Raw genomic sequence first — 72089 nt, 5'->3', positions numbered from 1 at the left:
TGTGCTTTTGGACATTGTGTGTCTCAGTGTCTGTCTGTGTCGAGGCTAATTCTCCACAATATGTGTATTCACAATGTTATTTTTAACTTTAAAGCTGGCAGTCTATTTTATCTCTCTTTCAATAAGGGCAAGTGGAGCGATGCAGTTTTCTCACATGCTATAACATCAGAAGCTCGGGTGCCGTATCACACATACTGATTCATTTGTACTGACAGCCATTCAGAGACAGTCACACACAATGCAATTGTATGGGCTCATCTAAAGTTGGAGGCCTTTTGAACAATTTCACAGACGATTTCTTGGTGAGACAATTGGGCAGCACTCAAGGTACCCACTCAATTTAATACTGTAAAGAATATTATGACATTTTGCTTTATCCCTGTTTTCATAATGGCCTAAATATACCTAAGCTTGCCGGAAGTATTTCCTTGATCAGCCTGTATTTTATCTTGGCAATGTTTCAAAGTATTTCATCCTTGAAGTCCCAATCATGATATTTCTCATAACATTTCTCATATAGTAGGTGGTTCTCTTGCCACAACTTGAAAAACTAGTCCTTCTTCTCATGTGCCCACAGGTGAAGGCATAAACCAGGAGATGCTTCCTGATTGGTAAATGGGAATTGAAATAAAGAATTGGCTCATACAACCCTCTCTCAACTGATGAACTTAAGCCAACTGTGCCCGAAACGTTTAGTCATGTCATGCTGTAAACCACTGAGAGCCAGTAAGTCACTATTGTTGGGTTGACATATCCCATACCTTGCAAGTAACAACATTATGGTTTTAGATAGATAGATAGATAGATAGATAGATAGATAGATAGATAGATAGATAGATAGATAGATAGATAGATAAAGTGAAAGGCACTATATAATAAATAGATAGATAGATAGATAGATAGATAGATAGATAGATAGATAGATAGATAGAGTGAAAGACACTATATAATAAATAGATAGATAGATAGATTGAAAGGCACTATATAATAGATAGATAGATAGATAGATAGATAGATAGATAGATAGATAGATAGATAGATAGATAGATAGATAGAGTGAAAGGCACTATATAATAGATAGATAGATAGATAGATAGATAGATAGATAGATAGATAGATAGATAGATAGATAGATAGATAGAGTGAAAGGCACTATATAATAGATAGATAGATAGATAGAGTGAAAGGCACTATATAATAGATAGATAGATAGATAGATAGATAGATAGATAGATAGATAGATAGATAGATAGATACTTTATTAATCCCAAGGGGAAATTCACATAATACTGTCCTTCTCTAAATTTTGGGCAGAGTAAAAAATAAAATAAAATTAAGGAGCTTGGAACTTGGGCTCAAATCATATAATGCATGTCTGCCCTAAGATTGAATGGGAATTGAAATAAAGAATTGGCTCATACAACCCTCTCTCAACTGATGAACTTAAGCCAACTGTGCCCGAAACGTTTAGTCATGTCATGCTGTAAACCACTGAGAGCCAGTAAGTCACTATTGTTGGGTTGACATATCCCATACCTTGCAAGTAACAACATTATGGTTTTAGATAGATAGATAGATAGATAGATAGATAGATAGATAGATAGATAGATAGATAGATATGAAAGGCACTATATTATAGATAGATAGATAGATAGATAGATAGATAGATAGATAGATAGATAGATAGATAGATTGAAAGGCACTATATAATAAATAGGTAGATAGATAGATAGATAGATAGATAGATAGATAGATAGATAGATAGATAGATAGATAGAGTGAAAGGCACTATATAATAGATAGATAGATAGATAGATAGATAGATAGATAGATAGATAGATAGATAGATAGATAGATACTTTATTAATCCCAAGGGGAAATTCACATAATACTGTCCTTCTCTAAATTTTGGGCAGAGTAAAAAATAAAATAAAATTAAGGAGCTTGGAACTTGGGCTCAAATCATATAATGCATGTCTGCCCTAAGATTGAACAGAGAGATTAGAGGAATACTGGACTAATTAGAATCAGTTTATGAAAGCAGATACATTTAATTGGATTGTACTTCTTTGGGGGCAAATCAGGGAAACCACATATGGACAGAACAGCATCTTTCAAATGTCACACACACACACAAAGGCTGTGTACTCATCTGAACCCAGAGCCTTGTAATGTCAATGTAGTAGTACTGTCCACTATGCTATCTTGTCAGCTATGGATCAGATTTAACATAACATTCTCAAAACCTGGCTAATTCAATTCAGGGTTGTAAGAGCTGAATCTTAAGCCCGTTTCTAGTGCAGGGCAGGAAATAAGCCATGGACAGGGTACCAGTCCATCACAGGGTCAGCTGCTGCTGTTGATATAAATGCATATCCACACTCGCACAGAAGTTATTTGGGATCACCAATTAATCTAACAGGCATGACGGGAAATTCATGCTGCTATGGAAAGTACATGCAAGATGCATATAGATTACATCCGGGCGCAGGACTCAGACTCAAAAAACTTGGTTCATGGGACAGCAGCAGTAACTTTTATACCACTGTGTTTTCCTAGGTTAGACGTGGTAGATAGAAATATGAGAGATTTGACCCCAGTTCACTAAGTGGTGAAGCAGCAGCCCTCAACCCTGTGTCATAATGAATCGAGGCAACAGGTAAGCTGATTTGTTTTCTACTTAAGTGAAATGGTGTTACGTATTTTAATTCATTCTTGTTTATCATGATGCTGAAGAGTGGCAACGTGTTGCATATTGGGAGGAAATACAAGTAAGAGCTGCATTGTATTCTGTACACTCAAGAATACCACTACTACTCATTTTTTAAGGCAATGGGTGTATAAGGAATACAATTTGGCGTGCAAATTTTGTTAAATTTCCTTTTTGGATGGAAAGAATTATAGTGTTTACCGTTGTGGAGCCGACCCGGACACAGACAGGCGGACATGTTGTTGAATCACCAGCACACGTATTTATTTAAAATATTTACAAATAATTTGGTCACTCAGACCCAGAATACAGTCCAAATAGTGCACAAACCCCAAACACACACACAGTCCTGGCCACAATATGCCTTTCTTCGGGCCGCCTCCACTCTCCTTTTTTTTGCCTTGTCCTTCTTCCACCCGACTCTAGCCCTGAATGAAGGGAGACGGCCCCTTTTATCCAGTTCCCGGATGAGCCCCAGGTGTTCCCGGCATTCCTCCTTTGGCCACACCCCAGCGTGGCGGAAGTGCCGGCTGTCCTCCCGGCAGCTCTCCGGGTGCCTTCCTAAATCTTCCCCCCAGCACTTCCTGGTGTGGCGGAAATGCTGGGGTAACAGGTCCCCAAGGCATTGGGGCGCCTCCTGGCCCCCAGAGCAAACAGGAAGGCGGCCCCCACGTGATCCAGGGTGGGCTTTGACCCTCTTCTGGTCCCTCACGGCGTCCCGGCCGGGTCGTTGCCCCTGGTATCCCTGACACCGTATATACTCGTGGATAAGTTCTCCTGCGGATAAGTTGAGGCTTAATTTTATCGTATAATTTCTGGTATTTTATAATGTCAGTCGGTAGAATACTGAAAACTCATGCTATTGGTCCAAGAGATTATGATATGCTAATGCCCACCTGAGAGAGTAACCACGGAGCACACAGACTTTTTTTTCTATGTGGGTGTGCCAATGTGCTGTATCAGCATGTCCTGCTAACCGCTCTCTCTCTATTGTGCCTACATGACCACACGGTAAAACCCGAACCATTCCGAAGCAACATTTGCACTGATTTGTGGTTTTTGTATCTCACACCCTAATACACCTTTATCGTAAGATCACCCTTATCTACAATGGAGCGTTCGATCAGAAGAAAATATGAAGCTGGTTTTAAATTAAACGTCATTGAAAAAGCGAAAGAAATTGGTAACTGCATTGCTGCAGCAAAATTTGATGTGTCTGAGAAACTGGTACGAGATTGGAGGAAGCAAGAAGATATAAAAAAAGAAATAAATTAAGTGTCGCATTTTTGAACGGGCATATAAGTCGGGGTCTGATTTTATGATCGATTTTTCGGGTTTCAAGACCCGACTTATACATCAGTATATACGGTATATATTAAGAAATATGCTGCGTTATAAGGGTTAGTGATTTTTTTTTTGTGTTAATTGCAAAAAACTTCAAAGTGGTAAGACTTAATAATAATAATAATAATAATAATAATACATTTTATTTATATAGCGCCTTTCTCATGCTCAAGGCACTTACAGATTATAAGAAAGAATGGCAAAGTGTTGTTAACTTTTGCTTGTACCACTTCAGCAAAAATAGTAATTAAGGCTTTCAAGTGTCCATTGCAAAAATGCATTGGTTGTATGGTTTTTACATATTTTTTCTGACATATTAAATACTAGCCGTCCCCCGTGGCTCCTCCCACATAGTAGTGAAACAGGAGAGTGAGGAGGGCCCTGCCCGGTTTCCTACTCCTGATGTCATGCTTCCCCCTTCCCTCAGCCCTCAGCCTCTGTCTCGGATTTGTGCGAAGTCACCAAATCAACCGGAATGTTCAAGCCAGTTATAGAAAAAAACCTGATCTAAATCCGTTAAGTGGTTCTCTCGCTTGCTAGCTAAGCGGGGCAAGGAACGCCACAAGAGAACCCGCGCAATGAGAGAATGTCACGCGTGTCTCTCAGATTCGCGCAAATTAATCGGTACCACAAGAGAACTATGATACACAGCGCAATGAGAGAATGTCACGCTTCTCCCTCCCCTCGGCCCACACCCTCTGTCTCGGATTAGCGCAATAATATGCTACTCGATTGTCGAGAATAAATCGCTCCTGTAAGTGAACTATGAAACTTAGTGTGACGGCAGAAGTCGTAAAATCAACCGGGATGTTCAAGCAAATTATAGAAAAAAACCCGATCGAAATTCGTGAAGTTTTCTCTTTCGCTAGGTAAGCATAAGCCAGGTATGCTCCGAGGCTGGCGCGTGAGTGAGGAGGGCCTCGGCTGGCTCTCCACTTTTGACGTCACGCTTCCCCCTACCCTCGGCCCGTATACTCTGTCTCGGATTAGTGCAATAATATGCTACTCGAATATTGAGAATACATCGCTCATGCAACCGAAATATGAAACTTAGTGTGACGACAGAAGTCATAAAATCAACTGGAAATGTTCAAACAAATTATAGAAAAAAACCCAATCGAAATTCGTGAAGTAGTTCTCTCGTGAAAAGCAGACAGACATACAGACAGACGTTGGATTTTATATGTATAGAGATTTTGGCATGCAGCATTAATTTGCAACCGAAATATGAAACTTAATGTGGCGACAGAAGTCGCAAAATTAACCGGAATGTTCAAGCAAATTATAGAAAAAAACTCTAAATCCGTTAAGTAGTTCTCTCGTGTAAAACAGACAGGCATACAAACAGATATACAAAAAGACAGACATTCGGTTTTATATATAGAGAGATTTTTGACTTCAGACTTTAGCAGTGCCTAGGCTGAAATACTGAAATGATAAAAGAGGTTAAAAATTGTATCCATAGGTTTTGCACTATTCTTGATATTTTGGAACATCCTTATCACAGATTTAAAAAAGAAATCATATTTGTCTCTGTAGATGCCTGAATCCTCAATAACTCTCACATCAGACAGGTTAGTGGAAATCTGCTTTTTTAGCTGTTTTTTTTTTTTGCAGTCATGAGCAGAGCTAATTTGATTTTGCCTTCTGGTAATTGCCATATAAACTGATTGGAAATATGAAAATCAATTACTGTTTTTGTAACTTTCTGTTTCAAATAAAACCAATGAAACATACATAATTGCTATATACAGTATAGAACATCAATCTTGTACATAAAAGGCAAAGGCAGTATCACTATCATCCAAAAAAAGTAGATTTTTTTTACCTCTGTCTACCATTATAAAACATTTAAGGACCATTCATTTTTCAAATGCAGCTGTGGTCACTGATAAAATGCTTTATGCATCTCAGCTGCTCTGTGTGTAATTAGGTTACAATAGGACAGTTTCATTCCAGATTATTAATTAATGTGAATTAAAATACATAATACACTTTTTGGATGGCACAGTAGGAGAATGATGAATGCTACTGTCTCACGGTAACAGAATCTTGGGTTTAAATCCTGGCCAAATCATTTTATGTGTTGGAGTTTATTTTTTTTTTTGCGTAACAAACATAAGAAGTCTGATGAATGGAAGCAGGCCATTCGGTCCATCAGAATTGTTTGGTGAATAAGTAGTTAAGTTGTCTCTAGACAAAAGCACACATTTTTAAAAAGTCGTCAAGGTTTCCATTTCAATCTCATGACTCAGCAGCTTCTTCTACTGTAGATTCTCATGACTTTGTCTGACTTGCTTTATAGCTTTTTATCTTGAAGGCACTTTGTCTTCATTTAACTGAAAGAATCCTGTCGGATTATCCATCCATTTGACAATTTTGAAGACCTTACAATTCTTTCTCTTATTAAGAGTAAAGAGTTTTAACTCTCTTCACTTTCCCTTCAGCTCACAGATGCCTTTGGTTTCTGTTCCCTGCCCAGCATTTACTGTAGAGCTGATGTGTGTTTTTGGTACTGAGCAGAAATGCACACCGGACTCTGGATGAGGTCTCAGTAACATATTACAGATCATGAGCATACAGTATCCCCTCATACATTAACATTTTATATGCCTTTTGAAATGCTTCTACAATTCGGCTAGACACTAGGAATGTTGTGTCAACATAATCCCATAAATCCCTTTTTAAGCAGTAAACCATCTTGTAATTACATTTGAAGTTTTCCCCAGTTACTCTGATTTCTTCCCACATCCCAATTATGTGCAGTTGAGGTATGGCCCGGAGTAAAGAAGTAAGTGTGCTTTGAGATATACTGGCCGCTCAACCTGCCTTGTTAGTTCCTGTCTTGTGCCCAGTGCGTCTAAGGTGATGATCAGTTCAGCAAATTAGTAAATATGAATTTTATATTGCACCATTGAAAACAGGGAAGTGGCCTTGCAGATCATTTCAGAGAACACATCTGAGCTTTTGAGACCAAAGACCCCACCAGTCCTATCATACATCATTTCTCATACCTTAATCACAGTCATATTGATTATTCTATTTTTGTTCTTTTATGGAGTTTCTTGACGACACCTTTCAAAAAATCCAGGAAAGTTAATTTTTTTACAGACTAGGGGGCTCTGCCCCCTGCTCGCTTCGCTCGGCAACCCCTGTGCAGGCCCTACATGCTCATCATTTCCCAGATTTGCTGCTTGCGACGAATCGTACTGTGCTTTTGAATAAACACGAATATCAACTCTGTCTTTGATATCTCCGTCTATCTAAACTGTTATCGCTGACAATTCGTCACGTGTTGGTTTATTATATATGCGAGTGCGATCTTTCAGATTCATATAGAAATCCAAGAAAACATCTTTGTCCGTGTTTTTCAGATAAATTTTGTATAAAGTGTGATACTTTTGGACGTATGGATTTGTATCTATTATTGTAGAATTTCTATTATGTCCGGTCGTTTAACTTTTCCAATTCGATATTGCATCGCTTCTCCGTGGTCATAAATATAAACCTGACCGAATTGTGGTTTCTTTGAAATTAAACTTGTAATAGCTCTGTCATATCACCTATGTCCATCTATTCAATCTCTTTTTGCTGTTCTGTTATTTCACCAAGTAATAATTTCCATTTGTTAGCGCTAAGGTGATCTTTACTATCAGTTTTTTGAGACATTCGAATTCTAGTACTTTCATTATCTCTAACCTGCTCTGCATGTGTACCGTGCCAACATTTTTGAACCTCTTTACAACGTTCTACTTTGTCTTCTACTCTTTGTCTTTTCTTCTTCTTCTACTGTTTGTCTTTGATTTCCGCCCCCGCTTGGACATGTTAGGTTTTCAATTAATCTCTTGGCACAAAGTATCATCTCACGGGACATGAAATTATCTCTCTGAAAATGTCTCGTCTCATCCCAAGATTTTTTTTTATATAATAGAGAGATTTATTTTGAGAAGCAAGGTTGATATATTGTGTGTTCGAGAAACTAAATGGAAGGGGAGTAAGGCCAGGTGGATCGGAGGGGGATTCAAATTGTTCTCTTACGGTGTGGATGGGATGAGAAATGGAGTAGGAGTTATTCTGAAGGAACAGCACGTCAAGAGTGTTTGAAGGTGAAGAGAGTGTCGGACAGAGTAATGATTATGAAGCTGGAAATGGGAGGTGTGATGATGAATATTGTTAGTGCATATGCACTGCAATTTGAGTGTGCAATGGGTGAGAAAGAAGATTTTTGGAGTGAGTTGGATGAAGTGATGAACAGTATACCTAAGGGACAGAAAGTGGTGATTGGAGCGGATTTCAGTGGACATGTTGGTGAAGGGAACAGAGGAGACGAGGAGGTGATGGGTAGGTATGGTGTCAAGGAGAGGAATGAAGAAGGTCAGAGGATAGTGGATTTGGCAAAAAGGATGGACATGGCTGTGGTGAATACGTATTTTAAGAAGAGGGAGGAACACAGGGTGACATACAAGAGTGGAGGAAGATGCACACAGGAAGATGACATCCTATGCAGAAGAGTTGATCTGAAGAAGACTGAAGACTGGAAAGTGGTGGCAGGGGAAAGTGTAGTTAAGCAGCATAGGATGGTGGTCTGTAGGATGACGTTGGAGATCAAGAAGAGAAAGAGAGTCAGGGCAGAGCCAAGGATCAAATGGTGGAAGTTGAAAAATGAAGACTGCAAGGTTGAGTTTAGGGAGGAGGTGAGACAGGCATTGGGTGACAGTGAAGAGTCACCAGACAGCTGGGCAACTACAGCAGACGTAGTAAGGGTGACAGCAAGAAGGGTGCTTGGTGTGACATCTGGGAAGAGGAAGGAAGAAAAGGAAACCTGGTGGTGAAATGAGGAAGTACAGGAGAGTATACAGAAGAAGAGGATGGCAAAGAAGAAGTGGGATAGTCAGAGAAATGCAGAAAGTAAGTTTTTTACACTCATTTCATATGTGAAATCGGAAATAATCTAGCACGTCAGGTTCTTGAGATATGCTTAAGTTACTGTATATAACACACTAGTGAGGCCTCACTCGGAGTATTGTGTACAGTTTCGGTCTCCAGGCTATAAAACGACATAGCATCACTGGAGAAAGTCCAGAGGATAGCAAATAACCCTGATTCTAGGACTGAGAGGTGAGGGCTATGAGGAGAGACTGAAGGAGCTGAGTTTAAGCAAATAGAGATGAAGAGGTGACGTACAGTACATCACAAACTCATCAGACCACATCTTTGTGCACAGTCATGCTAAAACAGGAAAGGGCCAAAATGCTGCAAGTGCATATTTGTCTAAAATGTATTGTAGGCTGTAGCATTAACAGTACCCTTTATTTGAACCAAGAGGCCTATCCATTATCCTTTCTACACCGAACTTTATAGTGGGTACAGTGCAGTCCAGAAGGTAGAGTTCTCCTGGCATCTGACAAGCCCAGATTTGTCCATCAGACTCCCTGATCAATGAAGCGTGATTCGTCACTCCAGAAGACATGTTTCCACTGCTCTAAAGTCTATTGGCGGGCAGCATGCTTTACACCACTCCAGCCAAAGCATGAAAACTAGAAACATCAGACCAAAAATTTTAAACCAAAGGTTATGTCCAAAATGTGTAAAACAGCACCTGGAATGCTCAAGAAGCAGAAATGGCAATACAGATAAGAAACTAAGCCCATGACATAAATCATATATGGGATAATACAGTTTGTATTTAACGATCAAACTTAAATTGGGTCTGTTGATAATTACAGTTTTTGAAAACCAAAAATGATTTTGACCACGAGTTCTGATAAATAATGGGTAGACCCCTTGACGTAGCTTTTTATAGACAATTATAAATAAGTTGCACTTATTATAAAATAGGCACTAATGAGATATGGTAAGAGAGAAATTACGATATTGGGACCCCAACATGCCTTCAAAAGAGATCGGAGGTGTAGCTTGAGAATGGAGAGCCTAAACGTTTATGATTGGAATGCTTGGAGATGTGAATTGTCAAAAAAATCACCAAGTGCTGGAATCCCCAGGCATGCCCAAGGTTGAAAACCAATGGAATTCTATCCAATGTAAAGAGACATGTTACGACCGTTTGGAGTAGATATGTGCCAGACTGGAAAAGAACCGTAATGTCTCTCCTCCTTCCACCATATTACCATATTACTCCGGACTCTGGAAATGACCCTATATCTGTTGCAGCCAGGTGTTACGTGGGCGACCCCTTGGCCCGGTCCAGCCACTCGGGTCCCCAACAATGAGGATCTTATAAGCCAGATCACCCTCTGGGAAATGTGCCACATGGCCGTAGTGCCGTAACTGACGCTCCCTCACAATGCAGGTAATGGGCCTCATTCGGGACTCCATGGGCAACACAAAGTCAAACCAGCGGTACTCACGGATTTTCCAAAGAGACACAGTACCAAAGAAGTCCAGTCTTCATCTCTGGTCACTGGATAGCGTCCATGTCTCGCAACCATGTAGCAAGACAGGAAGCACCAGGACTGTAAAGAGTTGGACCTTCGTCCTTTTGCATAGATATTGGGAGCACCATACACCCCTTTCCAGTGAGCTCATGACCCCCTATGCTCTCCCAATCCATCTACTGACTTCATAGGAAGAGTCACCGGACACATGAATTTCACTGTGACCCGACATTTGCGCGATAGACATATGAGCGGCGACAAAATAGCGGCAATTAAAATGCGGCGTCAAAATCGCGCAGACAAAATCGCGAAAGTTTCATTAAATATGAATTACTAGTTTAAAGCATATATAATAATGTTTATTTTAGAAGTCAATATTATGAGACGCGGCATGCCATCAGCACGGCACACACATAGTCTTTAAGATCATGCCCTGCATATGTAGGAAGAATTGCAGCAAGACGTCTTGATAGTTGAGCGTATTTAGACTTGCTGGCTGCCTGACTGCTGGCAATTCCGCTTTGTATATGACGCGTTTTGCCAATCCTCGACTAAGTTATTTGTTCGCGGCATGCCATCAGCAGTTATAACAGTTATAACCTAGCACATAATGTGTACATATTGCGCACGTAGGCGTCCCACTCTCTTGGCCTCTCTTGCAATTTTGTCGTGGCGATTTTGTTGGCGCACATTTGATGAAAACCAGTTAGCGGCTTTGTCGGCGCTCATTTGTCAATCACGGTTTTGTCGGGGCTCATATGTTTATCATGCTTTTGTCGGTGAACCAAATGTCACTGCCAAAGTAAGTAAGCCTCTCAACAACGTCAACACTCTCTACGCAGACAGACACACTGCTGATGGCCGTGCCCAAGAGGTCATTAAAGGCCTGGATCTTTGGTTTTTATCAGGACACATGCAAGCCCGGACACTCAGACTCCTCGCTCAGTCTCTCAAGCGCCCCAATCAGAGCCTCCATTGACTCTGCAAAGATCACAGCATTGTCAGCAAAGTCAAGATCCGTGAATCTTTCTTCACCAACAGATGCCCCACAGCCGCTGGACCCCACGACCCCCCCAACACCCAGTCCATACAAGCATTAAACAGAGTAGGAGCAGAACACACCGCTGACGGACCCCAGAATCAACTGGGAAAAAGTCCTTCCTCCACTCTGCACAGTACTCACAGTACCGGTGTACAGGCCGGCCATGATATCCAGCAACCTGGAGGGGATCCCAGAACCCTCAGGATGTCCCACAAGGCAGCTCGATCAACTGAGTTGAACGCTTTGCGAAAACTGACAAAGGCTACCAAGAAACTCTGCTGATGTTCACATTTGCGCTCCATGAGAACCCTCATTGCCAGGATGCGGTCGATGGTAGACATCTTGGGTGTAAAACCAGACTGCTCCGGTCGCTGGTAGGTGAGCAAGTGATCACGGATCCTATTGAGGATGACTGTATAGTCAATGTAGTAAAAAAAAATAATATGTGACAACTTACAAACAGGATGTGTATTTTTTATAGACACTGCATAAACCCACCACTGCCGCCACTGTAACAGCTTTCTTTGGGCACTGATGAAAATAAATAATACATGTTCATTATATGGATGCTTTTCATGTTCATAGGGTTAGTGATCACTTAAGATGATATCCATTCGTCTATGAAGCATATTGATAAATGGCCAGTCTACTGAAGTTAAAAGACATTAAAAGAACAGAGCCTTTTATCACAATTGTCTGTAACATTAGTAACATCACTGTACTTTGTCACAAGAATAGTCCAAAGACATCAAAAAGGTTTGGGGCAGCCACCCAGATATTGTGCCCTGGCTGCAAATGGGTAAAGTATCGAGTTCTTGACAGGTTTAAATCTAAAACAGAACTGACTTAGGATGGGAAATATGGCAGTGTTAAAGGCCGAGACAGGGAGTGACATCATCGGGACCTGAACTGGAAGTGATGTCGTTGGGACCGGACGCAACATCATCAATGGCCCATTCACCAGAAGTGACGTCGTCGATGGCCCAGTACTACCGGACGTGGTGCCGGAATGCGAGCGGGATTTCCCGTGGATGGTCTGCAGAGGATTGAGAGAGAAAGTCAGTGCAGCTCGCCACCCGCTGATCTGGCATGGTACTGCTATTTATTATTCAGGCCCTTTAGCTGCCTCCCAATCGTACGTGTGTGGCAACATCCATTTTCATGCATACTGAGCACATTTGCCATCAGTAACAGCCATGTTATTCTAGCAGCAGCAAGTGCTAATGTCATGACCTCTGGTAGTCTTCTTTCTTAGATTTTAGTCCTTTTTATATTGTCTGTTTTGTAACATTGCCTTATTGTTTGCATATGGTTGTGCTGCCTTGGTAAGTCGTGCTTTGAAGCTACAAATGATTTCCTGAGGCTGAGACATATTTGTTCAAGTGCCAATTGATGACACATTTAATATTCTCGCATTTGAGATAAGAGTTGCCTTAATGACTTGTCAAAATTTTACCTGAAAATTAAAAGAAAAATAAACAAAGGATTGTTCCAGGTTCACAAAGCGGATCTTTGACATTTGTTTTGTTTAAATCTAGACTGATTGATTTAACTACCGCTTGTCTTATGGTTACAGTTTCTGTTTGAGCTCAAATCTCACTCACTCAAGGCAATAATTATTCATTCACTCATATTTGTGAAGACATTCTCAATGGTCAAAGGTAGACTAATACCCACAATGGGCTATTCAAATGTATTCACACAAGCTAAGATGATTTCCAGATGACAACCAGGCTGGCAGCATGTCATTTGATACAGAGTGGAAGTCAAAGACCCACAAAACATAGTGTTGAGAACTATGAGCACATAAATCCCAGTAAGTTCCAAAATACGTAGTCCCAAGCATTTCAGTAATGCCCACAAGACAGGAAAACCATCAATCCTGGGTAGGAACAGTGGCAAAAGTGGAATTTTATAAAAAAAAAAATTATTTCCACTGTCAAACTTAAATCTCAAAAGGTATAATAGATTTGCCTAGACAATTTCGCAATCCCAGTAAATAAGGCAATCCCAAGTAAACCCAGTCCCAAAAATCACAAATCCAAAGCGAGGTCAAAACACAGAAGTGTCATCAAAGCACAGAAGAAACACAGAAACTCGCCAAAACTCCCAAGCGCATTCAAATGAACCACCGGGAACTGCGGGAGACCCTCCAGATTTATACGGTAGAGAGCAGCTCCTGCTCATAAAACACATAGAACATAACCGAGGCATTGATACATCGACAAAATGAAAAGCAAAGAATACAAATAATAAACACAAGAAAAATTTATGTAAAAAAGAGAATCAAAAATGGACAAAGAAGGACATAAAACAAAGATCTGAACCCCAGCCAGGGAAGGAGTCCTGGCTGAAACATAGCACACTGAGATAACATGCAAACTGCTCACAGAAAGTATCCCAGAAACACATTTAACCTGAGTACAAGCACTCTAAAGTAGCAAAGAGGCGTCTTCCTTCTCTAGCATTGTTCAAAGATCAGTAACAACAGCAACATTTATTTCTATAGCATATTTTCATACGACTGATGTAGCTCAAAGTGATTTGTCGAAGGAAAAAAAAAAAACAAGAAAAGGAAAACAAATTAGAAAGAGATCAAAAAACAATTAAATTAATGGTGCATGCCAAAATCTCTATACATATAAAATCCAACGGCTGTCTGTATGTCTGCCTGCTTTTCACGAGAGAACTACTTCACGAATTTCGATTGGGTTTTTTTCTATAATTTGTTTGAACATTTCCAGTTGATTTTATGACTTCTGTCGTCACACTAAGTTTCATGTTTCGGTTGCATGAGCGATGTATTCTCAATAATCGAGTAGCATATTATTGCACTAATCCGAGAGAGAGTATGCGGGCCGAGGGTAGGGGGAAGCGTGACGTCAAAAGTGGAGAGCCAGCCGAGGCCCTCCTTACTCACGGGCCAGCCTCGGAGCATACCTGGCTTATGCTTACTTAGCGAAAGAGAGAACTACTTCACGGATTTAGATCAGGTTTTCTTCTATAATTTGCTTGAACATTCCGGTTGATTTTACGACTTCTGTCGTCACGCTAAGTTTCAAAGTTCGCTTGCAGGAGCTATTTATTCTCGATAATCAAGTAGCATATTATTGCACTAATCCGAGACAGAGTATGCGGGCCGAGGGTAGGGGGAAGCGTGACGTCAAAAGTGGAGAGCCGGCCGAGGCCCTCCTCACTCACGCGCCAGCCTCGGAGCATACCTTGCTTACGCTTACTTCACGGATTTAGATCAGGTTTTCTTCTATAATTTGCTTGAACATTCCGGTTGATTTGGCGACTTCTGTCATCACACTAAGTATCGTAGTTCACTTGCAGGAGAGATTTATTCGCGCTAATCTGAGACAAAAACTGCGGCCCAAGGAGAGGGGAAAACGTGATGTCAGAAGTGGGGAGCCAGGCAGGGTTCTCCTCACTCACGCACCAGCCTCCATTCGAATCGGCCTACCTCTGGCCACGTTTTGGAGCGTACTTTGCCTCCGCTTAGCCAGTGATACTTGTTTGTTTATTGGTTTTTAAAGTTTGTTCTGTTTCACTACTATATAGGAGGAGCCGTGGGGGACAGCTAGTATTAGATAAGAATAAATTAGTACAGATTTACATAACATTAGTCTCTAAGGATAAGTCCATATATATGGTCAGATTGCTGGGGAGGAGAGAAAAAATAAAAAAATAAACTCCAGATATCCTGTAGAAAAAAAAAATCTGCAATCTCTCAAGAGGACACAACTGAGAGGCTCCCAGTTCATGAACGTGTCATGATTACAGAATTCTCTTGTAGAGCTCTTCCTTCCTCTCCCACTTGGACAGAGGCAGTGGTGCAGTAAGAATTCTGTTTCTGGACTTCTCTAGCGCCTTCAACACCATCCAACCTCTGATCCTCAGGGACAAGCTGACAGAGATGGGAGTAGATTCACACCTGGTGGCATCGGTGGATCGTGGACTATCTTACAGACAGACCTCGATATGTGCGTCTCGTGAACTGCAGGTCTGACATTGTGGTCAGCAGCACAGGAGCGCCGCAGGGGACTGGACTTTCTCTGGTCCTGTTCAGCCAACATACATCGGACTTCCAATACGACTCGGAGTCCTGCCACGTGCAAAAGTTCACTGACGACACTGATATGGTGGGCTGCATCAGGAGTGGGCAGGAGGAGTATAGGAACCTAATCAAGGACTTTGTTAAATGGTGCGACTCAAACCACCTACACCTGAACACCAGCAAAACCAAGGACCTGGTGGTTGATTTTAGGAGGACCAGGCCCCTCATGGACCCCTTGATCATCAGAGGTGACTGTGCAGAGGGTGCAGACCTATAAATACCTGGGAGTGCAGCTGGATGATAAACTGGACTGGACTGCCAATACTGATGATCTGTGCCAGAGAGGACAGAGCCGACTATACTCCATTAGAAGAATGGAGACCTTCAACATCTGCAATAAGATGCTGCATATCTTCTACCAGACAGTTGTGACGAGCGCCCTCTTCTACGCGGTGGTGTGCTGGGCAGGCAGCATAAAGAAGAAGGACGCCTCATGCCTGGACAAACTGGTGAGGAAGGCAGGCTCTATTGTAGGCACGGAGCTGGACAGTTTGACATCCGTGGCAGAGCGACGGGCACTGAGCAGACTCCTGTCAATCATGGAGAATCCACTGCATCCACTGAACAGGATCATCTCCAGACAGAGGAGCAGCTTCAGAGACAGACTGCTGTCACCATCCTGCTCCACTGACAGACTGAGGAGACCCCACACTATGCGACTCTTCAGTTCCACCCGGGGGGTAAATATTAACATTATTCAAAGTTATTGTCTGTTATACCTGCATTGTTATCACTCTTTAATTTAATATTGTTCTTTATTAGTATGCTGCTGCTAGAGTATGGGAATTTCCCCTTGGGATTAATAAAATATCTATCTATCTATCTATCTATCTATCTATCTATCTATCTATCTATCTATCTATCTATCTATCTATCTATCTTTAAAAGAAATTAATAAATGGCCAGTCTTTTGCATATGAAATGAATAAAGTTTACAGGACTGTGAATTATGTATACTTCACTCCGGGTCTTTTAATTTAAAAATGGCTCAAGGATTTCACATGCAACCAAATGTATATAGTCCAAGTTGGGTTAAACAGGGCGGCACGGTGGCACAGTGGGTAGTGCTGCTGCCTGGGTTCACTTCCCGGGTTCACCTGCGTGGAGTTTGCATGTTCTGGTTTCCTCCCACAGTCCAAAGACATGCAGGTTAGGTGCATTGGCAATCCTAAATTGTCCTTAGTGTGTGTGCCCTGCGGTGGGCTGGCACCCTGCCCGGGGTTTGTTTCCTGCCTTGCGCCCTGTGTTAGCTGGGATTGGCTCCAGCAGACCCCCGTGACCCTGTAGTTAGGATGTATGGGTGGATGGGTTAAATGGCCAGTTCTCATCAAACAAACATTCTTATATTCAATTCTAAATCATCTTGAGCAATTCAGTTCATTTTTCGACAACATTTAATTAAATTGATCTCTAAGTCAGGCTCAGGAAATAGAGGCCATGTCATGCCCCAACTTAGGGCATGACATCTTTTCGATAATGATTATGGTATGAAGTACTATACTTTTGTCATCAGATTGGGATATCTTTCCATTACTCCATCAGTTTCCTACACATCGTTTATTCGATGTAACATCTATTGTAGCAGGAGATCCAGGCCAAGACCAAAACCTGCAGGCGACTTGAAGCACACTCACCCCCCTCACTCTTAGCGTGTCAATGCAGATTTACACGCGTTACGTTCCCTCACAGCAATGAAATGGATAAAGCAGAATAACGTTTTGCGAGCCTGTGATTCGTAACAAACCAGTTGTTTTTGACACTTTAAGGTGAATAGGTAATAACCCCTTGTTTTTGACCAAATGGCCTCGTCTTCTCAAATATTTCCTTAATGCTTTTTCGTTTATCCTTAAATACTTAAATAGTGGAGTCTGCTTAAGTTATAAGTTAATTTGTTTTTTTAGCTGTTGTCTTGCTGGCCACTAATTCTGTCCAAGCCAACTGCACGTGCCTTGTCCAGATGATTATCTCCAAGGAAGCTTGAAACAACAAAGGCAATTGAGTTTGGGGCTGACTTGTTAAGTCTACAGCTGCCCAGACAGAAGCCCCCCTCAGCTAGTTGACAGAGGAGGAGTTAAGTGCAAGTCAAATGCCTTGCCAGTGGGCATTCCAGTTCTCTCTGCCTCTCACTTCCCACCAGTACGAGGACTTGGAGGTATCTGTTGTTTGACATCCCCGTTCTGCCTTCTAGACATTTGAACCTCTAAAGGTGAGTCATAGCATTCTTCTTTCCTTTCCTTCATCTTTTAAATTGGCTTTAGTATTTACTTGCAGTTCTGAAATAATGAAACAAGCTAGTCAAAATGTCCATTTTCATTCTTTTGTAAGTACTAAGAGTGTCCAGACAGTAGAATAAAGCACTTTACACTGTATTAACCTTTATCATTTAAAATATGTAAAGATGTCAAGCTAAGTGTCTGATCAGACTAACATGACAAAAACAAGCATGTTGCACAATCTTTGTTAGGTGGCGTAGGCAAAAGGGTTCATACTCCACGTGCTTAATGATAAAAGAATTCAAATAAACATTTTGCAGTGAAATAACACCAGCTAAATCAAGGTTCACCCGCACATTCAGGTCTCTTTTCTGAAAATGTGTTCAAAATTTCCCAAAAGCTTCAAGTGGTTTCAACGGGAGTGCAGCTTAATAAGGAAAGCTCAGGGGGAGCACTTGAATGTTGCTATTCCTGGAGTGGATCCTGACAAACTCCAACAGATGCGACTCGTGGAATGCCATTTAGGAACAGCTGACTGACACTTAGCACATCCTAAATGTAGAAGAGGCTTCGTGAAATATTAAATACACAGAGAGCTCTAAACTTAAATAATGGGCGGCTTAAGACCAAATAGGTATTGCTTGACACGGTTCTACTTTTCAATCCTTTGACTTATCCTTTGGTTTTCATTCAGTTTACGAATGTAAAGAACAAACCCAGTGGTGCTGGTAGTTGTGAATGGCAAATTTAATTAATTAGTACATTTGTGTTCCGGTAATTTCTAGCTTCCTTATACTAATTCTGCTGCTTAGATATTAAATCACTGGCCGCTCCATCACAGGAAATGAAAAGAGTGCCATGTTCATTCTTCAGTACTTTGCAAGAAATGTTAACATTGTTTTTTAGCTGATATTGTAGCTGTCCTTTTAAACAGTTAAGTTATTAAAAATAAATTATATTTGCAAACTTTACTACTAGGGTGTTGTACCGTGTTAGTCATTATGGATGTAGTGAGAAGTCAAGCAAAATGACCCCATTTATTGGTGAACTAGAAAGATTACAACATGTAAGCTTACATCTCGCCTGAAGAAGGGGCCTGAGTTGCCTCAAAAGCTTGCATGTTATCATTTTTTTACTTAGTGTTACGACCTACTCTACACTTTTGTTTGTTAACTCTAATTTGGTGTTTAACTTAATCAAGTCCTGCACTAATTAAACACTTCAGTTGCTTATTAATGAACTCACCTGGGTTATGGGTGGGGTGCAGGTTTATAAATGAAGCTTCTTTGGGTTTTAGGTCAGAGAGAGAGAGTGTGAGAGAAGAAGAAGGACAGGACAGGACAGGGCAAGACAGGACAGGACAGGGCAGGGCAGGACAGGACAGGACAGGACAGGACAGGACAGGACAGAGCAGGACAGGACAGGACAGGGCAGGGCAGGGCAAGACAGGACAGGACAGGACAGGACAGGACAGGACAGGACAGGACAGGGCAGGGCAGAGCAGGACAGGACAGAGCAGGACAGGACAGGACAGAGCAGGGCAGGGCAGGACAGGGCAGAGCAGGGCAGGGCAGGACAGGACAGGGCAGAGCAGGGCAGAGCAGAGCAGGACAGGACAGGACAGGGCAGAGCAGGACAGGACAGGACAGGACAGGGCAGAGCAGGACAGGACAGGACAGGACAGGGCAGAGCGAGGTATGGAGAGTTAGGATTGGATGGATGGTCTGGCATTGGGTTTTTTGTTTTTTTTTATTGTTTATTAAAGATATGTAATTGTAAACTAGCCATCTAAGTGATAGCCGTGGGTAGTATGTATCTAGCTGTAAACTTTGTGAATTTAGACGGCTGTGCTAGTGTGGTCCTCCTGCCTTGTTTGTTTTGTGTAATTTTCTTCATATTTTGTGAGTTGTTTTTAAAAGATGTCATTTTGCTTGACTTTGCAAACCTTACAACCGAAGGAAAGAATTACACACACACAGCCCAGTTCAGGGTTATGCTGGGCTAGAGGACCAAATACAGTGCAGGAAACAGCCCCGTATTTCAGGGTCTTCAGTCCAACTCAGGGCCCGCTCACTGACACACATTCACAAATTAAACTAACGAACACAGGGGATGTGGGTGCAAAACCAGACCACCCAGACAAAAACCCAAGCCTACAAAAGAACATTGGGAAACATCCGCACAAATATTAAATGGTAACCGGGTTTGAACCCAGGACACTAACCTCACAGAGCAGAAGCACTAATCACAAAAGTACAAGGTTAGTCAATCATTATCCAACCCTCTATATCCTAACTACAGGGTCACAGGGGTCTACTGGAGCCAATCCCAGCCAACACAGGGCTCAAGGCAAGAACAAACCCCCGGGAAGGGCGCTAGCCCACCGCAGGGCACACACACACACACACCAAGCACACACACGGGACAATTTAGGATCACCAATGCACCTAACCAGGGAGGACCCATGAAGTGAACCCAGCGAGGCAGCAGCGCTACAACTGCCAAAGTACAAGGTGTTAATGTTATTATTGTTAGCTTTTAACAGCTGCAATTATCATGTCAGAGCATTTCTTTTATATGAGGATGAAGCCAGTAATATTTTCTGCCTCAGAGAATGTATCACTTGTATCCGGTTATAGTCGGGAGAGTGTGAATGTATTTCAAAGCTTTTTAACTAAGGTTTTGTATTATTAAAAGTGTTGAATTGTAGGCCCGTAATATTTTACTGTTCCTTATTTAAAGTATTTCTACTAGAGAAAAATAAAGAAAAGAAATAAAATAGGAGCCTCACACCCACTTACTAAAATTTAGAGGCGTTGGTGGCCGCAGCCTCTCCCAGAAGTACTGGACCCAAAGCAGCCAGCCGTCCTGGGCAAGTCCAACACAGGGTGCACACAATCACACATACAGCCGGACTCACACGGGGTGAAGGTGAAATATTTAACAGACACAGCAAGAATGTGTGAAGTCCTCACAATGCCAGGACACCAGACTTGAACAAAGGGTTCTAAATCTGTGCGGCGGTTGCACTTCCACCCACTGCATCACAGAGCCTCCCTAAAGAAAATGGATAATACGTGTAAAGTGTTCTTTTATTCAACTGTTTTCTGTTGACTCTTATTTCATAAGCGGGTTGCCTCAGAGCTCAGTTTTTACAACCTTACACAAAACCAATTAACAAATAAAGGAACTGAGTGAAGTACACAACATACAGCACAACAAAGACCAGCGGCAAAAGTAATAAAACGTAAAGTTTCTCCTGTTAGAAATGCTCCTCATATTCCTGCTGACTGTTAAATTATGGGAAGTAATTGACTTGCTTAATTGACTTAAAAGTAATTCTTTTTATATGACTTTATATTGTATTGTCATTTATACATCCATACAGTCATTTTTAAAAGAAGCTTTATATTCATTAAAGTAGCCACAGAGTTATATGTACATGGTACCATTTAAGCTAAAGTAAGCAATTTAAGTAAAAAGTAAAGTAAGCAATTTAAGATTTCTGATGATTTATAAAAAATATTTTGGTGGTTTGCATATTTTTAGTTTTGGCTGTTGGCCATCTAGAAATATTTGTTGCCTCGTGTCATATGTTATTTTGGCCTCCTGATGATTATGTAATGGAAAAAGTAGGTTTAAAAAAACGAATGAATGAATAAATGAAAGAATGAATGAATGGTCATCTGCATATGATATTGGTAAAGTTTGTAGGAATGTGAATTACGTAAACTTTAATTCAGCTCTTTTCACAAGAAAATGGCTCAAGTATCACACATACAACCAAATATAAAAGAGCACAAATATAGAAATTCAGTCAAATGCAGAAATACCAAAGAAAAACACACAACACAAAAGAAACGTTTAATAACAATTTAAAATAAAGACAAACAAAGGCATGTGCCTCGTACCTCTAGGATGGCCTCCAGCTCGCTGTAACTGTGTAATGGAAAATATTGATAAAGTTGGTATGTCATGAAATCACAACCGGCTTTATTACAGATTGCACTTCTTATCATACAAAAACTGAACTAAATAAAAAAGAGAAAATGATGAAACTTGCAGTACAAAGAAAATCAGCAACAAAATAAATAAAATAACTAGATAGACAGATAGAAACATCACTATATAATAGATTTGCCAATTTATTTGAAGTATGCTATTATATGGATTTGTTTTATACATTTATGGGTATTCAAATAGAATTTTGTTCTCAGGTTCAATCTTTTTGTTATTCTCTATCATAAAGATCAATGATATAATATTTATTTATTTAGTTACTGTAAAAGCTAATCTCTATATCTATCTATCTATCTATCTATCTATCTATCTATCTATCTATCTATCTATCTATCATATAGTGCCTTTCCTATCTATCTATCTATCTATCTATCTATCTATCTATCTATCTATCTATCTATCTATCTATCTATCATATAGTGCCTTTCCTATCTATCTATCTATCTATCTATCTATCTATCTATCTATCTATCTATCTATCTATCATATAGTGCCTTTCACTCTATCTATTAGTCTATCATTAATCAGCCTTTCATTTTACAACACATTTATCTATACACCATAAACAAACAGTATCTATTCTCATGTGTCCTTTCAATATTCTACTGTCACACATTTTTGAAACAAACCACAGTCAGCGCACTCTAAATCAGGACGACGTGAGCTGAAGTGATAGATCCCTGAATGACTAACTGACAAGAAAGTCTTGGCTGTTTGCAGATAACCTAAGAGTAAAGATCACTAATAAATCTGTATCACTGATAAGTTAGTTTAACCATAATAAATCAGAGTAAACCACCGTGATGTTGTACTTTTAATCGTTGGAAAGAGCAATCTTATTGCCAGTCTGTGGCGGTGGGGGAATGTCAGAAAAAGCAGCGTGTTCAAATGCAAGTCAGCGACATTGTGCTTTAAATTCAGCCTGTTTCCTTTTTTTTTTCATCCTCTATCCTGCATTGTTCTTCATTAGTTTGCAGGTCTGACTTGCTCCTGCACAGTCATTTCCCTGGTAAGTTTAGCCTATCATCCCAATTCATGAGTACGTCACTAGTATTCTGCACATTTCCCTGTTCCTGTATGTACTATCATGATAACTCTGGTATTCATTCTGTGAGAAACATGAAATGGCTTGCAGAATGAAGTACTACAAGTGCTTCTATACATACAAAGTGAGAAGAAATTATATAAATGTACCTTATCAAATAATACATTTCAGTTATGTCATATCTCCAATTCAGATTTTAAATGTTTAATTACTTAACTCATGTAAGCCAATATTTGATAAATTCATTCGTTTATATTCTAAGTGGAAAGACATATATATATCTTTGTATATATTTCACGTATTTGTTCACCTCGATGCTTCATTGTCTGTATATGTGGAAGGAGGCTCTTACTTGTTATTTCTTTCTCTCCTGATGATAAAAGGATTCTGACAAATATCCTTCAGTTCCCCTCCAATGAAAATCTAGCGTGCCAAACTACCGCCTAAAGCCTCAAATGTAAAGGGTGCATTCCCTTCAAACGAATTTTCAGAACATATTGACAGGGTGCCGTTATCACAATGGTGTACCTGCTGAATTCTATGTGAGAAATAGAAACTAAACCTCCAAAAGATGGTGCCTGGGAGCCCAATAGCATTTTAAAGCCTATGTAACAGAACAGAGAGGCCAGTGGTGTCACGGCTGTGTCATTATTGTAGAATTTTCTTTATTTTTACTGCATATTCTGCATATCCCGTCCCGTGAGGAAGAGGCATGAGTGTCAATCTGATCGCCCAACTTCACTGGGAGGCTTTGGCTTACTAAGACCCAAAACAAGGAACTAGATTTCTAAGTTCCAGAACAATTTCAAAACCTACAAAAATGCCCTCTTAGTAAAAGGTACCACCAAAACCTTTGGCTAGGAGGAACAAGGCCAACGTTATAAATAGAAGAATGTATTTAAAAATAAAAAAAAAAAGAAAAGGGGCAAAGAAAGGTCTAAGAAGGCAATCCATGAAGAACAAGTCCCAGTATGCAATTCTAATAATAATATCTACAAGACTGAAGCAAAGAAATCCGAGAACCAGAAAATCCAATACCTACAATAATATACTAAATTTAATTTCATCATAAAAAACTTAACCCAGGGCCATAACCCTGTCTAAACCATAACATAATCAACAAATCTCTTCTTCTTCCTAGCGTTAGTCCCACGCGATTGCAAATGTCTGCAATGTCTCCTTCATTTGGCATGATCCGGGGGTCCTCCAGGGCAACACAAATGATTTTCATGTCAAAAAATCCACATGTCTAAAAATACAAAAACGAAAATCTTAGCTATACACACTCAAAGGCATGTATACAGTGTGTGTGTGTGTGTGTACAAAATATACTGTATAGTGTCTGTTAAGGTATCACCGGGATGTAACCAATTTAAATGGAATCACCAGGGGCCTCATGCATAACTCCATGCATAGAACTCACGCTAAAACATGGAGTACGAATAAAAGCGGAAATGTTTGTATGCACAAAAAAATCAAAATTCATAAATCTGTGCATTCGCCAACTTCCACGTTCTTCCGCTCCTTAAATCCCGATCAGCATGAAAATTAACGCACGTGCAGGCGCCTGCTGCCACTCCCCAAATTCCTCCCAGAATTATGCCTCTTTGAATATGCAAATCAATATAAATAACCCTTAAGCGTAGCGTTCTGTGAAAAGGCAATGGCTAAAGCACGGGGGGAAATAGAAGAATTTCAGTGAATACCAAGTGGAGGCAAAGAAAAACGTACTATTTGTTGGTTTAAACAGTGGAACAAACAACAAAAGGAAGTTGATCGAGTGACATAGCATGTCGGAGAAAGTCGTTCAGCTCCCAAAATAAAAAAGAAGTAGTCAGATATCAAAGTCGCCGTGTAAAGGCGAGTCGTAGCCCACCGTCTGAGTGTCATATGAAAGCTTATTAGGGTACAGAGAAAAAAAAAATAGGCATCCAGTGGGAAAAAAGCACAAAATGTCAACTTTACTCTCAAAATTACTACTTTAATCACGTTGTTTATTTTGTCATTAAAGTAGAACATCATAAACTTCATCTTAAAATCGTTTAATTTACTAGTTTCTCAAATCCCATCATAACTAAAGTAGCACGTTAAATGCTTTGTTTTGTATTTGATCTTCTATGTGCTCTGTGTGTGTCAATCACTACGTGCTAAACATGGGGACACGGTGGCACAGTGATAGCGACGATCTAGCGCCCAGTCCAGACATTGTTCCTGCCTCACGCAAGATGCTTGCTGCGCCGTGCATGACCTTCGATGACATTTATTTATTATTTATTTATTGCAGCAGTACTATCTCTTTCAGACGTACTAACCTCCAATTCCTGCCCTTCCTTTTACTTTCTCCAAGTACCCAATAGCCACACAATCAGCTCTGTAATAGACGTTAATCCATCTGTAAGCTGAGAACCCCGATTCTGGAACATTGAAATATCTTTGTAGTACGTGTTTAATTATTCTATCCATCAATCCATCCAGTGTCATGCCAGCACCAGCAAGAATACAGCGTCAGGCAGGAACAATCCATGAACGGGGCGCCAGATCATCACTAGTGCTGTGACACCATGTCCTCACATGTTTAATTATTAACAATATAGATTATTTAAATGATGTTAACATTTTATCTGTATAATGTAATAAACATATTTTGCTGCATTTCATCTTAAAAATGATATCGTCACCATATGTAAATACGCTCTTTATAAAGTGGCTCAGGTTGTGCAATATTATAACTGTAGTGCAAGTTTACAGTTTGGTGATTGTACTTATAAGTACAAACAGTTCTACAAGGAGCACTTGATGGACTGACTGAGTGTGTTTATAGTTCTTGGAATGAAACTGTTTGTGAACCGCGAGGTCTGTACAGGAAAGGCTCAGAAGCGTTTGTCGTATGAGAGCAGTTCAAATAGACTGTGCACATGGCTGAGGCAGCGTCTGCTTGATGCTATCTACTGATAATTCTCTTTCTGATCTGCTGTAGAGCTGTGATTTCACACTCAGATACAGTGATATAAATACTTGAGAGTAACAACGCTAAAGCAGCTATGGTATTTGGAATTGTTTGGCCAATCTGTGGACCATTATATTGTTACAGGTTAATTACAATCAAATGGCTTAAACTAATAAACAATATGTGGTTAATTTCAATGCATTTGATTAAACCGCGTCAGGGATGTAGATCTAAAAAAGAAAGGGTAACCACACAGAAACAGTAGCACTGCTTTGTCGCTGGGTACTGCCAGTTTGCAAAACCGAACAGAAAACTTAATAAATAATAATTCATTACACTTATATAGCACTTTTCTCAGTACTCAAAGCGCTATCCACACAGATAGGAACCGGGAAGCAAACCCACAACCTTCCCCTGTCTCCTTACTACAAAGCAGCAGCACTACCACTGCGTCACCTGTGAGGGCATTGTGTATGCCAAGCATTTAGCTGGTGTGACAATGTGCGTGGCTTTTGGCTTTAGGTTTTATACATCGCAATGTTAATGTGGAAACGGGCTTATGCAACATTTTTGTGCGTACGCACCGTTTATACATGAGGCCCCAGGAGTGCAGTCGTTTAACCTCTGTAGTGTTACGTTTACCCCCTGGATAAACAAGTCAAAAAAGTTATGATTTTTCAACAAGAAAAAGTCTTACTGCATGTAACAAATAGCAAAATGTCAGCAGAAATCCAGTAGGAAGGTATGTCTGCTACAGATTTAGTCCACATCCTTTGTGTGATATGCTTTGAGACGGTCACAACTGCACAGCCTGATGTTGCAATAGGGACAGTTGAAGGGTTTTTTTTTTTTTTGTGGACTTTTCTTATATTTTTTCTGTTGCTTATGGATGAGAGGGTAGAATGTTGGCGCCTGATCCACACGATCGTATTGCAGCTACAACAGCGCAACACTCCGTGAATTCTACATTTCTCCTGACACAGATATTGACTGTTACTGCATTGTGAAGAGTGCTTAGGGGTGTAATAAATTTTTATTTTGAATAAAGACACTCTGGAGAAAGCGCACAAAGTGTTGGGGAATAGCCCCGTATAATGTCCGTTGGACGTTTGGACTAAACAGAAAATCGCGATCAAACTCAAGAGCATTTGACAAATTACAACAGATACAGTCAGGTTTATATAGACAAGCTGGACAGATGGACCGGCGTGGCAGAAGACGTGGTATCATACAGTGTGGAGAATGACGATGGGTTCTGGGAGATGATAGTGATGTCATCAAGGAAAGCCGGAAGTGACGATGCTGAAGGAATTCTGGGATGCCTTGTAGCCATTTTGGAGAACCGGAAGAATGTTTTATTTTTCCTCTTGCGGTCTGTAGAAATATGGAGAGAAGAGTTAGTGCTCATTATCATCCCCTTGTCTCGCAGCGTTCCACTCACCTTAGGGCTTGTTGGCTGTCTCCTATGCACGCCTGTGTAACAGGGGGCTAACAACTATCCACTTGATCACAATCATTTTACCATTTTGCTGAAGTATATCGTGGCGGTTCGGTCGGACAGTGCCACATGCATCAGTTTCACTGTCCGTGTCAACGTTGTCATCATTAACGTTTGAGTCAACTAATGGTTTCATTTTAGTTTGTTCAAAAACTAGCTTTACAGCTTCTCTTTTTAACACCCTTGTGTTTTGGTTGAAGGCTCCACCCCTCTCATGAATATTGATGAATTACCTTAGAGTGAAATATTCATGACTCTTTTTGCAGCATAATGTTATTTTATCCACTAAATGCATGTTCTGTCCAGAGCGCTGTTTGAGCTTCTGAACATGTGAGCAATACCGCTACTCTCCGAGAGAAACTCAGGCTTAACCGTACTCATGTAGAATTCCAAGCCCAAGAGATGTTCAGGGGTTAAAGCCAAGGAGTTTAATCAGGCAAAGGATTGAAACTAGAAGATTACAAGAAAGCGTCAAAACCCAAATTATACCCAAGAGTTGTCCTCGAGAAAAACAAAAGCAATAAGTCAGGAGCTGAGAGGTCTTCAAAGCAGTCTTGATTAATTATTGTTCCATTGCATCAATCTTTATAAAGTTGCACAGATGACCTTATACATGTAACATCCTGGCCCACTTTCCATAGCAACACTCAACACAAAACAACTATTGTGTGACCAAACGTCAGCAACCATAAGTAAACAAACTAACAATGAAGACTATGAAAACAATTTATTAACCTATGAACATGGATTAAAAAATATTCACAAGGAACAATCATGAGACAAGGAAAGGAATCATGACAAGAGTAGCAGTACTGGGTGAGGCATAAAGGGGACAGAGGAAATGTTGTAATTAATTTAATGATATCTTAACTAAATATATATATATATATATATATATATATATATATATATATATATATATATATATATATATATATATATATATACATCTTTACCAAAACCATGAAAATTTCTTTACTATGCTAGCGCATATATAGAATATACCAGGGGTTGCCAACTCCGGTCCTGGAGGACCACCGTGGCAGCAGGTTTTCATTCCAACCCTTTTTTAATGAGAGCCCTGTTTGTGCTGTTAATTAACTTCTTATGAATTCATTTTAATTGAATTGCTTTTTTAAGATTTGTTCCGTTCTCCCCGTGTCTGCGTGGGTTTCCTCCCACAGTCCAAAGACATGCAGGTGAGGTGCATTGGCGATTCTAAATTGTCCCCAGTGAGTGCTTGGTGCGTGTGTGTGGGTGTGCTGGCGCCCTGCCCGGGGTTTGTTTCCTGCCTTGTGCCCTGTGTTGGCTGGGATTGGCTCCAGCAGACCCCCGTGACCCTGTAGTTAGGATATAGCGAGTTGGATGACGGATGGCACCCAAACAGAAATGAAATGTGAAGTGGGTGAGCCGACAGAAGACCACCTAAGTCAGGGCCTCCATCTCCAACCAATTTCACTCCAACCAGGTGCTTAATGAGTTCTTCTCGTTAATTAACCCAGTTCTTTAATTCCATGGCTTGTTGCTGCTCTCATGGTGCAAATTATTGTTTGGCTGTTAATTAAAGAAAAAGAAACAATTGAGGGGTCTGAGTCTTCACGAGCAAGTCAATTCAAATTAGTTCAAAAGAAGTTAATTAGCAGCAAAAACGGGTCACTCATTAAGAAAAGGGTTAGAATGAAAACTTGCAGCCACGGTGGTCCTCCAGGACCAGAGTTGGCGAACCCTGGAATATACCATACACACACAATATGAGGGTAAGTCAATAATTATCCACATTCTGCGTTTAAAAAAGTAATTTGAATTACTGAGGAGAACATAGATACTGTAGATAGATAGATACTTTATTAATCCCAAGGGGAAATTCACATAATCCAGCAGCAGTATACTGATACAAAGAAACAATATTAAATTAAATAGTAATAAAAATGAAAAGAATTAAAATAAAATTAATGTTCGCATTTACTCCCCTGGGTGGAATTGAAGAGTCGCATAGTGTGGGGGAGGAACGATCTCCTCAGTCTGTCAGTGGAGCAGGACGGTGACAAAAGTCTGTCACTGAAGCTACTCCTCTGTCTGGAGATGACACTGTTCAGTGGATGCAGTGGATTCTTCATGACTGACAGGAGTTTGCTTAGTAACATACAGACAAACCCTTTGCAGCATCGTCTCCTTGCTTTTCAATGCTCGTGGTCCAGCATGCCACAAGTTTGTTTGTGCCCACAGAAAAAAATATTTTGGTTGGTTTCTCAGCACCTCTTCTTTTACATGTTTGGTCTTTTAAGAAATCAATGACTTCTGAAGGCACTTTTACTCGTAGGTGTATCAGAATCATGGTATGGACTTGCTCAATGTTGTCATTGTAGTGGACATAGACAGGCGTCTCACTCCTTCTTCACGCTTCTCTGACCAGTTTTGAACTTCTCAATCCATTCATAAATACTCTGCCATGGTAAAACACTGTCTCCATGCTGGATTTGAACCCTTGGTATACCCTCAGCCTATAAAACAGAGATGATTGCTCGCTGCTCTTCTTTGGGGCAAACAGAGTGCGGAGCGGCCATGTTCACTCCTAGAAAACAACAATAGAAACTGACTGATCAGAGCTGAGACTTTACTACTGCGAGCACAGCCGTGCCATGTCTCCACATATGTGCAGGGAAAGCTGTACAGCCAGCCCGAGAGAGATTATCACAAAATGCAGGAACATTTTTGATTTACCCCTCAATACACAAAGTATATAAGGACAGCTCTCATTTTCCGTCTCTGTATATATAAAATTCAACATCTGTCTGTCTGCCTGCCTGTCCGCTTTTCACAAGAGAACTACTTAACAGATTTAGAGCGGGTTTAGTTTCAATAATTTGCTTGAACATTCTGGTTGATTCTGTGACTTTTCTCATTACACTAAGTATCATAGTTTGGTTCCAGCACTGATTTATTTGGGCAAATCTGAGAGACAGGCTGCAGAAGTAGGGAGTCAGGCCGGGCCCTCCTCACTCACACGCCAGCCCCTGTTCAAGTCACTCGACCTCTCGCCACGTGTTGGAGCGCACCTTGCCTCTGCTTAGCTAGCGATACCTGTTTGTTCAGCAGACTTTATCTTCTTCAGGTTGTTAAAAAGTAATGTTGAATGTTTTTGAGAGAGAGATCACAGCTAAGTGTGTTTTAGAGGGTAGCTGCTCATTGGCAGAGATATCACAGCCATGTGCTCTTCAGACACATCAGACCATCAGACACAGTGCCAGCGTTTGACGTTGGAGTGTACCTACCTTCTGCCTGGCCAGAGATATACCCTGCCAACTTTTTACAATTTTGGCAAAGAGATCACAGCTACATTCTCGCCCCTGATAGCCAAACCAAAAATATTATATGTCAAGAGGCACTCGGATACGAACGCTCTCAATAGAAATTCTTCTCAATACAAATTATTATTTATTTTTTAATTGATTTTTAAAGTTTTCCCTGTTTCACTGCTATGTGAGAGGACCTGCAGGGGACAGCTAGTTTTTTGTGTAGATGTCAAATTGAACACAGTTGCTATAAAAAATAAAGGAAATCCTAAGGTATCAAATATATTAACAGAAACACAGACTAATGTGGAAGAAACTGAACTGTTAACCTAAATAAAATCCATCCACCCATCCCGCTATATCCTACCTACAGGGTCATGGGGGTCTGCTGGAGCCAATCCCAGCCAGCACGGGGCGCAAGGCAGGAAATAAACCCCGGGCAGGGCGCCAGCCCACCGCAGGGCACACACACACACACGGCACAATTTAGGATCGCCAATGCAACTAACCTGCATGTCTTTGGACTGTGGGAGGAAACCCACGCAGACTCGGGGAGAACATGCAAACTCCACGCAGGGAGGACATGGGAAGCGAACCCAGGACTCCTTACTGTGAGGCAGCAGCTCTACCCACTGAGCCACCGTGCCGCCCCATCCATCTTCCAACCTGCTATATCCTAACTACAGGGTCACGGGGGTCTGCTGGAGCCAATCCCAGCCAGCACGGGGCACAAGGCAGGAAACAATCCCCGGGCAGGGCGCCAGCCCACCACAGCCTAAATATATATCTATTTTAAATACCGTATATACTTGTATATAAGTCTGGTCTTAAAACCTGAAAAATCGATCATAAAATCATCTTAGTTAGCCTTAATTACTATTTTCATTGAAGAGGTACAAACAAAAATCTTACCACTTTGCAGTTTTGAATTAACAGAAAAAAAATCACTAACCCTTCTAATCAGCATATTTCTTAATACTAAGCTGACCGGCCTTTTAAGGCGACCGACTCTTAAGTTGACCACATCTTAAGGCAATTCAATATGTCGATCAATTTGATATTTTATACAGACTCATTCATTTGGTTATATTGCATTTGAGCGCTATTACTTTAATACTCGTAGTTTCTGTTATTTTTGTGATGAAATTTAAACTTTTTTTCTATATTGAGGTCGCCCTTTTGAACCCCCCTGATATTTACTACGTGGTGAGGCATTTGTACTCCATTAACATTAATTATTTCCAGAGACATAATTTTGTCTATTTTTCCAGCGCATCGCACACAAAAGCAAGGGAACGATGGGAGCACCAGAACTCCGCTCACATCATGTCACTTCGTACCGCAAGCTGCAAGTAGCAAGTCTGTGTTAAGCGTAATACCGCTACGCTCTCCACTCACGGGACGGAAGGACAATCCTGACCGCTTTTATATAGTAAGAAAGAAAGAAGAAGATATCGCACAGTCTGGAGTAGAAAATCATCTTTTACCTGGAAAAACGAAACTACAAATCCCATCGTGCATTGCAAAATGTGTGAAAACATGTGTGAAACTCCGCACCTGCGTAGCACTCACGGGATGGAAGGACAATCCCGACCGCTTTTATATAGAAGGATATTACATGTATATACTCATGTATAAGTCAGGTTTTGAAACCCAAAAAAATCAGACCCCGATTTATACGCCCTGTTACCAATTTCTTACACCACTTCAACGACTTTTACACATTTTCACATTTTTTTCTGATCGAACGCTCCATCGTAGATACGGGATACTCTTACAATAAAGGTGTATGAGAGTGTGAGGTACAACAAACACAAAAACAGTGCAAACGTCGCTTCAGAATAATTCGGGTATTACCGTGTGGTCACGTAGGCACAATACATAGAACAAAAAAGGCCGTGTGCTCCGTGGTTACTCTCTCAGGTCGGCGTTAGCGTATCATAATCTCTTGGACCAATAGCGTGAGTTCTCCGCATTCGACTTATACGACAACATTATAAAAAACGGAAATTATACGGTAAAATCAAGCCCCGACTTATCTGCGGGAGAACTTAAAAGCAAGTATGGTAATCACCTGTAAGAACCAGGCAGGAGGAAGCTTGTTCATTGCGTCTTTAATTTTCTCTTAATGAAGAGGGAAAGATTCCATCACAGCAGTATGTAATGGAGTGGTCACAAAACAAAGACACAGCCTTATACTTTTAGACAACTGAATTTTGTTACATTGCTTACATACCATCTTGACCTTTACTCTGATTGGTTCAGCAGCTTACACACCCAAATGACATACCTAAATAAAAGTCTCATTTCGTTACATTCTTTATCCTTCAAGTTCAGCGCTTGCCCTTCTACGGAAATTATGTACGTGACTATCAAGTCATACTGGGCACATGAAAGAACGTGACATCAGCCATTTTCTTGAACCGTCCCCTGGAACATTCTGTTTGTATACTTAACCACTTCAGCCGTCTCTTCATGTCATTTCTAATGTACGCTGCACACCAAAACACTTCATACACAAACTATGTTACCGCTATGTCTAATATTATTCTCTCACACTAAGCAGTCACACACTAGGCCTGACTATCTGATAGGCTGCTGAACATCACAAATTTTGCTCTCTTCCCATATTCTGTGTCCTCGCTCCCTCTTCTACAGTAGATTTTCACTAATCGAATGAACCATACCATTGGCTGATTTATTTGTCCTATAGGTTCTTGTAGGAACTTTTACAAACTTTCACCCAGAGTACCCTGATCTCTTTTTGTCTTTTTGTCGTTCCACTTTATTACACATACAGTCATATGAGAAAGTTTGGGACCCCCTCTCAGTCTGCATAATAATTGACTCTCCTTTCAACAGTAAAGATCACAGTGGTATGTCTTTCATTTCCTAGGAGTACTGCGGTGTTTTCCGAACAAAGATTTTTAGTGACGCAGTATTTAGTTCTATGAAATGAAATCAAATGTGAAACTGGCTGTGCACAAATGTGGGTCCCCTTGTCATTGTGCTGATTTGAATGCCTGTCACTGCTCAATGCTGATTACTTGTTGGATGAGCTCGTCAAGCCTTGAACTTCACAGACAGGAGTGTCCAATCATGAGTGGTCAAAGGTATTTAAGGTGGTCAATCACAAGTTGTGCTTCCTTCCCTTTGACTCTCCTCTGAAGAGTGACAGACAGCATGGGATCCTCAAAGCAACTCTCCAAAGATCTGAAAACAAAGATTGTTGAGTCTCATGGTTTAGGGAAGGACTACAAAAAGCCATCTGAGAGGTTTAAACTGTCAGTTTCAACTGTAAGGAATGGAATCAGGAAATGGAAGGCCACAGGCACAGTTGCTGTTAAACCAACCCAGCAGGTCTGGCAGGCCAAGAAAAATACAGGAGCGGCATATGAGCAGGATTGTGAGAATGGTGACAGACAACCACAGATCACCTCCAAAGACCTGCAAGAACATCTCGCTGCAGATGGTGTATCTGGACATCGTTCTGCAATTCAAAGAAGATCTGTATGGCAGGTTGATGAGAAAGAAGCCCTTTCTGCACTCACGCCACAAACAGAGTCGCTTGTTGTATCAAATGCTCATTTAGACAAGTCAGATTCATTTTGGAACAAAGTGCTTTGGACTGATGACACACAAATGGAGTTATTTGGTCCAAACAAAAAGCGTTTTGCATGGTGAAAGAAGAACACCGCATTCCAAGGAAAACACCTGCTACCTCCTGTCACATTTGGTGGAGGTCCCATCATGCTGTGGGGCTGTGTGGCGAGTTCAGGGACTGAGACCCTTGTTAAAGTTGAGGGTCGCATGAATTCAACCAAATATCAGTAAATTCTTCAGGATAATGTTCAAGCATCAGTCACAAAGTTGAAGTTACACAGGGGTTGGATATTCCAACAAGACAATGACCCAAAACACAGTTGGAAATCTACAAAGGCATTCATGCAGAGGGAGAAGTACAATGTTCTGGAATGGCCGTCACAGTCCCCTGACTTGAATATCATCGAAAATCTATGGGATGATTTGAAGCAGGCTGTCCATCAAATTGAACTGAACTGGAGAGATTTTGTATGAAGAATGGTCAGAAATACCTCCATCCAGAATCCAGACACTCATCACAGGCTATAGGAGGACAGCGTCTGGAGTCTCAAAGGAGCAAAAGGAAGCTCAGCTAAGTACTGATGTCATATCTCTGTTGGGTGCCCACATTTATGCACCTGTCTAATTTTGTTATGATGCATATTACATATTTTCTGTTAATCTAATAAACTTCATGTCACTGCTGAAATCCTACTGTGTCCATAAGGCATGTCAGATATTAAAAGGAAGTTGATACTTTAAAAGCTCAGCCAATGAGAAACAAAAATCCAAAGAATTAAGAGGGGTTCCCAAACTTTTTTGTATGACTGTATTTTATGGACTTATTTGTTGCGATTTCTTTGTATGTGTGGATTACTTGGGTTGTTACCCAACATCTGGTGAAAAATTCATGTCAATAGCCCCATTAGAAATATATTTACTGAGAATAAAGTTGACGCTTTCAATACTTATTTTCCCCGCTGTACAGCCAGAGAGAAGGCTCAGGAGTAGTGGTATCATGGTGGCCACAAAGATCAAGGAATGGCTGAACATTTAAACAGACAGAACATAATGCGACAACTCTAGAGGGCGTAGCAGCCACTCAACCCGACACAGACAGACGCTAGAGGCACACTTACGAAAGTCCACGCTCTTGATTTTCTTTTCAACGCAGCACACAGCGCAGAAAGCCCCACAAATAGCTCCCAATTACTCAGTCCTTTTGCTTTCCTTCTTCACTGCCGCCTCCCTTCCTCTCTCGTAAGCTCGTCCTCTGCCACCTGACTCCGGCTCTGGGATGTGCTCCAGGTGCTCCCTGATGACCTTCCTGCAGCACTTTCTGGTGTGGAAGCACTCCCAGGTGTGCCGGGTTCCTGATCTGGCAGCACTTCCTGGTGTGACGAAAGTGCTGCAGTGCAGTCCATGGCTCCGGAACCATCCAAGCGCCCCCACAGGGTTGAGCTTCCAAGCTCCGTGGCCCTTATGCAATCCAGCGGGTGCTGCCCTCTTGCATCCCGGGGAAGGAATTGCCCCTCTCCCGGTGTGGCAATGTCACAATAAATATAGAATTACAAATGAAACCAATAGAAATAACAAATGAACATGAAAAAATAATAGCAAAAATAAAACAAAATGCACATCAATACATAACTTTGTGTATTTGTGAGTTCAAATGTATAAAATGGTTTACTTCTCCCTTGTATTTTGAATCTTCTTGCACATCAGATTGCTATGATAAAGTGAAGAATGAATATCAGTTTTTATTTAATTAGCTTTCATTGTCTTGCAGGTCTTGGCTGTGATCTAAAATTGCAGTCATGGCACCAAAAAAGAAGAGCGTCAAGAAGAATAAACCGGACATCAATGAGATGACAATCATTGTTGAGGACGGTCCTTTGAGCAAATTAAATGGGCTTAACACACTCTTAGACGGGGGAAATGGCTTCAGCTGCATCTCCACAGAAGTTAGCGACGCGTCCTATGGGCCAAACTTCATGGAAGGCCTCAGCAAGATGAGGCAAGAAGGCTTCCTGTGCGACTTGACAGTCGCCACCAAAACAAAATCTTTTAGCGTTCACAAAGTGGTGATGGCTTCCTGCAGTGAGTATGTTCATAATGTGCTAAAGAAGGATCCCTCCAGTCAGAAACTGGACCTCAATGATGTCTCCCCTGTTGGTCTGGCGACAGTCATTACATACGCCTACTCTGGCAAGCTTACCTTGTCACTGTACACCATCGGCAGTATCATTTCAACTGCTATCTTTCTTCAAATCCATAGCTTGGTAAAAATGTGCTGTGATTTTTTGATACAGGAAATCAGTGTGGAGAATTGCATGTACGTGGCAAACATTGCCGACACCTATGGACTTAAAAACACCAAAGACGCAGCTCAGAAGTTCATCAGGGACAATTTTATCGAGTTTTCCGAAACTGAGCAGTTCTTGAAACTGACCTATGAGCAGATCAATGATTTCCTCCAAGACGACGCTCTACGCTTGCCTTCAGAAATCACAGCATTCCAAATAGCAATGAAATGGCTGGATTTTGACACAAAAAGGGAGAAGTACGCGGCTGACCTGCTGGCCAATATTCGCTTTGGCACAATCTCTGCGCAAGATTTGGTCAGCTTTGTCCAGAGCGCTCCGAGAATGATGCAGAACGCGGAATGCCACAGACTTCTTGTTGATGCCATGAATTACCACCTGCTTCCATATCAGCAGAACTCCTTGCAGTCCAGAAGAACAAAAGTACGAGGTGCCCTCCAAGTCTTAGTCACCGTCGGTGGGCGTCCGGCATTGACAGAAAAGTCACTCAGTAGAGATGTTGTGTTCAGGGACCCAGAGAACAACTGGAGCAGACTGACGGAGCTGCCCGCCAAGAGTTTTAATCAGTGCGTTGCCGTCATGGATGGATTCCTCTACGTGGCGGGAGGTGAAGACCAGAACGATGCCAGGAACCAGGCCAAGCATGCCGTCGGTAATTTCTGCAGGTAACGTTTTCTTTTGCTGACTGTTGACGGAAGACTGACAACAGTGCTTTAAGGCTCAGTCTTGTGGGACTGCCATAGCTGCTGGTTTTTATTTTTATTTTGAATTGATCCTCAGATTTAGCTATGAGGCCACATATAAGAGGTGAGACACAAAAATAACCGGATTGGTAAAAATCTTCTTATGTCCTACGTTACCGTGGCTGTCCATTTGTCTGTCCAGGATTTTAAATCACCTGCCGCTCACAAACCGTTTGACCGATTGACCTGAAATTTGGTACTCATATACTACGTGCCGTCTTCTATCCACTTTCGGGGTGATGGTTGACCTCCAAGGTTATTCCTCTTTTTATTTTACTGTAGAATCAACTCTCAGCAGTGGCCAACAGGGCGGCAGTGCAACGCACGTGTATGGGCGCCATTCTCATCCCTCCCACCTTCACCGTCACTCCCTCAAAAACAGAAACTTTTTCATGTTATAATACTAATGACAAAAGTTTGACATGAAGTGTATAATGCATGAGGACTGAAGTCCAAATATCAAATAAACACTTTCATAAAAGGTACACTTATAACCCGGGTGCATCTCCAGGGCTCAATCCATTCTGACCCGGAAACACTTCTGGTTCAGGCGGATCCAACTCTGGAAGATCAGTAGTTAATTCCCAACAGCTTCCCCCTGGCGGCTTCCAGAGAACCCGACAGGACAGCTCTATTGGACCACAACTCCCATGCTGCCCCGAAGGCTTCTACACCAGAAGGGGTGCTGCCACCCAGTGTATGGGAGAACTATCTGCCTATAAGCAGTGGCATTCGTCCTCTATCCCATATTTCGCAAAACAGACTGCCAACCATCCCAGTCATGTTGCTTCCTCACCTAACATATCCATCCGCGGCTCCTAGGACGCCAGCTCTGGTGCACCTGCTGCCACAGCGTCCACTCCATGCCCACATCATGGCACAGAGAGGAAAGATTCCTTCCTGACCATCCCTTATAATGGCTTTGTGGCCAGATAAGGGAGCAGAGGTCTGAACACGGGTTGGGCCATCACATAAGACACATGCATGTGATGTTGAGTAAAAATGAAATTAATTTATATAATCATCCATTTCTTTTTCACCATTATAAGAGTCACAGGGTTTCTATTAGGGCTATCAAATTATACAAAAATTAAGATTCAAATACTTGTATTAAAAAAAACTAAATATCTTTCTATATATAATACGCTACTGTGGCTGTTCATTTGGCTGTCAAGGATTTTAAATCACCTGTAAACCATTTGAACTATCCAGCCATCCATCCAGTATCCAACCCGCTATATCCTAACTACAGGGTCACGGGGCTCTGCTGGAGCCAATCCCAGCCAACACAGGGCGCAAGACAAGAAACAAACCCTGGGCAGAGCACCAGCCCACCAAAGGGGGCACACACTAGGGCCAATTTAGAATCACCAATGCACCTCACCTGCGTGTCTTTGGACTGTGAGAGGAAACCCACGCAGACATGGGGAGAACATGCAAACTCCACGCGCCACCTTGCTACCCGCCCGTTTGAACTATTGACCTGAAATTTGGTACTCATATACCACGTGTTGTTTACTATCTGCTTTCGGGGTAATGATTGACCTCCAAGGTTATTCCTCTTTTTATTTTTATTTTATTGAAGAATCAACTCTCGGCAGCGGCCAGCAGGGCTGCGGTGTGGCGCATGTGCACGGCCGCCGTTCTCATTCCCTCCCACCTTCATCGTCACTTCCCCTACCTCTTCATATCTCAGATACATTCTTGAGGCAGATTGAAGACTTAAGTGCCAGCTTAAGTGAGAAATTCAATAAAACGAACTAAGTAATTGCAACACAAACACGGACTTAATCAGTTTTAACGGGTGTTGTACCGTGTTAGCCATTATGAATGTAGAGAAAAGCCAAGCAAAATGACACCTTTTATTGGCTAACTAAAAAGATTACAATATGCAAGCTTTTGAGGCAACTCAGGTCTCGAAATCTTGCATATTGTAATCTTTTTAGTTAGAGAATTAAAGGTGTCATTTTGCTTGGCTTTTCTCAGTTTTAACGAGAAAAGATGTCGACGAAAGAAGAGAAGAAGCGGGCCGCTAGGGTGGAGAAAAGAATGCTAAACGTACAGAGAAAGAGGATGAAAACTACAAGTCAAGTGTATTCACTGCACGTTATCTTTCAGGGCGCCGTTACTGGTCTTTACATATAAAATACGCTCTCCGGTGGCTGTCTAGAATTTTAAATCACTTGTAGCTTGCTGTCCTCCTGGCTGCTCTCCGGGCGCCATCATAAATCTTCCCCAGCACTTCCTGGTGTGGCGGAAGTGCTGGGGTAACAGGTCCCCAAGGCACTGGGGTGCCTCCTGGCGGTGACCACGGGCCCCTACAGGGAAAGGCTTCCATGCCCTTGACCCGTGGCCCCCAAAGCAACCTGGAAGGCAAACCCCACGTGATCCAGGCAGGGCTCTGACCCTCTTCCGGTCCCTCCTGGCGTCCCGGCCGGGTCATGGCTCCTGGCATCCCTGACAATATTTTCATCTGTCCGAGACGAACGTGGGTGACGCGGGCGTTGAACGTCTTCCACATTTTTTCGTCCTTCCTTGAAACATTTGTGCCACTCAAAAAACTGAGTGTGAGACAAACTGTGGTCACCGTACGCTGTTTTTATCATTTCATAAGTTCCTGTGGCCGTTTTGTTCAATTTCACAACAACAACAACACCATTTATTTCTATTGCATATTTTTATACAAACAGTTGAGCTCAAAGTGCTTTACAGGATGAAGAAAGAGAAGAAAGACAAAATGAATAAGAAAATAGAATTAGGGAACACTGATTAATTAAATATAATAAAAGTAAGGTCTGATGGCCAGGGAGGACAGAAAAAAACAAAAACAAACTCCAGACGGCTGGAGGAAAAAAAAACAAAATCTGCAGGGGGTCCAAGGCCATGAGACCACCCAGCCAGCCCCCTCTAGACATTCTACCTAACATAAATGACCTCAATCAGTCCTCGTGGTTTTCAGGCTTCACATGGAAGGACTTGATGATGACGGTCATGTGGACTTCTGGCCTTTAATCCATCAATGGAGGGGCATCACGGTGCTTTGATCAGGTGGTGGGGGCGCAGATCACCACCACAGAAAACCGGAAAAAGAACAGAAGAGAGAGTAGGGGTCAGTACGGATTACGGAGCCACCAAGAATAGTAATGACTAGCGACTGGGAGCCCGATCGAATTGGGCTATAAATTCTATGTTTGTGAGATCCATACTTTCTCTGCAAAGAATTATTTGTTTTTTTAAGTCCTTGAAACGATTTTGTTATCATGGCACGGATTTGTGCTTAAAATAGACCTCTTCGGCCGATGTAATGAAGAGCTTCCTGTCTAAACGGGGCTGCGAGACGTGAACTCGGCTCTTCCGCACATCTCATTTGATCAATCAAAGTCGGAGTAATAATTATGTTGTCATGGTCATTTTAGATCTGAGATCGGGTAAAATTTAAACAATGACTGTTGTTAATACCCAGCCGTCATTACTCAGTTTGCCAATAGATGTCAGAAGGACAGATGCCAAAACCGAACTGCCCAAAGATAGATTTCGACGTACCAAGCAAATGGCGATACGTTCTAAATTACTTACAGTTCTGGAGCTGTCGATGGGTTTAAGTCAGTCGACGATGTTAGTCCTGGAAAGTACACCCCACCAAACCAACGTTCCTAAAACCAACCGAACTTACTGTTATCTGCTTGAACCAACACCGACTGTCTATACTCAGCTGTCCAGCGGGGTCACTGAAGCATTCGAACATTCTTAGCCAATCATGCAATACTGCGTCCGAATGTGCCACGTTATGTTCTAACTACAGAGGCAGAGTCCCATTGCGTGGTTCTAACTTGTATTGAGTCGAGATATTGACGTGAACACCATACATACGGGTGACGACGAACACCATACATAAGGGGTACTGACGCGAACACCATACATAAGGGGTATTGACGTGAACACCATACATAAGGGGTATTGACGCGAACACCATACATAAGGGGTACTGACGTGAACACCATACATACGGGTATTGACGTGAACACCATACATACGGGTGACGACTTGAACACCATACATAAGGGGTACTGACGTGAACACCATACATAAGGGGTATTGACGTGAACACCATACATACGGGGTACTGACGACGCGAACACCATACATAAGGGGTATTGACGTGAACACCATACATAAGGGTACTGACGCGAACACCATACATAAGGGGTACTGACGTGAACACCATACATACGGGTACTGGGTATTGACGTGAACACCATACATACAGGGTACTGGGTACATGGGGTACCGTGAACACCATACATACGGGATATTGACGTGAACACCATACATACGGGGATACTGACACCATACATACAGGGTACCATACATACGGGGTACTGACGTGAACACCATACATACGGGTGACGACGTGAACACCATACATACGGGATATTGACGTGAACACCATACATACAGATAGTATCAAATTATATATAAGGATAATTAATTGAATATACAGAGCAGGATTAAAGATTCAGCGGGTTAGAAAATGGATGGATGGATGGATTAAACTAAGATGAAGCTCTGAGAAAGCCATGTTAAAGTGTTGCGTTTTCAGCAGTTGTATAAAGCGCTCCACCGTATTAGCCTGGTGAGTTTCTATCGGTCAGCTCTTCCAGATTTTCGGTGCCTAACAGCAGAAGGCCGTCCGCCTCACCACTTCTTTTAAGTTTAGCTTTTTAAATTCTTAGCAGACCCTCATTTGATGATCTGAGGTTACAACTTGGAGTTTAAGGTGAAAGACCTTCTGTAATATAGGATGGAGCAGATTTGATGTTGATTCGCTGCTCAATTTTTTTCGCCCGACATTATCTCGATTGTTGTGCAAATACTGACTGAGCAGTTCACAGGTGTGATAGACGGATTGCCCTGTCAGGACGCCCTTTCGAGGAGAGGATCGGGAGAGTGGACATACCACCAGCAGTACCTCCCCCAGGACACAAGAGGGCAGCCCCCCTTGGTTTACATCAGGGCCGCGGGACTGGAGCTTAGAAGCTCAACCGTGTTGGGACCCGTGGCCACCACCAGGGGGCACCTGGACAGTTCCAGAGCCGTGGTCTGCAGCACTTCCACCACACCCAGAAGTACTGCCGGCATTTCGTCAGGGAGCACCTGGAGCATTTCCGGTTGCATTATAAATGAGGCCGCCTCACTTCTCTCGGGGAGCCGGAGTCGGGTGGCAGAGGACAGAGCTTGCGAGAGGAGTGGAGGCAGCAGGAAAGAGAGAGGACTGAGAGAAAAAGAGCGAACATTATTATGTGCATTGTGCTGTGCCAAGGAAGAAAAAACGTGTGTGTTTTCGGACATTGTATCTTAGTGTCTGTCTGTAGCCGGGCTGATCTTCTACACAGGATATCCCTGGCCGGTCGGCACTTTGAGAGGGCGTGTAGGAGAGGATACAGTTCTAAGGTTCACGTTCGACCGACCTCCAGACGGTTTTCCAGGAAGGCCCCAAGCCCAGTTCAGTTATTGTTGTGTCTCACCTCGTATTTCTAAGACTGAATTTTTTGCCATAACTTGTAGTTTCCTTCCTCAGTTGCTTCCAGATGCTAATGACTGGCACTGAGCAGTGCAGACCCGGGCACAAACAGCACTGAATGCTAAAGTTAAGCAACAGCTTCACTGCCTTTGTCACTTGTCTGCTCCTTAAGAAACGTACGTTTCTCACAAATGAGCAGACCGGTTGATACGGCACAGAAGTCATTGCTTCCTTTCAGCATGGTGAGCGTTTTGACGCAATTAAGGGAGTAAACTCTACAGAAAAGGGAGAATCAAAAAGAAAACAACAATGGAAACTTAAGCACTTAAGACGATGTCGTATTTGCAAATTTAAAACATACACCCCTTTCAAAAACATATTTTGAGGGAAATCAATTGCTACTATATACTCGTAGACCAGTATACTTTTTTTCATAATAATAATAATAATAATAATAATAATTCTTTACATTGTGAACACCAGGGGTCGCTGTCGCCCCATTAAACCAACAGACAGGTACGCAGACACAGGATAAAAACACGAAGAAGCTCTTTTAATTATTTCTCCTTCAAAGTGCCTTTTAAGCACTACGACCACCATAAACAAGTAAATAAACAACAATAAGCAACACAAAGTTCTCCTCCCAACTCTGGGTCTTCAGTGGTCCTTCATATAGTCCTTGACCCGGTGACTTGCCAGCACTTCTGGGTCAGATGGAGGACTTGAGGTTTTTCTTCAGCGCAGAAGTACTTTGGGGCTTCCGACCCCCGTGACTTGGGAGCACTCCCAGGCTACATGGGAAATACAAATCCCCAGATGTTCCTGCAGTGTCTCCTGGCGGCACCCACGGTACCCAGCAGGGCTGTGATGCCGAACTCCAGATTCCATGATGCCCTGCAGGAATATGGGGCACCGCTATGCTGCAGGGAACTCGCCATCTGGTGTCTTGGGGGAGGCAGTGTCCCACAGTAGCTGCCTTCCCCCATCCTTCTCTTTGGGCGTTCTGGCCGGGATGAGCAGCTGGCCGGCCGTCACAACATTTATATAGCACCTTTCTCCCTGCTCGATGCGCTTTAGTGAGCCACTTCAACCACCACTAATGTGTACCATCCACCTGGAGGATGCGACGGCAGCCATTTTTGTGCCAGTACTCTCACAGCACATGAGCTGTTAAATGGTGAAGTGATGACAGATGAAGGATGATTAGGGGTCGAGAATGGCGGGGAAATTGGGATACACCCTACTCTTTATGAAGGATGCCCAGGGACCTTTATTGACCACAGAGAGTAAGGACCTCGGTTTTACGTCTCATCCGAAGGACGTTGCTATTTTTACATCACGGTATCCCCATCACCACACTGGGCCGGTGGGATTCACATTCAGACCACAGGGTAAGCGCCCCCTGCTGGCCTCCAGCAGCACCCCAAGCTTTTCCTAGATGGTCTCCCATCCAAGTACTGGTAGGGGCTGAAGAGGTGGGTGACCAGCTCTGAATAGCAGGTGGTGCAGCTGCTGGAAATGCTTTCACTTGGCAAGGCAACACAAGCAGAATCGCAAGCCTGTGCTCAGCCACCTCCTTTCCTTTTCATAAGCTCTTGTATGCCGAATTACCTTCTTACTTACACGCCATTGTGTGTGTCAGAAAGCGTTCCTTAACACAGGCCTGTGCTCACCAAATAGCTTTCTCTTTTATAGATAGATAGATAGATAGATAGATAGATAGATAGATAGATATGAAAGGCACTATATAATAGATAGATAGATAGATAGATAGATAGATAGATAGATAGATATGAAAGGCACTATATAATAGATAGATAGATAGATAGATAGATAGATAGATAGATAGATAGATAGATAGATAGATAGATAGATAGATAAAGGCATATATAGATAGATAGATAGATAGATAGATAGATAGATAGATAGATACTTTATTAATCTTTATTTATAAATTCCCATACTCCAGAAGCAGCATACTGATCAAAAATAATAATAAATGAAAGAGTGATAACAATGCAGGTATAACAGACAATAACTTTGTATAATGTGAATGTTTACCCCCCGAGTCGCATAGTGTGGGGTCTCCTCAGTCTGTCAGTGGAGCAGGACGGTGACAGAAGTCTGTCGTTGAAGCTGCTCCTCTATCTGGAGATGATCCTGTTCAGTGGATGCAGTGGATTCTCCATGATTGACAGGAGTCTGCTCAGTGCCCGTCGCTCTGCCACGGATGTCAAACTGTCCATCTTGGTGCCTACAACAGAGCCTGCCTTCCTCACCAGTTTGTCCAGGCGTGAGGTGTCCCTCTTCTTTATGCTGCCTCCCCAGCACACCACTGCATAGAAGAGGGCGATCGCCACAACCGTCTGGTAGAACATCAGCAGCATCTTATTGCAGATGTTGAAGGACGCCAGCCTTCTAATGAAGTATAGTCGGCTCTGTCCTCTCTTGTACAGACCATCAGTGTTGGCAGTCCAGTCCAGTTTATCATTCAGCTGCACTCCCAGGTATTTATAGGTTTGCACCCTCTGCACAGTCACCTCTGATGATCACGAGGTCCATGAGGGGCCTGGTCCTCCTAAACTCCACCACCATTTCCTTGGTGTTGCTGGTGTTCAGTTGTAGATGGTTTGAATCACACCATTTAACAAAGTCCTTGATTAGGTTCCTATACTCCTCCTTCTGCCCACTCCTGATGCAGCCCACCATAGCAGTGTTGTCAGCGAACTTTTGCACGTGGCAGGACTCCAAGTCGTATTGGAAGTCCGATGTATGTTGGCTGAACAGGATTGGAAAAAGTACAGTCTGCTGTGGCAGTCCAAAATGTCAGACCTGCAGGTCCCGAGATGCACATACTGAGGTCTGTCTGTAAGATAGTCCACGATCTGTGCCACCAGGTGTGAATCTACTCCCATCTCTGTCAGCTTGTCCCTAAGGAGCAGAGGTTGGATGATGTTGAAGGTGCTAGAGAAGTCCAGAAACAGAATTCTCACAGCACCACTGCCTCTGTCCAAGTAGGAGAAGGATCGGTGTAGCATGTAGATGATGGCATCCTCCACTCCCACCTTCTCCTGGTATGCCAACTGCAGAGAGTCAAGGGCGTGGCGGACCTGTGGCCTCAGGTGGTGAAGCAGCAGCTGCTCCATGGTCTTCATCACATCTGACATCAGAGCGACAGGCCGAAAGTCATTCAGCTCACCAGGACGTGATACCTTTGGCACTGGAGTGATGCAAGATGTTTTCCAAAGCCTCAGGACTCTCCCCTGTTCCAGGCTCAGGTTGAAGATGCTCTGTAGAGGACTTCTCAGCTCCAGCACACAGGCCTTCAGCAGTTGTGGTGATACTCCATCTGGACCCACTGCTTTGCTGGCATGAAGTCTCCTCAGTTCTCTGCTTACCTGGGCTGCTGTAATTGTGGGTGGGGATGTCTCCCCTATGGTGGTATCAGCAGAAGGATGGGTGGAGGGTGCAGTACTCCAAGGTGAGAGTGGGTTAGGGTGGTCAAACCTGTTAAAGAAGTTGTTCATCTGGTTTATAAGACCATGTGTACCAAATTGCCCTTCCATTCACAAGACAGGCCACGTTGAATTACATTTCCTTCCACAAGCCGCACACATTGAATCATTTTCTCATTCAGAAGTTCAGACGAGCTTAGTTCTGGTATTTGTTGGCTGCCAGGAGCATTTTTGTTTTCTCACATTGTCTGTCATTGTCGTCAGCGGTGTGTTCTGCTCCTACTCTGTTCAGTGCTTGTATGGACTGGGTGTTGGGGGGTCCTGGGGTCCTGGGGTCCAGCGGCTGTATGGCATCTGTTGGTGAAGAGAGACTCACAGATCTTGACTTTACCATCGATGCTGTGATCTTCGTGGAGTCAATGGAGGCTCTGATCGGGGGTCTCGAGAGACTGAGCGAGGAGTCTGAGTGTCTGGGCTTGTGAGTGTCCTGATAAAAACCAAAGAGCCAGGCCTTTAGTGACCTCTTGGGCACGGCCATCAGCAGTGTGTCTCTCTGCGGAGAGAGTGTTGGCCTCATCGAGAGGTTTACTTACCTCGGCAGTGACATTCAAGTCTCTGGTGACTCTTCCTATGAAGTCAGTAGACGGATTAGGAGAGCATGGTGGGTCATGAGGTCACTGGAAAGGGGTGTGTGGCGCTTCCGATATTTGAAAAAGGACGAAGGTCCAAGTCATTAGAGTCCTGGTGCTTCCTGTTCTGCTATGTGGTTGCGAGACATGGACACCATCCAGTGACCTGAGACGATGACTGGACTCCTTTGGTGCCTCTTCAGAGAATCCTTGGGTACCACTGGTTTGACTTTGTGTTGCTCATGGAGTCCCAAATGAGGCACATGACCTGCATTGTGAGGGAGTGTCAGTTACGGCACTTTGGCCATGTGACACGTTTCCCCGAGGGTGATCCAGCTCACATGACCCTCATTATTGGGGACCCGAGTGGCTGGACCAGGACAAGGGGTCGCCCACATAACACCTGGCTGCGGCAGATAGAGGGTCATTTATGGAGGGTAGGACTGGACTGCGTGTCTGCCTGGGGGGTTGCCATCCGGGATCCCGAGTTGTTTCGGCAACACGCTGTACCAGTGCCTACTCCCCAGCTTGACTTGACATTGTCTGTGTTTGGAGATCTGCTATGTGATAAGACACCGCTGTATGTTTGTGAAGGGCGGCACGGTGGCGCAGTGGTAGCACTGCTGCCTCGCAGTAAGGACGCCTCGGTTCCTGCGTGGAGTTTCCATGTTCTCCCCGTGTCTGCGTGGGCTTCCTCCCACAGTACTAAGACATGCAGGTTAGGTGCAGTGGCGATCCTAAATTGTCCCGTGTGGGTGTGTGTGTGTCCTGCGGTGGACTGGCGCCCTGCCCAGGATTTGTTAATGCCGTGTGCCCTGTGCTGCCTAGGATTGGCTCCAGCAGACCCCCATGACCCTGTAGTTAGGATATAGCTGGTTGGATGATGACTGACTGACCGACTGTATATGTGTGTGCGAGTGCGTGAGTGAGTATGTGTGTATGTGTGTCTGGTCCCTCTGGTTTGATTGGTCAGTTTTGCTTTAGTTGCTCAGGTAAACTCGTTCAAGAGAGGAAAGGATGTGCAAGCGAGGTCGAGCCACACGTTAATACCAAGGAAAGATGTAGGAGGTCCCCTTGAAATATGGGGAGAATTCATAAGAATACAAATGATATTTTCACAGCTGGTAATGGGGGCTTGTCTACCATTGTCTGAACTCAAAAGCAAGACAGGAGGCAAGCAGTGCGCCTCAAAATGGCAGAGTCTGACTTTACGGGATTGCAATCGAGAGACGAAAAGAGGGGCAAGTGAGGTGGAGACACTGAAGGATACTGAAGAAAGGCGTAGGAGGAGTGCTGAGGCAGGAAGTATCAAGTATAAGTGCCAGGCAGGATTATCCGGCATCACCCCACTGGCTGAGAAGGGAGGGCAGAATAGAAGAACGGCAATGGACTGGCACCCCATCTGGAATGGGTATGGGACCCTTTACCAATACGGGAGGACCAAACACAGGAGCAGTGGCAGAAGGCTCCTATTTTGAAATATGTTTATCCCCCATCTTGTAATGAAACCCCCCGTCTTGTACCCGTGACTGTATTTGTGTTAATTGTGTCCAGGGTTTGTAGCTCAGTAGCACCCTCTATCTGTCACACAAGTATCAAATATTTTGAAATGTATTCTATTAACTGTCTTTAATAGATAATATAGATAGTTTTTAGTATATTTTTATCCCCCATCCTCTAGATGGCAGCATCCCAGGACCTCAGTAACCATGTGGACACATGCAGGGCATGATGGGAGATGTAGTGCCATGAGTCAGCCCTGCTGGGTCCCATGGATGCCACCAGGGGGCGCTGTTGGGATTCAGGATCCCTGTTTTTTTCGGAGCTTGACCGACAAGCACTTCCATCGAGCTAAAACCCTGGCACCGGAAGTATTCCTGGGCCAACATAAAATGAAGTCGTCCAGCCTCCTCCCGTAGCGTCAGAGTCGGTAGGAAGGAAGGCAACACTCACTGGAGGGAGCTGGATGGGGTGAAAAGAGAGGAGAAGGAATGGAAGGAAGGAAGGAAAGAAGGAGAATTTGATTGTAGTTGTGCTTGTGCAACCTTAGAAGAAACCTTTGTGAAGTATTTTGATAATGAAACCCCCCGTCTTGTACCCGTGACTGTATTTGTGTTAATTGTGTCCAGGGTTTGTAGCTCAGCAGCACCCTCTATCTGTCACGCTAGTATCAAATATTTCGAAATGTATTCTTTTCACTGTCTTTAATAGATAATGTAGCTAGTTTTTAAAATCTCCCCAACAAAAGACTTTTGAGGTGTGGCAATGAAATAGTTTGGATTTAAGACTCACCTCAATTTTAAGTCATCTTAAAATGAAAGCAATACAGTATTTGAACAATAAGAGAACAAAAAAAGGACGGATCACGAAACAATGACATCAACTCCAAGTAAGGATGGGGTACCGATTGTAACATCCATCCACCCATCCATTATCCAACCCGCTATACCCTAACTACAGGGTCCCGGGGGTCTGCTGGAGCCAATCCCAGCCAACACGGGACGCAAGGCAGGAAACAAACCCCGGGCAGGGCGGATTGTAACACTGGTTGGAATAAAAATCCGCAGCCAAGGGGCTCCCCCAGCAGGGCCGTCTTAACAGCATTATAGACCCCCCGGGCAAAGCAGTCCACTGGGACCCCCTACCTACACAAGCACTCAGCAAGTCACAACATACATAGATTAGCATGGGGCTCCTGGGCAAATGCCCAGCGTGCCCACCAGTAGTGAATGTCAGGTTTTGAGTTTATGCAAGTTGTTGCAGTCTTTAATCATTAGGTTTAATCTAAAAAGGGTATTTAAAGTGTTTAATTGTGCTTTGTTCTGCAGATATGATCCGCGTTTCAACACTTGGATCCACCTGGCAAATATGATCCAGAAGCGCACTCACTTCAGTCTCAGTGCCTTCACTGGCCTGCTTTTTGCAATAGGAGGCCGTAATTCAGATGGCTGCCAGGCTTCTGTTGAATGCTACGTCCCCTCATCCAACCAGTGGCAGATGAAGGCATCTCTTGAAGTGCCCAGGTGTTGCCATGCCAGTGCTGTCATCGATGGTAAGATCTTGGTCACTGGAGGCTACATCAACAACGCATACTCCCGCTCTGTCTGCTGCTATGACCCTTCAAGTGATTCTTGGCAAGATAAAGCCAGCCTGAGCACCCCGAGAGGATGGCACTGCGCCGTCAGTCTAGGTGACCGGGTTTACATCATGGGGGGCAGCCAGCTTGGGGGCCGTGGAGAAAGGGTCGATGTTCTGCCCGTCGAGTGCTACAATCCCCACACCGGCCAGTGGAGCTACTCGGCGCCTTTGCTAATAGGAGTGAGCACGGCAGGAGCCGCCGTCCTCAAAAGCAAGATCTACCTGCTGGGTGGCTGGAACGAAATTGAAAAGAAATACAAGAAGTGCATCCAGTGTTACAATCCCACTATCAACGAATGGACATTGGAAGACGAATTATCGGAGGCGACCGTCGGGATCTCGTGCTGCGTAATCACAATGCCGAATCGCAAGACTCGGGAATCCAGAGCAAGCTCGGTGTCCTCTGTCCCTGTCAGTATGTAACTGTGCAGCACGGGTGAATTTTGTAGTAAGCCACCGTGTGAATGTTAAGTCAGACAAAACTGACTCCACGGATGCCATCCAATCATTGCAATATTGTCACGGCAAAAAAAAAAAAATGAGCAAAATGGAATCCTCATCAGGGAATGTGGAATGAAAATGGACAGATTGAAATTTAGCCTAAAAGAATGCGTTTGGCGTTTTCCATTTTTACGCAGAATTTAAGTAAGTTATTAAACATTCTCGATTCCCTAAAATGTAAACAAGACATAATGCATATTGTCCTCTCTCATGCCGTAGGCTACTTTATTGTGAATGTTTGTGTTCATTTCTTGATTGTAGTTAATAAGGAAAACAAACTGAGCAGATTCAATGAATATTAAGAAGGACATTTTCAAAAGGAAAGCTTTGGAACGTCTTAGTAATGGTAATAATTAGAAAAACAGTGCAGAATGCATGACGTGTTGTGTTGAAAGGTAAGTTGAATTGGGAAGCTCATTGTTTTTGACATACCGGGTTCATGACGTCACTCACTCCGAGGCTATTTTTATTTCTGTTGCTTGCAGAAAAAGATAAAAAAGCTTAAACTGCCCAGCGTCACTTGTTGGAAACCATTTCAAAGCAAAAAACAAAAAAACATCTCACTTAGTTGCGGTGTTTCTCTCAGATGTGCCTTTCTATGCCTGTTTTCCTTTCTTTGTCCTTTTCCTGGCCCTTTCCTTTTTCCAACACTGATCTCCTTCCTGGCAGAACAGAAATTAAGCAAAATATTGTATATTTAGCCAATGCTTTTATTTAAAGCAACTTTCTGTATTAGCTCAAAGGAGAGAGGATGAAATTCAAATGGAGAGACTGGGAGAATAACGTGGACAAAACACAAAGCCGAGGTCCAAACCCGAAGTAAATGAAGGATGTCCTGCTCCTACGTCCTCTCAATCCAGTTATATAGCCAGAGAGAAGGTTCAGGAGTAGTACTGGCATCAGGGTGGCCCCGCCTCCTGGGGCTCCACCCACAGAGATCAATGAATAGCTGAATATTTAAACAGACGGAACATAATTATAGAATTACAATTTAAGCCACAAAAACACAAAGCCGAGGTCCAAACCCGAAGTAAATGAAGGATGTCCTGCTCCTACGTCCTCTCAATCCAGTTATATAGCCAGAGAGAAGGCTCAGGAGTAGTACTGGTATCAAGGTGGCCCCGCCTCCTGGGGCTCCACCCACAGAGATCAATGAATAGCTGAATATTTAAACAGACGGAACATAATTATAGAATTACAATTTAAGCCACAAAAACACAAAGCCGAAGTCCAAACCCGAAGTAAATGAAGGATGTCCTGCTCCTACGTCCTCTCAATCCAGTTATATAGCCAGAGAGAAGGCTCAGGAGTAGTACTGGTATCAAGGTGGCCCCGCCTCCTGGGGCTCCACCCACAGAGATCAAGGAATAACTGAGGGCTTTTAAAGGTCTAATTTAAGATTGGGAACTCTAAAAACAAAATGATAAGATTAGGCACCTAAGAGGGGACATTAACATTAGGGACCCCTGTGCTCCATCCATCCAATCCCACTAACTTTAAGGTCAGGTCTTTGTGGTTGGGGTAGGCCAGTCTGATAATTCATAACCCTTTTGTGGACTTGCGATCCAGACAACAGGGATTGTTCTTGTCGTTAAGGTTTAGGGTTAGGGTTAGGGATTTTAGGGTGAGGGATTTTAGAATTCAAGGATTACGATATTCTCGTCGGTTTTTGTTTTCAGTGTAAACTGAGGAAGCTTTTTCAGGGTTTCCCGTTGCCATAGCAGTTCTCCCACAATTGCACAGGATGCGCGCTGCCTGTGACGTCACCAGAGAGAGCTGGTGTAAAGGTCACTCCAAACATCTCCATGGTATCCGAGTTTTATTAATCGAACTTGCGCTCCAGTCTTTTGTAGCCTGTTGTTCTTTTTTTTTGATCTCTTTCTCTTGGTTCTGTCCATCGGTTTTGTATTACGTTTCTAGTTTGTTTCAAAAATAGAACTGACTGTCGGCCTTTTGACTTTTGTGCGTCTCCCAGTCCTCCACATGTAAAACATTACTGCCGGCATAAAATAGCATTTAGAAGAATGAAATTTCCAAGCAACAGATATAAAGAGTTGGTCCTCTCAACAGAAATACTTGATTGCTGAGCCCGTAAGTCAAGAAGAATATGCTTCCTTTTTAAAAAAAAAAAAATTAGAACTGGAAAAAGATATATAAAAGGGAACATTTGTAAAAGTATGTTTCAGTCTTTATCTTTGTTGAATGTTTGACCGATCTAATAGCGATTTATATTCAAACGTAGAATTACTCCAAAAGGGACTACGCCACTCCTCAGACCCAGTTTTGCCAATTAGCCATCCACATTGTACGCGTTCTGTTTTCCATGAATGCGCTTCCTAAACGTATCCTGAGCTTACTCTGAAACAATATCCCACATCCTGAAATTCAGTTTGGGGCCAATTATTTACATGTTTTAATCTCCCCTCTGTAACAGATGGTGCCTTGTACTAAATTTAAATTTCACTGACGACAAGACAGCTGCCTCCACGTCAGTGCCCGATCTGCCAGCTTTTACGGGGAGTTTTGTATGCGCTCAGGAATGCAGGACGACGTACCATTCCTGATGTGTAGAAGCTCCACACGGGTTCAATTATTCCGGGGTTAAGATCTGCCACTTGAATAATAATAATATCACCATGCGGGTCAACCAGTTGGATGCCAACAGGGGGAAATACGGGAAGACTGGATATCCGTGCAGTGTCTGTTGTATAATGAATGGACATTTCAGGAATCATCAAATCAAGGAATAGTGTGCAAATGTGAATAATCTGAAAAATGTGAATGAATTAAAAGTCTGAATACTGCAAGTAATTCAGAGATAGTTACGTTGTGATACAGGGGCTGCTGGTGCCACCTGCCCTGAGATAAAGTGACGTTTTATGCTGGAAACCGATATTTGAAGAAAAACATTTGATACAATTAGGGTGGAGTGGGAAACTGCAAGGGAAAGTTCAGTCTCTGTCACCCACAGGACATAGGACAGGGATCTCCAATGTCCCCAAGGGCGTACAGTAATACTGAAAGTCTATATTTAACATAGGGTTGTCACCCACAGGACATAGGACAGGGGCCTCTGGTGTCCCCAAGGGCGTACAGTAATACTGAAAGTCTATATTTAACATAGGGGTGTCACCCACAGGACATAGGACAGGGGTCTCCAGTGTCCCCATGGGTGTATTGTAATACTAAAGTCTATATTTAGCATAGGGGTGTCATCCATGGGATATATAACACGGGCCTCTGGTGTCCCCAAGGGCATACAGTAATACTAAAAGTCTATATTTAGCATAGGGGTGTCCACCCAGAGGACACATAACAGGGGTCTCTGGTGTCCCCAAGGGTGTACAGTAATACTGACAGTGTGCTTTTAACATAAGGATGTCAACCCATAGGACATGTAATAGGGGTCTCCAGTGTCCCTGTTGCGGCCCACCAAAAGGCCTAGGGGTATATAAATAGGACACACACTCTGAGAGAGAGGGGGGACAAAACACAGAAAAACACAAAACCAGCTAAATAAAAACAGACCCCATTTATTGTCAATATGGAGAAGATGACACAAAACAGAAACAAGGCAGGAGGACAACACTAACTTAGCTGTCTAGCTACACAAAGGTTACACAGCTAGATGCATACGATCCACATTTATCACATTGATGGCTACCTTACAACAATTACATTTCTTTAATAAGCAACAGGAAACAAAAACCCAAAGCCAGGCCATCCAACCCTACCTCTCCATACCTTCGCTCTGCTCTGTCCTTCTCTTCTCCTCTCGTCTCTCTCTCTCTCTCTCTACCCTAAAACCCAAAGAAACTTCTTTTATAATCCACACCCCACCCACAACCCAGGTGAGTTATTAACAATGGGCATCTCAATAGGTGGGTAATCAGGGCAGAACTCAATTACGTCATCAGCACCAAATTAGAGCAGAGTTTAACAAAAAGATCTAGAGTCCCTCAATGGCCTGTGTGGTAATGCTGAAAGTCTCTATATAGCATAGGGGAGTCCCCCGCAGGAATATAACAAGGGCCTCATGTGTCCCCAAGGGTGTACGGTAATACTGAAAGTCTATATTTAGCATAAGGTGTCCACCCACAGGACATATAACAAGAAGCCACATGTGTCCCCAAAGGCATATGGTAATGGTGAAAGTCTATATATAGCATAAGGAAGTCCACCCACAGGACATATAACAGGGGTCTCCAATGTCCCCAATGATGTATGGTATTACTGACAGTGTGCATTTTACATAGGGGTGTCACCCACAGGATATATAACAGGGGTCTCATGTGTCCCCAAAGGCATATGGTAATGGTGAAAGTCTATATATAGCATAAGGAAGTCCACCCACAGGACATATAACAGGGGTCTCCAATGTCCCCAAGGGTTTACGGTAATACTGACAGTGTATATTTAACATAAGGATGTCAACCCAGAGGACATATAACAAGAAGCCACATGTGTCCCCAAAGGCATATGGTAATGGTGAAAGTCTATATATAGCATAAGGTGTCCACCCACAGGGCATATAACAGGGGTCTCCAATGTCCCCAATGATGTACGGTATTACTGACAGTGTGCATTTTACATAGGGGTGTCACCCACAGGATATATAACAGGGGTCTCATGTGTCCCCAAAGGCGTATGGTAATACTAAAAGTCTATATTTAGCATAATGTGTCCACCCACAGGGTCTCCAATGTCCCCAAGGGCATACAGTAATACTGACAGTGTGCATTAAACATGGCAATGCCCAGTGAAAGCTTCTCTAAATATCAACGGGTAACGAGTGACAGGGCCATGAAGCAGAAGGCACATCCTCCTTCGGTAGCTATAATGACAATTCTATGCTGTCACGTGCTGTGAGTTATCCATTTCCCCGTTTTTCTTGACTGATATGATATCTGTAACCTTTGCACTTGCTATGAAAACCAATCTTCTTTAATTAAAGCCAAACCTGCTCATCTTGCAGCCCTAACTTTGTTAGCTGATTTGTCTTTGACGTGCCTCAGTCACTGGAATGTCACTTGTTTCTGCAGATGTGTTTCATGTTTTGTAATCTTGCACACGCGTAGCCCTGCTGACTCACAGCTATAGAGATGGTGGCCTCCAGTCCTGTCTCTGTGGGGTTCACAGGTTCTGTCTTTTTCGGTGGGGATTCTCTCGGGTTTACGTTTTCTTACTCAGGGTCACACTATCCTTGAGTTTCTATTCCAGCAGCACATGTCATTCTCAGACATTTTAGATCCTATTCAGGGTCACTGGGGGGCCGGAGTCTGGAGTCTATCCCAGCATGTTTACATGCAAGGCGGAAAACGGCTCAGGACAGGATATCGGCCCTTTGTATGGACCACTAACAACTGTGTGTACGTGTTCTCAGTTAAAGCTAAAAATACTTTAATAAGAGTATGGAAATACTTCACTGACGCAAAGGTGAATGTTTGAAGTAAAAGGACCACCAGATGACATCTCGCTGAAAGTCTTCCCAAGTCTGTTTACCAAAACTCTAACAAATCAACAGCAAAACAGAACTGAAGTCCCTAATAACAAGAAGTTGAAGTTTTTCATACCGCAGTCTACAAACTAAAGACTCCTTCACCAACATACTGATTTATCTTAATCTTTAATGATCCACAAATTCACACCCGGACCTTTTTAAGTGGACATTCCATGTCGTCAAAGCCAAAGCTAAAGACATAAATCAAAGTTAAAGAACAGAAAAGAATTCAAAACTGGAGAAATCTTAAACAACAATAACAGGAGGTTTGCTTTGGGTTTTTTATTTTTATTTATCCATAAACTGTAAGAAGAAGTGTATGAAGCTGACCTTTATAGTATTGTGGTGAAGATGTCACACGTCACACACTGCTGATCGGCCAGCGCAGCAACAGCCTGGTAGACACTCAACAATGACGGCTGGCACGATGAAAACAAAACGCTAGCGCAGGGAGACGTATCTTTGAAAGCGTTCTAAATCAAAAAAATGGTCTGACTAGTCTGAATGAATATCTCCATTATTTTAAGAGGCCCAGGAAAAGCAGACGAGGATCTTCACTGGCCAGCCCAGGAGAGACTCACCTCAGAGCAGCCTGCCTTGGAATAACTGGCTTAACTGTTCAAAATGTAAAGAAATGTCCTAAAATACGCGTGTCCTTCATATAAACCCTGGTGTGTGGACAGAAGAGCACAGAAGAACATTTACAAATGAAGATATTTACTAACTAAATCTATCTATCTATCTATCTATCTATCTATCTATCTATCTATCTATCTATCTATCTATCTATTATATAGTGCCTTTCAGTTCTATCTATCTATATAGTGTCTTTCAGTTCTATCTATCTATCTATCTATCTATCTATCTATTATATAGTGCCTCTCAGTTCTATCTATCTATCTATCTATCTATCTATCTATCTATCTATCTATCTATCTATCTATCTATCTATCTATCTATCTATTATATAGTGCCTTTCAGTTCTATCTATCTATCTATCTACAGTTTAGACCCCGAATGTTTCTAACACACACATTTAATCTTCACAGTCCGGCACACAACACGGTGCTCCTGCACCAAACACCTTTGTCAGTCCCTTTCTCTCCTCTTTGGATTTCTCCTTCCACAGTCCACACAACACGGTGCTCCTGCACCACCTCTCCTCTTTGTCTTTCTGAGTGTTGGCTCGACTGCTTCTTTAATAATCACCCAGATGTTCTCCAGGTGCTCTGTGATGGTCATTCTGACGGCACTTCCTGGTGTGGCAGACGTTGCCATATGAGCATCATGGAAGCACTCCGGGTGTCCCTGGTATTCCTTCCAGCAGCACTTCTGGGTGTGGTGGAAGTGCTGACATCCAGGGCTCCTCAATCCTCTGGGCGCCCCCTTGTGGTGGCCACAGGCCCCAACAGGGTTGAGCTTGGTTCTCATGGCCCCCATACAGACCAGGGCAGCTGCCCTCTCGTGGTCCTGGGGAGGTGCAGTCCCTGTCCTGGTTCTTCCAGGCGTCCTTGCCAGGCATAACCCCCAGCCGTCCTCCACAATATATATCTAATATATAAAGCAGAGTCTATGTATGTGTGTATGTTTGTTTGTTTGTCCACCATACAAATCTGAACCGGGCGTCCGATCGGCACCTAACTGGGCATGGTACTCCTTTGTGACCAGGAGAAGGTTATGGGGTATGTTTGGTTGGGAAAAATGTTCGTGGTGAAGGGCAGGGCACCTTTTCACCTTTGGCACATGTCCCCGTAATTAAGATGGCCGCACATTGCAACAGACGTTCACTGCGGCGCCATCTAGTGGCAGCTTTGGTCCCTGTGCGTCGCTCTTTACCCGTGTTTCTTTACATTGCCAAGAGATGGAGGAAGTGTCCAAGTATGAGAAGGCCAACAGTTTTGATCGGTTGCCGTATGGATGTAAAACTTGAACGACCCATTGTGCATGACCGGCTCACACACCCGTGTTTTCCACACGCACTAATAGTGCTGTATTTCATTCGCCAACGTCCGCTATATGCAAGGACGTTTGACCAGAGACTCGCCTTAAAAAGACAGCATCCTTCCCCCGCCATTTTCCACACACGCAGCAGCGGTTATATGTCGCTTCTCTCTGTAGTTACCATCACCAACGTCCGTTAGATGGCATCACAGTTCAACACAGACGCTCCTTAGAAACATACCACTCCTCCCTGCCAATTTTCCCAGTACAGTTTCAGTGCTGCTCTTTCTCACTGGCTTTCCATATTTGTGAAGCTATTTGTTTGCTTTCCGACATATTGTAAATAATATAAATTCATCTCACTTTGGTGCTTATTCTGTATGTAATACCATGTAACACATTATAATTGTCCTACTTTAACCTAATATACCCATGCCACCGAAAAAAAGACGTAGAATTAGAAGGTCCACTTTAGATGCCACAACAAAGTCTATTTCAGGGGTGTCTGAAACGCCATAGCAGACAGAATCCAGAGTGGAGGAACTTACAATAAAATGTCAATCAGAAAACTGTTTGTGCTACTTCTATGTTCTGTTTCTTTCATTTGGGAAATTCACCAGTTATAGATTCCCAGGCAATGCCGGGTACTCCTGCTAGTGCCTTACAAACTGTATGATAATACTATAAGATAAATAGATACAAGAGGCACTATGGAAAGGAAGGGCACTATATGATGTATAAATGGATATGAAAGGCATTGATTACACAGGCACTATGGTACAGATATATAAAAGGCACTGTAAGATAAATACATGCAAAAAGTAGAACATAAAAGAATAAAACATACTGTAGATAAATAGTAATGACACCATATGATAGATAAGCAACATGCTATATAATAGACAGATATACATGAAAGGCACTCTACAATAGGTACACAGTAAAATAACTACATAAAAGAAAGATATATGGATTTGACAGGCACTATATAACAGATGGATCAAAAGATATACAGATATGAAAGGCCTTATATAATAAATTGATACTGTAGATATGAAAAACACTATATGATAGATAGATAGATAGATAGATAGATAGATAGATAGATAGATAGATAGATAGATAGATAGATAGATAGATAGATAGATAGATAGATAGATAGATAGATAGATAGATAGATAGATAGATAGATAGATAGTGTAAAAGAGAAATCAGACAACAGCATAAAGGTCTGGGGTTTCCGGCCCCGTATACTGAAAATGATCCACAATCAAAATTATTACAGGTCAAAGTACATGAAATAATATTCTGTATGCTTGACGACCAATGATGGCGTCGGCGGACATTTATGTAGGAGGGGCCGCAAGTGGAGGAATGCTGGGTAGGAGCCGTGGTGGAAGATGGGATTGATGACATCATGAAAAGTGGACAGAGGAAGGGCGGAAGTAGCGTACTGCGGGAAGCTGTAGGAGGGAGGCTCATGGCAGCAGTGCGTCTTTTCTTCTGTAAGAAACAAAAGGAGAAACCACCTGGTGACTCGGGGATTCGACTCCTTGTGTAGTGACATCCACTGAAGAGCAGCGTGATCAGTCACCAGAGTGAATTCGCGACCCAACAGGTAGTAACGTAGATGTGTCACCGCCCACTTAATGGCCAAGGCCACATACCTGGTCTCCCGGTGCAACAGTTTCTGGCTTAGGCACATCACGGGGTGCTCAACACCATCGATACTTTGGCTCAACACGGCACCTAGGTCTGTGTCCGAAGCATCGGTCTGGAGAATAAAAGGAAGACCAAAATCAGGGGTTCTCAATACTGGTGCCGATGTTAGGGCCTTTTTTAAGTCACGGAATGCACGTTTCGCCTTGTCGTTCCATACCACATATAAAGGAGCGCCTTTTTTAGTTAAATCGGTCAAGGGTGCTGCTCTTTCAGAGAAACGGGGCACGAACCGGCGGTAGTACCCTGCTAACCCCAAGAAAGCCTGCACCTGTCACTTGGTATTCGGACGGGGCCATTCCAGGATGTCTTTTATTTTGGAACATTGTGGTTTCACCTGTCCGTGTCCCACTAGGTAGCCCAAATATTTGGCCTCCTTTAGACCAAAGAAACACTTACGGGGGTTTATGTGGAGGCCAGCTTCTGCTAGTGTCGCGAGGACAGCGGATACCTGCAATAGATGCTCCTTCCAGGTGCCGGAATAGATGACTACGTCATCCAGGTAGGCGGCACTATAGGACTGGTGGGGCTTTAGCACTCTGTCCACCAGACGCTGAAAGGTCGCTGGGGCTCCGTGCAGTCCAAATGGGAGGACCTTATATTGCCAATGTCCGCTAGTGGTACTGAAGGCGATTTTCTCCTTTGCAGATGCCGTTAAGGGAATTTGCCAGTACCCTTTTGTCATATCAAGGGTAGTCAAATATTGAGCCGTACCCAGGCGTTCAATGATGTCATCTATCTGGGGCATTGGGTAGGCATCGAACTTGGAGACCTGGTTTAGACGTCTGAAGTCATTACAAAATCTCCAGGAGCCGTCGGGCTTAGAAACGAGGACAATAGGACTGGACCAGGGACTATGGCTCTCTTCAACAATATCCATGTCCAACATCCGTTGAACCTCAAGTTCCACTTCGGCGCGTTTTGCCTCCGGAAGTCTATAGGGTCTCTCCCGGACTATAACTCCGGCTGCCGTGACAATGTCGTGCTCAATCAGTGAAGTCCGGCCCGGTGACTCGCTCACTACTTTGGGAACGGCCAGGATCGCTTGGGTTAATTCCTGCCGTTGTAGGGGTGTCAGCTCGTCACCGAGGTTAAGGGCAGGCATGCAAGTGAATAGGGAGAGGGATCTATGAGTGTCGGGAGACTTCTCCCTGTCTTTCCAAGGTTTTAATAAATTTACATGGTAGATCCTCTCGCTCAGCTGACGATTTGGTTGTTTAACCAAATAATCAACGAACCCCTTTCTTTCCTTAACCTCGTAGGGTCCTTGCCAATGAGCCAATAATTTAGAGTGGGAGGTAGGAACGAGCACCATCACTAGATCCCCCGGGTAGAACTCCCGGAGGACCGAGTTACGATTGTAACACCGGGCTTGCGCTGCCTGCGCACGAGTCACGTGGTCTTTTAGGAGTGGCCTGATTTTATTGAGCCTGTCGCGCAGTTGCGCCACATACTCTAATATATTGATGGAGGGTAGGGCCTCTGCCTCCCAACCTTCTTTTATTATATCTAATAGTCCTCGGGGTTGTCGTCCATGTAATAACTCAAAAGGGGAGAAACCCGTAGAGGCCTGGGGTACTTCCCGGTACGCAAAAAGCACAAGTGGTAAGAGCTGGTCCCAGTTTCTACCGTCTGCGTTGACTACCTTGCGTAGCATCTGTTTAAGCGTCTGGTTAAAACGTTCTACCAACCCGTCTGTTTGTGGGTGATAGACAGACGTCTTCAGGTGCTTAATACGGAGTAATCTGGCAACCTCCCTGAACGTATCCGAGGTAAAGGGTGTACCCTGGTCCGTGAGGATTTCTCTGGGTATACCCACTCTAGAAAATAGGTTGACTAATTCCTGTGCGATGTTCTTTGTGTTAGCGGAGCGCAAGGGAACCGCCTCTGGGTATCGGGTTGCGTAGTCAACCATGACCAATATATATTTATGGCCACGATTTGAGGGTTCCAGGGGTCCTACTAAATCCACCACTATTCTGTCAAAGGGAACATCAATTAACAGAATGGGAGCGAGAGGAGCGCGGTCCCTCTTGGGTATCTGGCGAATCTGACACTCCGGGCAGGATTGGCAGAAACGCCTGACCTCCTCATTGATCCCAGGCCAGTAAAAACTGAGGTTTATTCTCTCCAAAGTCTTCTCGGCCCCGAGGTGGACGCCTAAGAGGTGAGCATAAGCTAGTTCGCATATCTCCCGCCGGAAGTTACGCGGGACTAGCAGCAACTTCCGCACTTCACCCTCGTGGGTCGCAACTCGATACAACAGATCATTCTCCATCACAAAAATGGGCTCGCGTGGTATGGAATCGTCAGCCTGTGAGCTGCCGGGGACAAAGATAGCATTCCGGGCAAACCTCAGGGAATCATCATTCCACTGTTCTCTTTTGAATGACGCAGGTGTGGATCGAAACTGATGATCCAGGCTATTCAGAGGGTCTTGTGAGTTGGTGACAGGAAGAGTACCCTGGCTCGTGCCCTCCCCGGCGGATACTTCCGGGTCAGGATCCGTTGCCGGAGAAGTGCCCCCCTGTGTGCCTGCGCCATTAGGGTCTGTCTGAGAGCATGGCGTGGGGACCGCGGGAAGGGCGCCTCGCCCCTTCATAACTAGATCCAACGAGGCCCCAGGAGCCGCGTGTGATTTACCTCAGTTTCTGTGTGACCAGTCCTGTCCCAAAATCATCGGAAAGGGGGGTTCAGGTAGCACAGCAACCGGCAAGCGAGTCAACTCCCCTTTCCAGGTGATGTAGCAGTCTACGGAACGATAAGTCCTGGTCTGCCCATGGACACAAGTGAGTTGTAGATGTTGGTTTAGCCACTGTCGCGGTAAAACATAACGGCAAGCGACAATGGTTACAGTATGTTGCTGCCGGAATCAAACAAAGCCACCACTGAGTGCCCATTTACTAACACCACTGCCGTATTAGGACTTGCAAAGGGATGTGACGGGGCACAGTACCTCTCAGTTGTAGCCCAAATGCAGTCCATAGGCTCCGTGTTTAACGAGCACATAGGTAACAGATGGCCGACCTCACCACACTTGAAACAGCTGGCTTTTCTTTGGGTTTCGGCGACGCTTCCGCAGCGCATTGAGTGGGCTTGGGGGTGGCGACACGCCCCTGTCGGTTCCCTTGAGCTTGCCTTTCCGACCCCCCAGCTCAGAGGACCGGGAGCTGACGCTCAAGGACTTCCAGGAGACCCTGCATATCCTTGAATGGATGCCGCCGGACCTGCTGGGTGAGGAAACTGGGCATAGCGTTGACCAGGCCTTCACAGGCCACCTGTTCTACGACCTTCCGGGCTTGGGGACCCTTGGGCCTTAACCAACACCCCATTTTGCCCCAGAAGTCGAAGGCCTGTGCTCGGGCTGGCTTGTCAGGGTCAAACTGCCAGTTCCTCCATTCGCTCGCCTGCTGGAGTGGCGTGATGCCGTAGCGTGCCAGGATCTCCGCTTTTAGGAGGCCATAGTCCGCGGCCTCCTCCTCGGGGAGGTCGTAATAAGCCCGCTGCGTGGGTCCCTTCAGGTAAGGTGCCAGGATGGACGCCCACTCGGACCGCTGCCACTGGTTCCAGGTGGCCGCCCTTTCAAAGATGCCCAGGTACGACTCGACGTCGTCCGCTTCCGATAAGGAAACAAGAGGTGGAGGCATCGTTCGAGGTGGATCTGGTCTTACCGTCTGTGCGGCTGCCAACCTGGACTTCGTCTCCTCCAATTCTCGATTTGTTGCGGCTTGCGCTAGCTGTAGGAACTGGATCTGCACTGTCATCCCTTGCAGCACGGTGTTCAGGACCTGTCCTTCTGACATTATCTCGGACTGTCTATCCTGCCGGCTACGCCACTGTAAAAGAGAAATCAGACAACAGCATAAAGGTTTGGGGTTTCCAGCTCCGCATACTGAAATATGATCCACAATCAAAATTATTACAGGTCAAAGTACATGAAATAATATTCTGTATGCTTGACGACCAAAGATGGTGTCGGCGGACATTTATGTAGGAGGGGCCGGAAGCGGAGGAATGCTGGGTAGGAGCCGTGGTGGAAGATGGGATTGATGACGTCATGAGTAGTGGACAGAGGAAGGGCGGAAGTAGCGTACTGCGGGAAGCTGTAGGAGGGAGGCTCATGGTGGTGGTGTTTCTGTAAGAAACAAAAGGAGAAAGGTTAGTACCCTGCCACTCCCTGCTGGCGTATGTCTTCCCGAATGTATTAAGGTCCGTTCATGCCCCTACTACTACGACAATAGCTAGGTAGATAAAAAGCACCATATAATAGATAGATAGATGGATGAAAGGCACTATATAATAGATAGATAGATAGATAGATAGATAGATAGATAGATAGATAGATAGATAGATAGATAGATAGATAGATAGATATCAAACACATATGAAAGGTTCCTTGTAACAGATAAATAGATATGAATGGCCCTACACTGTATATTAAAGGCACCATAACAGATATGAAAGGCGCTACATAACAGATTAATAGATATGACTCGCAGACCCCCATAGCTCTGCCCATGCCCTGCCATTTCTTGCTCACCAATTCAAATCAGCTGATCCTAAAGCGGTGCCCCAGCTGAGCAGCAAGGCAGGCCATTGTGGTCTTGACGTGTCCAGAGACCCCTGTCCCAGTGCAGATGGGCGCACTGACATTGTGACGTTTTCTGTCAGTTGATGTTGCATTCCAACAAAAGCGATTGCTAAACACGACTCAGGCTTTCCAAAGACCTCCTAAGCCTTTGCCGAGCTGGAGGGGAGGCCAACTACAAATGTCAGCAGCTCAGGACAGTGGCGGGTGTCACATGTAAATGTGGAGAAGAAGCTTGAGTGGCATTTCTTCTCTTCTGGTCATGGCTGTCATGGCTGTCATGTCTTAGACTGAGCAGCAGGTCTAAATGCCAACACACGGCTGTTTTCTTTTCTTTTCCTTTTCTCCTTCTTTACCAGAGATGCTCAACTTTGGTCCTAGGGGATAATGGTGGGTGTTTGTATTCTACATGCCTGGCCGCCCCATCAGTTCCTTTACGCTTGGCTCCTGGTGTCTGGTGTGTAACATTTGACCTTTTGTTAATCTGTGAACGGAGTTCTGAGCGGCCTGATGAGCCCCTTTGCACCAAGCACACCGTCCTCAGTCCCACCTGCCACTAAAACAAATGGCCACCAAGCAGTGAAGTGGAAGACCTCCACAAGGTTTGTTCTTCTACGGCCCTTGACAAAGTAACATGCCAGTCACATGAGGTTCGAGGGCACCGTTTATTAAATCTGTTCAACAGAAACATCATCTGACCACAGTATAGATGAGGCTCCTGGTAAACGTCCTTTTACCCCTTGAAGTAACTGCGTTCCTTGGACAGAAGAGATCTTATCAGGCCGACTATGGACGCATTTCAGGTTCCACCAGTGTGACACGTCTGTTTGCCTCCTGACTGATAAATGAAGCCCAAGAGGTCAGTCAGGTCTCCGGTGGAGCTGCTTGTCTGCTGTCTGTCAAATCTCAGCCTTAAGGCGCAGCAGAGGGTGCCTTGTCACTGTGGTGGACCTGCTAACAGATCTCCCATTATGTCCCTGTCCTTGTTTCATTTCAGACTCGTATTGTGGAACTCTGTAGAGGGGTCAGCCTCAGCTTCTCTATCCACCATTACGCCGAGTTAATTCATATGACGAGTCACAGGACGGTGAAAGGAAAAGGTGTGTGAAACCAATAACCGCGGGTGTGCTTGGGCTTCAGAGTTTCACAAAAAGATACATTGGAAGCACACGGATCACATGATGAACCACCCGGATTGGGACCCAAGTGTAGCCGGGCAACGGGTGACACCTCATCAGGAGAGAACTCCATAAAGAGGCTTGACATCTCAGATTAGATTCAAGATTAGAGAGCGTCATGGTCACATACGCTGAGAGAGCAGAGTGAAGATCTTGTGCCACAGTGGCGGAGATGTTTAAATAAATAAGAGGAGTAGAAGATAAATAAATGAACAGCAGAAATCCAGTAAATAATAGAAAAAAAAATGGAAACATCCAGCACAATTCCACATAAACCAGCAGGTGGGTACATCGCAAAGTGCAGGGCGGGTAGACTCGGGTAACCGGGAGTTCAGTGACCGTCCGGCCTGGGGGGTTTGAAGGTGTCTCTCAAGCAGGTGGAGAGAGTGGTGAGGCTCTGGTTGTGCTTCCCAGAAGGCAGAAGTGAAACCTGGGGATGAGTTGGGTGGCTGTCATCTGAGATGATGGATTCAGCTCTCATCAATCATCGGTGGAGGACATGGTACGGAGCTGTGGAAGGTCAGCCCCCGTGATTTTAGAAGCTGTACGTGTGGAAAAGTGAAGTCTGTGGCTCGCTTAAAATAAATATTATCAAGAAGGGGCGTGGCAGTGTGGCTGGAGCGGTACCCGGGCATTTCCGCACTGAAGTGCACAAGTGAGGAATCATCCGTGTCTGTAATTGATGCCAGGAGCAGCTAATCGCCACACCTGAGCCACATCCTCACATATTAAAGGATGAAGCGTGAGTGCGAGAAGGGGGGGTCGAAAAACAATGGGAAAATGATGGCAGGAGGAGGTGAAAGAATGAGTCTCAACACCCGAAAAGGGTAAAGGTATTCAAATTGGCGTAGAAGTGCTTTCATTGACTGAACTGAATTAGAAGTGACAAGATGGCGGCTTAAAAGGCAAAAACTGGAAGTTGCCACCAGAACCCGAAGTGACATAAGTCTGAGAGCCAGAACCGGAAGTGACGTCAGAAGTCATTCAGCTCATCCGGGAGCAAGACAGCAGAGTCTGTGGGCACAGCTGGCAAGGCACCACTCCAACCCAGGGGTCCAGGAAGAGGTATTGCACAGTCCATGGCTGCTCCCCCTGAACATATACCGATGTCAGGTTACCAAACCACACCATGATGCGTCCATTCAGGACACTTTCGAGAGTGCCGTGGAAAACGTTGACAAGTGTTTTGGTTCCCAAACCGAAGCTCTTCAGCATCCCCAGGACAAAGAGCCATTTTGAGTGACAAACCACGTGAGGCAGTCGGTGATCTGTGTACCCAGGACCCCGAAGTGGCACCTCTGTCTGGACGAGAGAGCTGCTGATGTGGAGAGGACCGGGATGCCTTTGTTCTTTCTGAAGCCAACAATGACCTCCTTTTGTTCCGTCAACATTCAGGGAGAGGTTGTTGTTATGGCACCATACAGTCCCTCCTGTTGGCAGGCTCATGATTGTCATTGATGAGGCCAGTCATGTGAATGATGCTACTGCCCTCATGCTTTACTGTGCCATCATCGATAAACAGACGGGAGGGCAGGGTGCTCAGGAAGTGGTCTTATGGAAAGCTGATGTTGGTGGAGTTTTCATAGCCAGTCCTTACTGACTGGGGGTCCAAAGATGCAGCCACAGGTGGGGCTGCTCAGACCAAAGACTCCAACCATCAACACCAGGCTGAAGAGGACATGATGGTGCTAAAGGCAGAGCTACAGTCCGTGGACAGCATCCTGACATTGATGTTTTTCCTTTTTCAGATGTCCCAGAGGAGTGTGCCAGGGGCACAGGAGATGGAAACTGCAGCAGATCCAGGGTAGCAGGGTGGATCACGACTAGTTTCGCCGGACACTTCTTCATTATCATGGAGGTTAAAGCGGTGAGCCAATAGTTATTCAGGCTGGAAAAAGCAGATTTCATTGTCACAGGCACAATTGTGGTTTTCTAAGAAACACTCAAAGGCAGGGACAAGTAGAAGATATCAGTGCACACCCGTGACAGTTGGGTGACACATGCCTTCAGGACATTGGGTGGGATGCCATCCGGGCTGGCAGCTTTGCATGATTTTTAATGTTTTTAAAGACTTTACTCACGTGGGCCTCTGTCACCTGCAGGACCGGTAGAGCTGGAGACATCACGACACCCACCAAGTCTGAGCCGCGAGGCTCAACACGAGCAAAGAAGTCATTCAGCTCATCCGGGAACGAGACGGCGGAGTCTGTGGGCACAGCTGGCGAGCTTTTGTAGTCTGTGCAGACCTTTCCACAGTCAACTCAAATAGCATTTTCCAGCCTGCTTCCATAGTTAGTCGTTGCTGCTTTGATCTCCCTCCATAGCTCATACGTGTAGATCTTGCAGCGGTCTGCGTCACCTGAAGTCTGCCAAGCAGAGAGCTTCACCCTGGGCTTGTGGTTAGGCTAAGAGTGAGCAGTACAGGCGGGCGCACACACGAGTCCATACGGGATCTGACATAATCTGTCACAGAGTCGGTGTATTTGTCCAGATTACATGAAGAATTTAAAGACGCACCAGTCAGTCAAATCCAAACTCCTGTAGTTTGGATTTGTGTTACGTCGTCCAGCACTGTACTTCCCTCACCGCCGGCTTAGCGCGCTAAAGTGCCTGTCTGTAGAAACACGGGCGCAGGGTCAGGTTTTCCAAACTTGTGGGCACAGGATAGATTTGTAGCCATCATTAACTGTGGTGCAGCAGTGGTCAGCAGGTGGGCTGATGGTCATTATTGTTCTATCTGGACACAGACTTACAAATGATATTGTAGCGATGGAAGGCTTTGACATCCTAGGATGCTGTGCAGGGCTACATCTAAAAACTACACGTTTAATGATCATTGCTTTGATATTCTGCCTGGGATGGAGCGGGTTTGCTCCACCCTCCCATAAACCCCCCCCCACCCCTTCCATATACTTCCCACGCACGCCAAACAAATCCAAAGAATTGGTAGCTCAGAAACATTGAATCCAGAAAGTGAACTGAAACACCCCTCGCTAATTTCTTGTTTAGCGTCCTCACATGCTGGTTATTTTTGGGTCTTTTGCCAAGCCCTCCAATTAATTAGATTAAATAAACTTTATTAATCCCAAGGGGAAATTCAAATGCATACAATGGCAGAAACATAAAAAAGAAGAATACAAACTCAGAGGACAAGTAATACAGCCAATAAATCAATCAATAAATTTAACAAAATGCATCAGGGGAAAACATTCAACTGCCTGATGGAAATTCAATTTAATCATCCTCTTAATAATAATAATAATAATAATAATAATAATAATAATACATTTTATTTATGCATGGCACCTTTCTGAGAACTCAAGGACACCAAACAAACAAAAAATAAATAAATAAATAAATAAATAAAAGGACACGATAGATAGATAGATGGATTAAAGGCACTATATAATAGATAGATAGATAGATAGATAGATAGATAGATAGATAGATAGATAGATAGATATGAAAGGCACTATATAATAGATAGATAGATAGAGAGATAGATAGATAGATAGATAGATAGATAGATAGATATGAAAGGCACTATATAATAGATAGATAGATAGATAGATAGATAGATAGATAGATAGATGGATAGATAGACATGAAAGGCACTATATAATAGATAGATAGATAGATATGAAAGGCACTATATAATAGATAGATAGATAGATAGATAGACACCCATGGAAAGCACGCCGTAAGGGGCGTGGATTCACTAAGCAGCCGACAAGTAAGACTCCTATGGCGCACACAGGAAGGAGCCACGCCCACCAACTCCAAGACCATTGTATACGACGACAATTCACAGAGCCACGCCCACTAACTCGGACGTGACGACACAGAAAAAACAGCGTCATTTATATTCGTCTGTCGTAGAGGCCACATGCACCCCCGAGCGACGTTGCCTGTTCATAGAGGCGTGTTTCTCGTGGAGGTGAATCGCCATATGCAGTGTGTAAAACGGTTTGTGAGGGGTATCCCATGGGATCCGTAAAACAATTCTTTACAACTGAGGTTAAAACACCATAAAGTAAGCAGTCTTTAAAAACCGAGTTTTCGGTTACGACGCACGACCGCATGCACCATAGCAAACTGTTTTACACGCTACATACAGCAATTCGCGCTACTACCGTTGTCGGGTGTCTTGGTGGATTGTATATAGAAAAGCAGCCAAAACCGCACAGAGCAATGAAAAGTCTACGTGAGTCACGGGTGCATCTGGACTGTGCAAAGACGACAACGACTCGAGTGATGAGTTGGAGGTGGGCACATGAGCAGGCAGGGCGCGATGGCGGTCCGCCAGTTTTCAGTCACGGACGATTGTGTGTTGGTTCGTTCCGTGCATTGTTACAATGTTGCTTTTCTTACTGATTTATCACATTACCGATTTTTCAAATGTTAATTTTCTCCCTGTGCTTAAAAATCATTAAAAAACCGGCCTGATTATGCGGCATATGGTACGCTGCGGGTTGGCAAGTACTGATAAAAACAATATTAAATTATTGTTTAATAAATTAAAGAGTGATAACAATGCAGGTGTAACAGACAATATCTTTGTATAATGTTAACGTTTCGCATAATGTGGGGTCTCCTCAGTCTGTCAGTGGAGCAGGACGGTGACAGCAGTCTGTTGCTGAAGCTGCATTATAAACAACTAAAAACATCAGAAAATATAAAATTAAAACCAACCAAAGTCACTGTAATCATAAAGACAAAGCCATTTTAAACAGATGCGTTTTAAGTTTACATTTGAAGGATGAATATGATTTGATATTTCTGAGCTCAGCAGGAAATGAATTCCAGAGCTTGGGAGCAGAACGGCTGAAGGCGGGCGAGAGGAGGAAGAGGATCTAAGGTTACGGGAGGGAATGGCAGCGTGAAGAAGGTCAGACAGATGTGGAGGGGCGAGGTTATGAATGGCCTTAAATGTTAATAGCAGAATTTGAAAATCAATTTGAAACTTAATCGGGAGCCAATGAAGCTGCTGCAAGACCGGAGTGATATGGTGAAGAGATGAGGTTCGAGTAAAGAGGCGAGCGGCAGAATTCTGGACCAGCTGAAGCTTATGAAGAGATTTATTAGAGAGGAGTCCAGACGAGAAGTGACAAGACTGTGAACAAGAATGGCGGTGGTATGGGGAGTGAGGGAGGGAGTGATGGGGTGGATGTGATTTAATATTCCGTAGGTGGAAATAAGCAGACCGGGTGATTTAATTAATGTGAGATTGGAAAGATAAAGAGTCCTGTCGAGGATGACACCCAGACTCTTGACCTGAGGTGATGGGGAAACAACGGAGTTGTCAATCACAAGAGAACGATTATCGGCTTTGGATAAGGATTATTTTTATGCCAATGAGGAGAACCTCAGTTTTGTTCCTGTTTAATTTAAGAAAATTCGAAGAAAACCAGGATTTAATTTCAGCAATACAGTCAATAAGCGAAGATGGTGGAAAGGAAGGAGGGTTTACTAGCAAGGTAGAGCTGGGTGTCATCAGCATACCAGTGAAAATGAAGGTCATATTTACAAAAGATTTTAAAAAGGAGTAGAAGATAAATAATATAAAGAAGAGGCCCCAGGACAGAGCCCACCTGAAGTGACAGCGGTGGGTTGGGATGTGAAGGTTTTAAGCTGAATGAACTGAGTGCGGCCTGAGAGGGAGGATCTGAACCAGTCTAGTGGAGTGTGGGTAATGCCAATCGAAGATGATCTAGTAAGGAGAGAGTGATATGACAAATAGTATCAAAGGCCGCACTCAGATCAAGAAGGATGAGAATAGGAATTAAATCGGAGTCACCAGCCATAAGAAGGTCATTGGTAATTTTAACAAGTGCCGTTTCTGTACTGTGAAGGGGGCGAAAACCAGACTGGAACTTTTCATACAGATTATTATGAGGTAAGTGGGAGTGAAGTTGGACAGCTGCTATTTTTTCAAGAATTTTGGAGATAAAGGGCAAATTAGAAATAGGGTGAAAATTCCTGAAGTTAGTACGGTCAGCAGCAGTTTTTTTTCAATATTGGGGTTATAGCAGCAGTTTTAAAAGATGAAGGAACAATACCAGTAGTGAGAAAAAGTAAATGATGGCAAAAACGAGAGGGACCAGAGAGGGGAGGCAGGCATTGACCAGAACTGTAGGCAGGGGGTCCAGCTGACAAGATTTACAGATGAGATCTGAGATTTCTGAGGACGTGGGGAGCTGGAAAGAAGAAAAAGAGAGAATAGGCGAGTGTAGTTCAGAAGAAATACAGAGAGAATCTGGACCGAGGTGCTGATGTATCCTGTAGATTATCTCATTAAAAGTGGAAATAAGAGAATTACAGAAAGCAGTCGAGTAGAGGTGAGATGGTAAGGAGTCTAGTGTCTTGTACCATAACGCTTCTTCAGTTCATTATTTACAATCCTAGCACTGTGGCCGGGTGCAGGAATGACAGGTTGAGCAGAAATGAAAAGCTGGGACACCAACCTGGTCATTCCGTTTAATATGAATACCCAAAACAAAAAGTGACACCTTCAGGTGGCAAAGGAAATGGCCACTCGGGCACAACAACAAAACAAAGCAAAGCAGTCTTCCCTCTTGGGCTGTCAACATACCATGGAGCTCCGTCCAACAGGTCACTCTAATTCAGGGGAGTCCAACTCTGG

At 43.6% G+C, this 72089-nt stretch overlaps 1 protein-coding gene across 2 annotated transcripts; it reads left to right on the top strand.

Moving 5' to 3' along the window:
- The first annotated feature begins 17711 nt into the window (after positions 1–17711).
- Positions 17712–52653, top strand: klhl31 (kelch-like family member 31). 2 transcript variants are annotated; one of them, XR_005630969.1, is made up of 4 exons: positions 17712–17817; positions 35999–37198; positions 49710–51326; positions 51538–52653. XR_005630969.1 is itself a non-coding variant. In XM_039739134.1 (3 exons), the coding sequence occupies exons 2-3, from the start codon at positions 36027–36029 to the stop codon at positions 50440–50442; spliced, it is 1905 nt and encodes a 634-aa protein (XP_039595068.1). In that variant the 5' UTR covers positions 17712–17817; positions 35999–36026; the 3' UTR covers positions 50443–52653. The 2 variants fall into 2 exon arrangements, 1 of the variants encoding a protein (XP_039595068.1); XM_039739134.1 differs by having other exon boundaries at positions 49710–52653.
- The last annotated feature ends 19436 nt before the right edge of the window (positions 52654–72089 follow it).

The sequence above is a fragment of the Polypterus senegalus genome, chromosome 16, assembly GCF_016835505.1.
Source record: "Polypterus senegalus isolate Bchr_013 chromosome 16, ASM1683550v1, whole genome shotgun sequence".
NCBI lineage: Eukaryota > Metazoa > Chordata > Cladistia > Polypteriformes > Polypteridae > Polypterus > Polypterus senegalus.
This window is presented reverse-complemented; position numbering and strand designations above follow the sequence as displayed.

Bases quoted from the DNA above. Each gene is read 5' to 3' on its own strand.
- klhl31 (XM_039739134.1), top strand. From the start codon at position 36,027: ATGGCACCAAAAAAGAAGAGCGTCAAGAAGAATAAACCGGACATCAAT. The intron at 37,199-49,709 runs GTAACGTTTTCT...TTTGTTCTGCAG, and splicing joins GCCGTCGGTAATTTCTGCAG to ATATGATCCGCGTTTCAACA.